The sequence below is a fragment of the Phodopus roborovskii genome, unplaced genomic scaffold (genome assembly GCF_943737965.1).
Source record: "Phodopus roborovskii unplaced genomic scaffold, PHOROB, whole genome shotgun sequence".
In the NCBI taxonomy this organism is placed as follows: domain Eukaryota; kingdom Metazoa; phylum Chordata; class Mammalia; order Rodentia; family Cricetidae; genus Phodopus; species Phodopus roborovskii.
This window is the reverse complement of record NW_026126089.1, coordinates 22,057-94,145: the sequence shown is the minus strand read 5'-3', so window position 1 is coordinate 94,145 and position 72,089 is coordinate 22,057. Positions and strand designations below refer to the sequence as shown.

General features: G+C 38.0%; 2 protein-coding genes across 11 annotated transcripts in view; both read right to left on the bottom strand.

Annotated features, from left to right (window-relative positions):
• The window catches only part of Fmr1nb (FMR1 neighbor), a 21,191-nt gene extending 16,786 nt beyond the window's left edge, over positions 1–4,405 (bottom strand). The window contains exon 1 of the mRNA XM_051179443.1: positions 4,108–4,405. Coding sequence (XP_051035400.1) covers positions 4,108–4,405 — 298 coding nt within the window. The remainder of the gene's footprint in view (positions 1–4,107) is intronic.
• A 14,854-nt stretch (positions 4,406–19,259) lies between these two features.
• Fmr1 (fragile X messenger ribonucleoprotein 1) lies at positions 19,260–56,115 on the bottom strand. 10 transcript variants are annotated; one of them, XM_051179434.1, is made up of 17 exons: positions 55,833–56,113; positions 46,699–46,751; positions 43,426–43,519; positions 40,994–41,065; positions 40,432–40,580; positions 38,881–38,974; positions 38,677–38,793; positions 36,447–36,617; positions 36,260–36,338; positions 33,568–33,677; positions 31,502–31,636; positions 30,957–31,019; positions 28,653–28,739; positions 26,048–26,243; positions 24,422–24,568; positions 23,714–23,796; positions 19,260–21,625 (listed from the first exon to the last, which is right to left on the bottom strand). In XM_051179434.1, the coding sequence occupies exons 1-17, from the start codon at positions 55,881–55,883 to the stop codon at positions 21,515–21,517; spliced, it is 1,812 nt and encodes a 603-aa protein (XP_051035391.1). In that variant the 5' UTR covers positions 55,884–56,113; the 3' UTR covers positions 19,260–21,514. The 10 variants fall into 10 exon arrangements, with proteins under 10 accessions (XP_051035391.1, XP_051035393.1, XP_051035390.1 ...); XM_051179436.1 differs by having other exon boundaries at positions 24,422–24,529; XM_051179433.1 differs by having other exon boundaries at positions 24,422–24,604; positions 55,833–56,112.
• Between the last annotated feature and the right edge of the window lie 15,974 nt (positions 56,116–72,089).

Sequence of the window (72,089 nt, the reverse complement as noted above, 5' to 3'; positions counted from 1 at the left end):
TAAGGTGTAAAGGCAGGAAGAAAAGAACTGACTTGAATCTCTGAAGCTGTCCTCTGAGCTTCATATGCAGATTGTGGTATGCGGAAACATCCATTCACTCACATACACACATATACTCCCGATAATAATAATAATAATAACAACAACAATAATAGCAGCAACAGCAGCAACAACAGGGGCTAGTGAGATGTTCAGTAGTAAGAGCATGTTTTGCTCTTTCAGAGAACCTGAGTTCGGTTCCCTCTTCCCATTTTGAGAAGGCCACGCCTGTCTGTTAACTCTAGGTCCAGGGGATCTGATACACTCTTTTGGCTTCTAAAGACACCCTGATACAGATGTGCATATACACAGACACACACAAATAGAAATTAAATACATTTTTAAAACTTTTTTGAGATATTGGAACAATCAATTAGTTGCATGATAAATGTAAAATAAGTTAACTCCTCATACATATCATATATAAAAATTAACACAAATGGGCTAACAATCCAATTTGAGAGGTGAAACTTTAAAATTCTTAGACAAAAACAGAAACAATATTCATGACCTTGGCAATGACTAGTTAGAGATGACACTAAAGGACCAAACAACCAAAGAAAAAATATAAATTGTAGTTTATAGGAATTTAAATATTTTGTATATCAAAGAAAATTATTGTCTCCCCTGCCTATGATCCCTGCATGTGAGAAGCAGAGGAAGGATATTGACAATTCAGGAATTCCACTCTTATGGATATAACTAAAGGATGCACATTCATACAACAAGGACATATGTCAAACTATGGTCATAGCAGTATTATTTGTAGTAGCCGGAATGTGGAAGCAACCTAGATGCTCCTCAACTGAAGAATGGTTAGAGAAAATGTGGTACATTTACACAGTGGAGTACTACTGAATGGGGGTGGGCAATGGAATCTTGAAATTCACATGCAAATGGATAGAACTAGAAGAAATCATCCTAAGTGAGGTAACCCAGTCACAAAAAGAGGAATGGTATGTACTCACTCATATATGGATTTTAGACATAGAGCAAAGGACCACCAGCCTGTATTCCAGGGAAGCTAGGAAGCAAGCAGGACTCTAAGAGAGACATACATGGTACCCCACAGAAGCGGAAAAGGACAAGATCTCCTGAGCAAATTGGGAGCACGGAGGAGGGGAGAAGGAGTTAGAAGAGAAAGAGGGGAGAAGAGGACATGAGGGGCCAGGAAGATTGAGTCAGGGGAAGCATAGAGGAGAGCAAGAAAAGAGATACCTTAATGTGAAAGACCTAAAAAGTAATGTTAATGATGGACTAACCTAGAAACCAATATCTGTTCCTTGGAATTTGCTAGCTTCCTCTCACAGGGCCCTGAGATAAGAAGAATTCACACTGCCCCTCCTTTCCTGTGAGTCAACAGGTGGTAAATAGGGTCAAGAGATAGCTGTAACTCTGATTTGCCCAGACAAGGTTAATTAGCACACCTGAGGCCCTAAGGCCTGCTGATCCTAATAGCAGACCATCCGGCCTCCAAGGGTCACATACTCAATGGACAGAGGGTCCCACCCCCTCCCTAAGCTTGTGGGTTTGCCTTTAAAAACACCTGGGCCCAGGGGAGGGGACTTCTCCCTAGCCTGCGTGCTGGAGGAGCCCGTTTGCGCAAACGTTTCCTGTTCATTAAAGCCTCTTGCGTTTTGCAGCAACTGAACTGGACATTGAGTTCTTGGGGTATCGTCCGAACCTGGAAGACTCCTCATTCTGAGGGTCTTACAAATAGAGGGAGCCATTATAGGTTTACAGAGAAATCTAGCACTAGGAAAATGTCAAGAGATCTGCTAGGATGACCCCAACTAAGAATGTAAGCAATAGTGGAGAGGCGACCTTAAATGCCCTTCCCCAATAATGAGACTGAGGACTACCTTATATGCCATCCTAGAGCCTTCATCTTCAATTAAATCTTCGATTAAATCTGATGAAAGAAGAAGCAGACACCCACAGGTAAACATTAGCCGAACTCCTGGAATCCAGTTGCTGAGAGGGAGGAGTGATGAGCAAAGGTTTATGTAGTGAAATATTCACTTTGTCAGCACCTGTGGTACTGGCCATGCCCATTGGGAGTGGAGTTAGGGGCAGACTTTACCTGGGGAAACTAGGTCTGAGGATGGGCCCCTAGAGCACTCTCTTGCTTGCAGCACAAGGACAGGAGACCATCCAGAAGCATTCTTGTGTCCAGGAACCTGCTGGTGTTCATCTGTCTATGTTTTAAGTTATTTTTCCCTGAATAAACATCTATTCAGCCTATTTGTTTCTCCTGATGCTTATTGAACCACAGTACAAAGAGATGAAGACAAGGCTGGAGAAACCCACAGAAACAGCCGACCTGAACAAGAGGAAGCTCATGGACCCCAGACTGACAGCTGGGAAAGCAGCATAGGACAGAAACATGCCCCCTGAATGTGGGTGTTAGTTAAAAGGACTGGGCAGTCTATGTGGCCTCTGGTAATGGATCAGTATTTATCCCTAGTATATGAATGGACTTTGGGAACCCTTTCCACATAGAGGGAAACTCTCTCAGCCTAGACACATGGGGGAGAACCTAAGCCCTGCCCCAAAGGATGTGACAGACTTTGATGATCCCCCATGGAAGGCCTCACCCTTTCTATGGAGCAGAAGAGGAATGGGATGGGGGTCAGTGGGGGAGGGATGGGAGGATGGGAGGGAGAGGTAACTGGGATTTATGTATAAAATAAGATTGTTTCTAATTTAAATTTTAAAAGGAAGAAAAATAAAGAAGTATCTTAACAAGTCTCAGCATAGCCTGGGCTAACTAGGCCTGGACAAGGCCATTTGAATTAAAACAAAGACATTATGGACATTATGAAGAGAGTGAAAAGACAGTCTATAGAACTGGAGGAAATATTGCAAATCATATCCTTGGGAAATGATCCAATATATAGAACACATAAAACAATCGTAAAATGCATTAAAAATTTAAAAACACAATTAAGTGGACAGTGTTTTAAAAAATATATTTTTTCAAAGTTAATCAGCTGTCAACACACACATGCAAGGATGTTCAGAATCATTAGTCTTTAGAGAAATACAATTTCAAATCAAAACAAAAAAGCACTTTATTGTGATCAGGATGCTACCACCACAAAGGTAGAACACTACTGCCAGAGACATATATGATTCAGTCATAATAAATCTGTTTTAATATACAGCTCCTACAGACCCTAAATTCCATTCTTAGTTGTTAAATATATATCCACACAAGTATTTATACACAAATACTCATAGAAGCATGATTCACAACCAAAAAGGTAAGAAACAACCACAAATTTGGCACACTTGATTATAATTAATATATATATATATATATATATATATATATATATATATATATATATATATAATGAAATACCATTTAACCCTAAAATAGGATAGGCATTTTATACAAGGAAGTATTGAGGAGAAAGGTTTGTGTCTGTAATATTTTAATCATTGATACAGTTTTCAGTCCCCTCAGTTCCCACAACACACCCTCCATCCTGCCTCAATCCTCAATACTGACTTCTCCTTTGCTCCTCCTTACCCCCATCACAACCCTGCCTCACTGTGTCAAAAACACATTTCAGTACTGGGCTCAAGCCCTCAATCACATCATCCATTTTAATCCCATCCAGCCGTGCCTCACCCACAAATCCCTACTCCGGTACCCAGTCCAGCCTTACATTGCCCTACGTTCCTTGTCCTCACCTCAGCCCCATTGCCACTCAATCCCTGCCTCACTGTCCCCCTTGGCTCCCACTCAATCCCTGCCTCACTGTCCCCCTTGGCTCCCACTCAATCCCTGCCTCACTGTCCCCCTTGGCTCCCACTCAATCCCTGCCTCACTGTCCCCCTTGGCTCCCACTCAATCCCTGCCTCACTGTCCCCCTTGGCTCCCACTCAATCCCTGCCTCACTGTCCCCTAGCACTCTGTCTCACTCTGTTGACTACTACTCCAATCACCCCTTTTTGCCTCAGTTCTCTCCTGGGCACCATCCACCCCACCCTTGCCCTTGCCTCTCTCATTTTCCCAAGCTCCCGTCACACCTTCTCTAGCCTAGACTCAACACTCACCACTGTTCACAAGGTAGCACAGGATCACCAGAGTCCAGAGTAAAAGCAGAAACAGGCCCAAGTGCCTCTGGGCCCACATATTTCGCAGACACTGACATACTGCAGCCCAGAAGCCAAACTGAGGGCCTGGAGCCATGTTGATCCCCTGGTCAGAACTCCAAGCTCCCTGATAAATCCTTAAGGCAGGATTCTCTCCTCTGTACCGGCTATCAGCAGCTGCCATCTTCAAATGTTCTCCACGGAAAGCCTGGTCCTTGGATCTATTTCTCCTCTGACTTGGACTGAGATCCGAGAGCATGGTCTGGAACTCTGATTTGCCAGAAACAAGGCCTCACTGCTTGTGGGCCTCCCAGAACCTCACCACTTAACCTTTCGTGGGACTTGAAATTCTCATGGAACTTGGAGCGCTGGTGACAATGGTTATAGCAGCAGGTCTCGCGAGATGTGAGGCTCATTCCTTCCCGGTGTTTTGTGTAGCTTTCCATAGACTTACTCACTTTAAACCCGTGGGTGGATGGTGTTTTACACACTCCCACCCCACCTGTGCACATTACACACGTGTATAAATGTTTCTGAATAAGTGAAGGATTTTTGTAGCATGTATGCCACTAGCAGTGCTGCTTATTGCATATCAAAAACTAATAACTGAAATTCCGATTTTCAGTTAGGATTCTAATTTATCTTTACTTTCCCAATTGTACTGCAGTTGTTACAGTTACTATAACTAGTCAATCGACAGAGAGCAAGATTGCTTACCATATAGAAGCCAGAAAATAGAAAAAGTGAAAAAACTGTCCAAGGACAGATTTTACCAATCTAAATAACAACATCCCCAATGCCCTACTTCTCCAGCTAGGCCCTATCCTCTAAAGTTTGTGACGCCTTCCAGTAAAGTAATCTCATCATGAGTCCATCAATCGATTAATCATTCCATGACATCAGTTCCATCATGATTCTCTTAGGCCAACTTCTCCTAGGTGAGATAGCAACAGAAGCTCAGCAGGACGAATGAGACTGTGTTGCTGCAATTCTATCACGGAATGTGAATGTCTTTGATAGAGACAATTTTGTGAAAGATATATTAGCAGTGTTTAATAAATAAGTCTATAAGTGGTAGAGATGGGAGAGTTTTAGAAAGTACGAAGATAAATCCAAACTACAGTAAAAACAGATTCAGGAAAAGTGGACTCTAGGACCGATTAATACGAGATGAATCATGCCCAGTACTGTAAAACTAGCCATCTACACGTGGATATTGAGGCCATGGATCTTGCAGGATAATGTGCCACTGTCATGTTAGTAAGCCAGTATAATTCCTAAGTGTGTCCTAAATGCATCAATGAAATTTTGCAGCAGCAGCAGCAGCAGCAGCATATCATTACGGAAAGCCAATAACTAGTCAAATTACAGAGAGCTGACCATGGGATTCCTAGTCCCAATTAATCTATAAATAGCCCCTAAACTAAGGCAACATCATAGAATCTAAAATCAAATACAAAAGAAGAAAAAGGGTTATAGAAACTCTTAAAGATATACTGAAGTATTATACCATGTTGGAAGTGAAACTTTGAGGACATCATTTCTGAAATTTGATAGTTTGGGATTTGTTTGAGCATCTAGTTGAAAAGAGACTTGTTTATAATGGTTTATCTTGATTGCCACTGTGATTAACTTGAAAAGTACCCAAGAGACATTTCTAATACCTCAGGACATGCCTAGAAAAAATTGTCTAAGAGGGAAAGACTAATCCTGAAAAAGACGGTTTCTGTGATGTGAGCTGTTAAACCCTCTTTATATGATGAAACAAACATAGCTGAACTAAACAATTTCTCTTTCAAATTGTTTCTCTAAGATGATTTTCACAGGAAACAAAATTCTTCGTAGTTTTAGGGAATTAAGAAGCTGGAGATCAGAAGTCAATTCTATACTCTTTCTAGGCTTTAGGTAACTACTCCAAGAATTTCTGGCTTCAGACTTATTAGCAAAATGGTTACATTATATCCATTTTGCTGTTTCCCTTTCCATGTGCACTCACACCTCCCTTTAAGCATAATGTAATTATATCTTACTGGCTGTACTTAAACAATACCCAAACCTGGTATGCAAAGGAATCTGAAAATTTCAGTTTTTAGTTTTAAGTTTTCTAGATTCTATAATGTATGAACACACATGTGAGGAGGTTGGTTAGTATCTATGAAAGACAGTGTCACCTTCAATGAGTCTACACCCACCAGACTTACTTTAGCTTCATACTGACTAACCCAACATCAAGGTCCCTTCCTAGGATGGATATCCCCTTTCTGCTCCCCCCAGACCACAGTTCTCATACTGTTTGATTCCTGGGCTCCACATGGTGGAAGGAGAGAACAGACTCCTGGAAGTTTTCTGCTGACTGCAAAACACATGCTGTTGTATGTGTATATACTCACAAAAACTAAGTTTAATAAAAATAATTTTAAAAATCTCAATACCAGGAAGGAGTTACTTCTTTCACAGTTGCTGGACAGTAGGGTCCCATAGACTCCTAAACATCTCAGAGTATTACAAATATTCTTGGTTGCCATCCAGAAGTGGAGAGTAAGCCCTATTGCTGAAGGAAACACATACTTGAATCATAGAACATGGGGAAATAATTCTGGTGCTTATCTGAAAGCTTCATTCCTACTGGATAGCTTTCAAGGTGCTAGAAAGTGTGCACAATGTTGCCGAGAAGAAGAATCGTCACCTTACCCAGCTATGAACTCAGCAAGTGATAATAATGACTAACCTGATAATTGGCACAAAGTGATACAGATAAAGGAATAACCAATCACTTTCGATGGGATTTAAGGTTCATTCCACAAGATGAAACCCATACCTGGCACCCTTGTCAAGCCAAGAACCTAGGGCTACACAGGTCAGAGACACTAAGACAGAACATACTATTATCATTCTGCCAAATTGATATGGTATTAAACTGACCCCTAATGACTTAACAGGTTTAGGGAGTACTGTGGAAAAGAGGTCAGAGAGCTGTAAGGAGACAGAGGAAGTGCATTACTACAAGGAAACAATGTCTTCTGAATATAGCAGGATACATCAGGGCAGCTGCACACATAAATTTAACTTTAGTCTTTTTTTTTTTTTAACTAAACCATGCTTTCATTTCCTTTGTGATACCTTCAACTCAACTTCCAGGTTATTTTTGATTCTTTATTACTTCAAAATTCTCCTAAGCCCATCTCTCCTATTCCTGAATTAACAGCCTTAGACCTTTGCTACTTCTTGTCTGGAAAAAAAAAAACTTTTGAAAATAATCTCCCAACCAATTTGTGATTTATTAAATAATAGCTTAAGAATCTCTACTTAAATTATTCAGAAGCACTTAAAATTGCTACCATCTATAAACTGATAATTAGTCACTAGACATGTCTTAGCTTCCCTATGAAATAGTAGTTGAGCACAAGGAGACAAGGCTGGTATCTGGTGCTTATGTGAGAGACTCTCGGTGAAAATGAATCATCTTTGGAGTCTAACACTTTGGTGGCAAAAGCTGTTAATGCAAAAAACTCGATTCTTGCCACATAGGGAACAGACATCCATTATTTTGGAGCCAAATATGAATAACCATGACCCAGGATTACAGATTCAGATTACCTAAAAATACCTTGTTTCACTGAAGTAATAATTCCAAATCAGTTTAAAATGATGTGCTGTACTTGTTAATCACTTAGATTTCATGCTTCCATAAAAGATATATATTTCAAATTATCATACACACACACACATATATATATATATAAAACCACTTGCCCCCCCCCCAAAGCCCAATGATCTAAGTTTCATCCTTGGGTCCCACATTGTGGATATAAAGAACTGACTGGCACATGTTGTCTGTTGATCTCCATTCACATACTGTGGTGCATGTGTGTGCATGTGTGCATACACACACAACTTAAAAAAATAAAAATTATTAATGTGATTTATCTTCCTGATCAGATATGATTGGATCCCCATGATATGATCCTTCCCAATCCCTACCTTATGAGACTTGATTCAGTAAACTTCTGCTGGTTGGAATATTGGATGAGGTGAAGGAAGTCACAGATACATGAACACCAAGGGATCAAAATGGTTGGGAATAGCAGGTAATGTTTTATGGTATTGATTGTGAGGCTTGGGCACAGGTGTCTCTACTCAAATTTGGCTACCAGTGTGGTGAATTGGTTCACATGTTTGAATAACATACCTAGGTGTGGATATACAGTTTCTGATACCTTAAGAGAACAAACGGGCCATAAGCCTTCTTTTGCAGCTAGTAGCTTTGAGGCCAGTATTTTTCCTTTATTGGGATATAAAATATCCTTTTGGGTTGCTATTTCCACAGTGCCCAAATATGAACTTCAGTAGCTTGAATCCAGGCTCCACCCTCATTTAGTGCCCAGCCACATGTGGATAGCCTTTACAGTGAGAGAACAAACATCATACTGAGAATATTATCCTAGGTGAGGGCCACTGTCAAAGTGCCATCAATGTAATGGAATGTGCTCATGAAAGCCATTACTGGTGCACCAGCATTAAGTATTGAGGGTCATACTTGAGAAGGTCTTTTCATCAGTGAGTATCAAAGTGTGGCTAGCTAATGGCCCAGATTTCTCTTCCAGCCTCTTTAAGAAAACAAGCTTAGGTTGACTTCATTTCTTGACTATTTTGAATGTTTCTGCAATAGACTTGGGAGTATAGTTATTATTTCAGTATTCAGTCTACATGTCTGCAATAGACTTGGGAGTATAGTTATTATTACAGTATTCAGTCTACATGTCTTTCTGCTTTATATCCAAAGCTGCCATTGATGTATCATATGACAATTTTGTTTTTTGATCTTGGGGAACCTCCAAATTGTTTTGTAGTTGCTCTACTCATCCATCAACAGTTTATAATGGCTCCCTTTACCCTGCCTTGGCCAACACTCATTAGCTTTTGTCGTGTGTGTGTGTGTGCGTGCATGTGTGTGTGTGTGTGTGTGTTACATGTGCATATTACAGATGTGAGCACCTGAGTGTGCATGCAGCGGCCAGAAGACAGCAATATCTTGTTTCTTTCACTCTTTACCTTGAGTCAGAGTCTGTCACTGAAACTACAACTAGGCTGGTGGCCAACAAGCCCCAGTGATTCTTCTAGCCACAGCACTTGGAGTCACAGTATGTGCACAGACATTCCCAGATTTTGCACAAGTGCTTGGGTTTTGAGCTAAACTCTTCATGCTTGTGAGCATGCTTCATGGTACCATATGGTTGCTGGGAACTGAACCTAGATCCTCTGTTAAGAGTAGCAAGTGCTTTTAACCACTGAACCATCTCTCCAGCCCCCAAATTACTGTTTAGAAGCTCAATATAAATACATTTGTTTTATGAATTAAAAAAGGAAGGTCAGGCATGATGGTGCCCACATTAATCCTGGCACTTGGGAGGCAGAGACAACGAGACCTCTGTGAGGTAGAGGAGCCACCCTGGTCTTCCAGGACAGTCAGGGTTACATAGAGAGACTGTCTCTCAAAAAATGAAGGAAGAAAGATAGAAGGGGAGGAAGGAAGGGAGGGAGGGAGAAGAGAGAGAGAGAGAGAGAGAGAGGGAAGAAAGAAGAAAGAGAAAAAAATAATATTTAGACTTAGGCCTGGTAATAAAACCCTGATCAGAAGAAGCCTGCATGCTTAGATCATATAGGTCTGAAGGAGGAACCTACTGCCTTCTATATATTTATTGTGTATACCCATAGGTTTGTGCTGTTCTCAACCTGCCAGGCTCTGGTGGCAGGTCTCCGAGGTGCCACGAGACGGCCCACCAATTTGGCTAAGGTAAAGAGAGCACTTTTTGACCCTACTTCAGAAGCCCAGAGAGTTTCGGTGGCTCTGGTCTTCATGGGGAAATTGGGCCACAGATATTAGGAAGAAACTCAAGAGACTGGAAGGGTTAAGAGACAGAGAAAGTGTATTGAAGGGACAGAGAAGAGAAGGAGAGAAAAGAAAGACAGTAGAGAGTTAGAGAGCAGAGAAAAAGCATGACAGAAGACAGGAAAAGAATTTGACTAAAATGTCTTGGATGCAGTGGTTAAAGGAAAAAAAATAGAGAGAGAAAAACGTTAGGAAATTTAAAACAGGCTAGGGGACCTGGGCAACAGGACCCCACATGACAAGGAGGACCAGTGTGCATATTGTAAAGAAAAAGGGCACTTGGCAAATGACTGTCCCAAGAAGACAAGGTATCGAAGGTCCTAGCCCTAAGGAAGGATAAAATTAAAGGGAGATGGGGTTTGGACCCCCCTCCCCGAGCCCAAGGTAATTCATGGACTACCCGAAGAACAGTGGACCTTGGCGTGGGCCGGGTACCCCACTCGTTCGAGGTTACATCCCACCAGCCAACTGCTTTTTGCCTTTGAATTGAAGGACTCTGACACGTGCAGAACTGGGCAGCTCATCTGGACCCGACTGTCCCAAGGGTTTAAAATTCCCCAACAATGGCCAGGCAAGTAAGAGAATTTCTGGGGACATCTGGGTTTTGCAGGCTGACTAAGGAAAAAATTCTCCTGGACCCCAGAGCATCAGGAGACATTTGATGCCATTAAGAAGGCTCGGTTGAAAGCACCTGCTCTAAGCCTTTTGATGTAACTAACCTTTTACCCTTTATGTGGACAAGTGTAAGGGGGTCGCCTGGGGAGTTTTGACCAAATCTCTAGGGTCATGGAACGGACCAGTTGCTTATCTGCCAAAGAAGCTTGATCCTGTAGCCAGGGGAGGGCCTGGCTGTCTAAAAGCTATTGCTGCTGATAAGTTGACTTTGAGGCATAAAGCAACTATAATAGCCCCCATGCATTGGAGAGCATTGTCCAGCAGTCGCTGACTGATGATGATCAACGCCCACATGACTCACCACCAAAGCCTGCTTCTCACTGAGAGACTGAGCGGATTGTGTTCGCTCTACCAGCCAGCCTCATACCGCCACTCTTCTGCCTGAGGAAACTGGTGAACCAAGGACTCCTGACTGCCATCAATTGTTGGTTAAAGAGACTGGAGTTTGCAAAGATCTTAAGGACATCCTGCTGGCTGGGGAGATGTTGACCGGTTCACTGCTGGGAGCGGTTACATTGTAAAAGGTAAAAAAAAGGGCTGGGGCCGTGGTACTGCTAGACAAAGAGAAGTCCATAAACATTAACAGGCAGCAGGTATGCTTTTTCAACTGTTCATGTGCATGGGACTGTCTCAACCGTGTGGGTAAAAAAAAAAATTACTGAAGAAAAATTTCCGAAGATTTAAAATACCTAAGGTAGTAAAATCAGACAATGGTCCAGATTTTTTGTTGCCCAGCTAAGTCAGTCACTGGCCAAGATATTGGGGATTGATTAAAATTGCATTGTGCATACAGACCCCAAAGCTCAGGTAGAAAACATAAATAAAACCATTGAGGAGACCTTCACTAAATTGACAGCGGAGACTGGTGTTAATGATCGATAGCTCTCCTACCCTTTATGCTCTTCAGGGTTAGAAACACCCCTGGACTGTTTGGGCTGAGCCCCTGCAAATGACTCTGTGGGGGGCCTCCTCTGGTGGAAATTACCTCTGTACATAGTGCTGATGTGCTGTTTTCTTAAGCCTCTGTTTGCTAGGCTTAAGGTGCTCCAGGGGGTGAGACAGCGAGTGTGGCCTGGATGCATCTCTGAGAGACCTACGCGGCGGGAGACTTGGAAGTCTCACATCACTTCCAAATTGGAGATCAAGATTACATTAGATGTCACCACACAGAAACCTTGAGACTCGATCCTCCTCCTCTGGACCCACCCCCACGCCACTCCTGGTTATAGGACCCAGGGACAGCCTCTTAAACTGCCCATTTTTATTTCTCTCTTGTTGCTTACTGTTGGAAAAATTGTTACTTTTGTTATGAGTGCTGTCCAGATTATGGTGCTTAGCAGTACAGGAGCCTCCGGAGCCAAGAGGACGCTGCTTCTTAATTTCCATAGTTATAAGATTAGAACTATTGACAAGAGAAAAAGGGGGGAATGAAAGACCAAAAAAGTAATGTTAATGATGGACTAACCTGGAAACCAATATCTGTTCCTTGGAATTTGCTAACTTCCTCTCACAAGGCCCTGAGATAAGAAGAATTCACACTGCCCCTCCTTTCCTGTGAGTCAACAGGTGGTAAATAGGGTCCTTAGGAAACAAAGAGATAACTGTAACTCTGGTTTGCCCAGACAAAATTAATTAGCACACCTTGAGGCCCTAAGGTCTGTTGACCCTAATAGCAGACCATCCGGCCTCCAAGGGTCATGTACTCAATGGACAGAGGGTCCCACCCCCTCCCTAAGCTTGTGGGTTTGCCTTTAAAAACACCTGGGTCCAGGGGAGGGGGCTTCTCCCTAGCCTGCGTGCTGGAGGAGCCCGTTTGTGCAAATGTTTCCTGTTCATTAAAGCCTCTTGCGTTTTGCAGCAACTGGACTGGACATTGAGTTCTTGGGGTATCGACTGAACCTGGAAGACTCCTCATTCTGAGGGTCTTACACTAAGGTGCAAGTTTTCTGATCTTTACATTATCCATAATATGGATGATATTCTGCTGTCAGTGCCTGCTGAGGAGAGATTTCTGGAAGTGTTTGCTAAATTTCAGGAGCTCCCGGAGGCTCGCAGACTTATTTTGGCCCCAGAAAAGGTTCAAAAGAAACCTCCTTACACCTATCTAGGCCATAAGGTCCAACAGACCGGCCTCCAGCCTCAAAGGCTCCAAATTGATTGTTCAAATTTAAAAACTCTTCATGATTGGCAAAAGTTTTTGGGAGATGTTCAATGGACGCTGTCTCTTTCCATTAAAACAGGGGAACTTAGACCAATATATGATATGCTTCTGGGGTATCCAGCCCTGACCGCTTCCAGACAAATTACACCGGAGGCCAAAGAGGCCATCCAATTGTTATTAAAAGGCATTAAAAAGCCCATCTTTGCCTCCTAGATTATCAACAGCCTCTTGTTGGGGTTGTACTTTCCTCTAGTTTTTCACCCACTGCTGTTTTTTGGCAAAATGGCCCTATATAATGGATTCATTTGTCAGCCTCCCCTAAGAAGGTGGTGTCTCCCTATTATGATTTGGTATTACAATTGTTATGGAAAGCGCATAAATTTAGCATTCAAACCTTTGGAAAGTCCCCTGATAAGATTATTCTCCCCTTTAACAAGGAAGAGTTTGAAAATTTACAGACATCTCATGATGGATGGATGCTCTTTATCACATCTCAGGAGCTATATTTGATAACCACTACCCAAATAGCCCCTTGCTGTCTTTTTTTTAGGTAACACCTTGTAATTTTTCCTAAGGTTATAAAGGAGGTCCCCCTTCAAGGAGCACGCTCAGTGTTTACAGATGGCTCCTAAGGGTTTTGTTGTAGTAGTTTCTAGTCAAATGCAAAAGAGGACACTTACAGGACAAATGTGCGCCCAGACTGCTGAATTGGTTGCTTGCATAATGGCTTTCCAGTTGTTTGATAAAGAATCTTATAATCTATATACTGATAGCATTTGCTAATATTGTAAAGCCATTAGAAACTTCTCCATATGTCCTTCCCACCTCTCAAGTTCATTCTCTTTTAGTTAAGCTTCAACATCTTATCTGGCACCCCTGCATTTGTGGGGTACATACGTGTCCATACAGGCCTCCCAGGACCCCTTGCCCAAGGCAATCAACTTGTTGATTCTTTAACCAGGCCCCCAATAGTCATGTTCACAGCTTCATGAGTGGTATCACCTAAATGCACTCTCTTGAGTTTCATACTAACTGCTCCTTACCTGTTGCCACTCAGATTACTTCTCAATGCCCTGATTGTGCCCCTTATCATAATTTCCCCGATGAGGGGGTGAATCCCGGGCACTAAGGGCTAACAATATTTGGCAAATGGATGTCACTCTTCTGCCTCAAGCAGGAAAATTAAAATATATACATGTTTCTGTGGATACATATTATAAGGTGGTTTTTGTGTTTCTATACTCTGGAGAAAAAATTAAAGATGCCATCTCTCATTGTCTACAGGCCTTTGCCTATATGGGTGTTCCCGATATCTTAAAAACAGATAATGGCCCCGCATATCCTAGTCATCGCTTCTTGGCCTTTTGCAAAGAACATCATATTAATCTCTCATTTGGCATACCACACAACACTATGGAACAAGCCATCATGGAACGCACTCATGCCACCCTTAAACAATATTTTAATAAAATAAAAAGGGGGAATATAGGACCTCCCCCAAGTTTCAATTATCCACTATACTTTATATTTTAAATTTTTTGACTGTAGATAAAAATAACCTGACTGCCATGGAGAAACATTGGAACAAACCCTCCCAAACATTGGGATGGGTTAGATGGAAAGACATATTACAGGACAATGGCAACCGCCCACCTCCCTATTAGCTAGGGTCTGAGGGGCAGTTTGTGTTTTTTCCCTAGGAACAGAGAAACGTATTTGGATACCAGAACGGCATGTTCACCCTGTGGATCCTGATCAGGAACCTAGTCCTGCTTTAATGGAATCCCTGGCCCACAGAGGAACGAATGGTTTGGGTCTTGGTGAGGAACCCCCACAAACTGATGCTGTAAGACCCGCGGAGGGCGTGGACCCTCACGCCCCGACTCAGGAAAGGCGCCCCCCCAAATCACTCACGAGAAGTGGTCTTGATGCAAAAGCATGAGGTCTTTTATATTCCAGTGCACTGGAGTCCACAGCCACACTCCAAGTTGGGTAGAGGATTGGGAACCCTTGGTACAGGGTTCAGACAGCTTTTATAGGGTTACAACAAAGCCCGCCCATCACAAACCAATCATCTCATAGCGTCCACTGCGGACCAATCAATTTGAACTATCCAAGCCTGAACTTAGCCCAGGAAGTCTGCTTCTGGGTAGTGTGGCAGGGCTCATTTCCTGTTCTCATTCACTCACAGGTGCCCTGTTGTAAACAGTCATGAATGACCTTTTGCCTACTCACTGCTAGGGGGCAGAGTCTAAGGAGAATTAGGCAAAAATTTTCCATCCTTACAATACCAGTTAGTCAGAAGAGAACATTCCCTGGGACTACTGGCTGACAATGTGCCCCTAGAAACTTCCTGACACAGGGGAGCCTATGCTTCCAGAGAGTGCTTAATGTTTCTCAATTGCCTAATGGGTCATTCTCAGTGTCGTCCATAGCTTTGAGTAATGTTTCCATTGCTGATTTTCACTCCAATGCCAGTATGAGCAATTGCTGGGGACTTAGAGATATCCTATATCATAAACTTCCAGCAGGAACAGGAAAATACTGCTATATGGCCCCCCAGATCCGGGCCCCTAGGCTGGAAGCTCCCCAGGAAGTTATGACTTGCATAGGCCTTGCCTTGGCGACCCTGTGCTCCACCTTTAATGGGTCCCTGGGGGAGGGAGAATCTCTCAATTGTTCTTCCAGAACCTGCTCCCTGAGCAACTGCTGACCCCCAATGGACACCGGTGCCCTGGTAGTTCTAGTTCCTTCCTCACCCCCATGATAATGGAAGACCGACAAGGGGGAGAAGAAATTATCATCTACCTCCAAGAAGGGACTGCTGTTGCTGTGTCGCCGACTGCTGCTGTTATTGCGGGGATTGCTGTCGCTCAGTTCGCTGCCAATGCCTGTTAACCAGCTGGCTGGCAGGATCAGCGAGGACCTAGCTGTGCAGAATGCCCTACATGAATGCTCATATTTGGTTTGGACTCTCATATTCAGTTTGGACTCCTTAACTTAATTCAGCAAACTGCCTTACTTCAGAAACAGATTGGGGTTTTGGGTTGGTGTCATTCCTCTTGTGTCACCTTGATTGGAATGCAAATGTCTCTGTAGGGGCCAACTGCCTCAAGGCTGGCAGGGCCTTGTCTTTTGTTAATTTTACCAGTGTTTTGGCTCACCAGAGGGTAGAGGTCAATAAGACCTGAATTACTCCTATTTCAGCTGAGGGCTGGTGGAATGCCATGGCCCAGATTGGAGGTTGGTCACAGTTTTGGGGTGGCACATTTTCTCTCAGTGACTTGAGGCTTGTAGCAGTCGGGGCAGGGAATCTTGTATTATGCAAGATGCGACAGCTCTTTTCACAAAAGAAAGTCAGTCTGGCTCATGGCTCTCCTGACAGTCATGAGGACTGGTTACAGATGCTGCAGAAATGAGGGTCTCCCATGACGGGCAACTTGCAGTGAAGCCCCACACCTAAGACATGGGTCGCCGGGTCCCCCGAAGATGGGTAAGGGGTGGCACACCCTGCACGACCTAAGCCAGGGGTCTCTCATAGAAAATAAAAAAGGGGACATTGTTAAGAATTAAGACCTTGGCTAAGAATTCACTCCCCCTCCTGCTGCCCTCAGGGCAGGCAACTATAACAGCTGGATAACAGGAGAGATACTTTCTAATGCAAAATGCTAATGCTCTTTTGGCTCCCACAGCCCTGAAAGCGCCCTTGGAACCTGAGATGACTAACTGCCCCTTTTGCTTCCCCCTCCTCCATCTGGTGCAGGGGTATATAATCTAGCCCCTGGAGTAAAGTAGAGAGATAATAGAAAAGCCTTCTTAATATCAAGAGTACAGTGTTATTAACCTCGAGACACCCTCTGCAGTTTCTTGGGCTTCTACACAATTTCATAGGTTTCCTGCTATGGCTCTTACAATATTCCCTTTCTTTTGTGATGTTCCCTGTGCCTTAGGCACAGTAAATGCAAAAGGAGAGGGGTAAGGGAAGAAAAAGTAATAAATACTAAGGATGCTTGAAAAATTCACATTATTTTTTATTTACCTAAATTACATATAACGTGTGTGTGTGTGTGTCCATGTCCACCTGTCTGTCTTAAATGAAGTTGTACTACTTTGACTGATGATGCAATCCCCACAAGCCATAGACTATCTAACAAAAACTCTGTATTAGGCACAAAAACAGCCCTCTCAAGTTGTTGATCAGGGAAGTGCAAGAGACTTCTCCAAACAATATAGGCTATTGTGTTACTCTTGGTTACCTCTCAGAGGATATAAAATAGGTCTACAGAAAATTAGACCACAAAAAGTACAGATCAGAAGAGATTGCTACCAGACTTGCCTGGACTAACATTCAGCCCCTAAAACAAAGATCCCAAAGTTCTATTGTCAATTTGAGTATATTGGCATGCTGAAATATGCCAATAGTACCTATTGCTGAAGACATCCTGCACTTTGGACATAGGATCAAATTGGATCTGACTTGGAAAGCCCATTGTTTTCAGGAAACTTCCAAGTTTGGTATAAATCTAGGGCTCCTAGAATTTGAGAGTAAAGAGATACTGTTGAGGATATAAGAAACAAAATTGAAGTTGAATGTGAGAGCCTGCAGAGGGTATCTCGAGGTTAAAAAGAATGTATTTAAAACAGCCCAAGGAATATACACCAAAGATACCCAAGATGTAAATCCTTGTGCCTGCTAACCTTCCTGAATAATCCAGACTTGTACCTGGTAAATTGCTATTTCAAAAGAACTGAGTAGACCGTAGGCTCTAGGGAGAGAATCTAGTACTATTATTCTGTAAAATGAACATAGTATTAAACTGCCTCTTAGATATCTTTATATTCAACTTCCCTCAGAGGTTTCCTTTTGTAATAAAAGTAGATGGTGGTCAATATAGACTCAAAATTGGTCAAACTATAGTACGACTGAGAAGTACTCAGCCTGACTGGGTCATGTTTATCATCCCTCCACCCCAAGGCAGAAAGACTGTTAAGAGCTAGAGGTAGGGAAAGAATTCTGTGGAGTTTTCTGGACATGACAGGGCTGTTGCACACATGAACTCACAGTGAATGACTATACATGCACAAGATTGGCACAGTATCAAACCAGCCAAAATTCTAGCATTGGTGGACATTCCACCTCTTCCTATCTTATGAACTTTGCATCTGACAGCTGCTGGGCACAGTGGGTAGAGAGTAACTTTTCAAGGATTCAGTCCTGCAGGCTACCCATGCTCCAGTAGATGGCCTTATAACCATGAACATATTGGTAACACTAAATGGATTTAGTCAGTGAGTTTAAAAAGAAATACTTGACCTTTGGAGATAAAAGTGGTAGTGAGGAATAGAAGGCATAGGAGGGAAGCGAATCTGGAGTAATTCATACAAAAAAAAAAAAAAAAAAAAAAAACCGAAAAGATAATTTAGTTTTGTTTTCGTGAGTTCAGAGGGTAAGGTGCTTCCCCGGGAACCCATAGCATGGAAAAAATGAACTTTAAAAAGTTGTAGTCTGACTTCCACATGCATATTGTGGTACAAGTGCACACACAAATACACACAATGAAATAAAAATGTATAGTATTTTTTTAAAAAAATACAAAGAGACCTACTTGCTCCTCCATCCCCAATGTGCTGATGTGTTCACAGACATAAGTTTAATACTGTTTATTGGAATCCTATGCCTTAACATATTGACATTTTATAATGGAGAACACAGAATAGAATTTAAGTATTTTCTTTTTTGTTTTATATTTTTATTGTTTTTTTTTTCTATATAATATATTCTGATCATGGCTTCCCCTCACCCTTCTCCCCACAGGCCCTTCTCCCCTCTTACCCATCCACCATCTTGCCCCCTTTGTCTCTCTTTAGAAAGCACATGACCCTTCACTTTTTTTCTTTTTCTTTTTGAGAACAGAAAAGCCAGGATCATACTCATATTAAACCTCAACATTCAGGAGGTAAGGAATAAGGGCTGCCATGAGTTTGATGTGAGCCATTCCAAGACAGCTTCGGTTAGAGTGAGACCATGCCACACTGATAAATAGGGCTAGAGAGATGGCTCAGCAGCTAAGGGCACTTACTACTCTGTATAAGACCTGGGTTCAGTTTCTAGCACCCATATGGTGGCTCACAGCAACCTATAAGTGAAGTTTTAGGGGATCTAATACCTTATTCTAATCTCTGTGGATAGCTACAATGACAACAGAGACCCCCCCACACATTCACACACACACTCACACACACACACACTCACTCCCTAAAATAGAAAAAGAACATGTAAAATGATTGTTTGCTTTGAATAATAAATACCGCCTCCAGCCCCAATACATTATTTTTTGCCATTTATGTCAAAATTTAAAACCGGAGCAAACATCTGTCAGACTAATATTTTGCTTTTTCATAAGTGCAACATTTTAATAAAAATTTACATCTAGATAAGATAAACAATCTTCAGATTTTTGAAACTTTAATAAGATTTTAAAAACATGACTTTAAACTGAAAAACATACACATTTTGCACACAAATATCGTAATATGAATCAACTCCAACTCCATTTGAAAACATGTGAATCAAATTACAGTTTTAGAAGTTAGTAATTCACATTTAAGCAAGTTAGCGCCTTGCTGAATTCAGCCTTTGTAAAAAAGAGACTTAGTGCATATTTTAACGGTACATTGTGACTGTGTACCATTTGTTGGTTTTTCACCTTATTAAAGAAGATTACGTTCTTGAAAGTTGGTATATAACGGCTAACCTCCTATGACCTGGAATTTCCAATGGTAACAGTTACATTTTGTAACAGAACACTTTCTATAGATTTCTTTCCTATCTTAAAATGTTAAAAGCAATCATTGTAAGGATTGCATCAACATCAATTTAGCAGAGGAAGATCAAACTTTATTGAAACTGCTTGCATACAAAATATATTGCACTATAACCAAACAAATGTCAACATAATATCCAATCTGTTGTCGCTAATATGTACAGAGAATATTGCCCAAGAGCAGTTACATTACAAGGTCATTCTACCTTGGTTAATTATCTACAGTATTTTAAACTGAACAGCTTACAGATGATGTGTGCAAGGTACCAATTTCTGTTTTCAAATACTATACATTCCCAGAATAAATAACTAGAAATCAACATTAATGTTTGGCAATACTTTTTAAAAGACCTTTTAATAGTTGTGAAATCATGTGCAGTTTGTTACCATTTTATATGCTTATTTGTATGCAAGAAAAAGTAAATGAAAAATGAAAACTCAAAGAAATAAATTCACAAAGTACATCAGAGGCAGAACTTCGGTTTGTACGGCTCTGTACAGATTCAGTGGTACCCCTACTCGGAGTTATTTTTTAAGAAAAATATAACATCTCAGAGTGAAGGTCCTTCACATACTTTTTCTTCAGTAAATTTCATTTATCAAAAAAAGAGAAACTCAATAATAAGACCCCATCAAAAAAGAAAAAAAGTATTTGTTAACCAATCCTAGGTCTGCTTTTCAATTCTGCTTATACATTAGATTTCATATTTCAAAGTTACAAAAAAACTTAACCTGCTTTCAATGTTTCTCAGACAAAGTACCTCTACTTCTGAGGGTTATTATGTATTCATGAAAATGACCTTCATATCTCCCCAAAAATAAGCTTTAACGTAAAATATGAATGAAAAATAAAATTTGGGGAGGACAAAAGCAAAAGTCTCTAAGTTGAAATTCATCATCAGGCCAAAGAGCAGGCATATCCTACTAACTTTCGACCAGGAAGATTTGAAAGTAGCTGAAAACATTTTTTTAAGCCTCTCCCAAATGAAAAGATAGTTATTTCTTCTCCTGTCTATACAGAAAAATTACACATCTCTTCCAATAACACTATTTGTCATACTTCAGTGCAACAAAACAAAAACAAACAAAAAAATGTTCTATTCTTTATACTGCCTATGCTGATGTTTATGTAAAGAAAAAAATATGGAAAGCATGCATTCTTCTATAAAGTACTAATGTTTGACAGGGTTTGCTACATCTTTAACATTTAGTGTTTCCAACTTATCTTCCCTGAACTCTGCATCCAGATATAATATTCCTACCTGCCAAGATATAAAAAAGGCACAGATCATACAACTTTTTTTGCTAATGAAAATGACACGTCACATCACACACATTTCAGGGTCCACTAAAATACTGGAAAAGTGGACCAAAACATAAACTGACACAGGACATGAAATGGCACAGCATTTCATGGAGACTTTATATGAGACTGAAGACAGAGATCTAGTAATGATTACCACAAATGTGATTTACCTAGAAAGACTGAAACGTACTGCTGAGTTATAGCCCAATGCAGGAAAATGGTCCTAGTTAATAAAGATCACTACTTAGTATTTTTAAAAAATAAAAGTAAAATCCTGCCCTGAAGTGTTAAGTGTACTTAAAAGTTATGCTTCAAATTTCATGATCTTTTTGTGCAAATCTGGAAGATTGTTGTTTGTGGCCAATATCAAAACAATTCTTTGCAGAATTTGTGTTCATTTCAATGCTCTGTGCCATCTTGCCTACTACTTGTCTTTGGCCTAACAAAGTTTTCTAAAATGGAGTAAGAATTACAGAAACGGTAGAGGAAATATAACTTCGGAATTATGCAGTTTAGGGTACTCCATTCACGAGTGGTTGCTGCCCATCCATGCTGTCTGGCTTTTCCTTCTTCTGGTTACGATCTTTACCCGTGCGCAGCCGGTTACCTTCACTGGAGGCATTCTGTAATGGTTTAGTGTGGACATTCTTTTCATTATTGTAGTTAACTCTGATCTAAAACAAGTTATAAATACACACACACACACACACACACACACACACACACACACACACACACACACACACAAGATCCTACTTGAATGGCCTGACAAGAAATGTATCCCTGCAATGTGAATTCCACATGTTACAGGGGGAGATCGAGGCAGGATGGATCTCTGAGTACTTAGGCAGCCAAAGTTAACATAAGTGAAACCCCACCCATCTTAACAGAAAGCAGTATTGAGAAGAAAACAGAAGTATAAGAAATTAAAGCAAAGTAGGCTCTTTATTGGTTTAGGTTTTTAAATATTGTTCCTTAGCTGGAAAACAGTGGTCATCCCACTGTGTCAAATCTATGAAAAAAGTCTAACTTTATATTCTATTTCACATTCTTCTAAGCAAAATAGTGAGGCCATTTCTAACACATTACTATCATTGACTAATAGAAGATATATAGGCTATATACAAAATACACAACATACTATACACACACACACACACACAGAGAGAGACACAAAGCACAACCCATAACACAAAATAATGTCGTATTACAGCTTCACCAGAATAAAAACTCCAACAACCCATTCAAGAGCTAACTTTAGTTCCCACCTTTACATCTATCATAAGTATAAGTAAGCTTTTCTCCACCAACATTCTCCACCTCATCCTTTAGAAACCTTTGCAGCTGCTTCAAAGTCTAAATACTGGGGGCTAGGAAGACGGCTCAGCAGTTAAGAGCCCCTGACGTTCTTGCAGAGGATCTGGGTTCAGTTCCTAGTGCCCAATGGTGGCTCACAACTACCTGTAACTCCAGTTCCAGGGGTTCCAATGCCTGATGCACCTATATACTCATACACATAAAATAAATAAATTTAATAATAAGAAAACATTTTAAAATTCTAAATAATGTTGCAGCATAAATTTTTGGTCTTAGTATCAGTCTAGTGTCAACTGTAGAAAAATAGTGTTACTTTCTAGGAACTTGTATTTCAGTAACAAGAGTCATATGGTTCTATAACTTGAATGCTGAAGAATAGGATGACAAGGGGAAATGTGGAAACAATGATTTGTAGAACTAGAATCCTAGGAAGGTATAAAGATTAATATAATTTAAAATACCGTTCTAAGGGGCATAAACTATTTTAAGTGTGAATACTAAACACTACTAACCTTTTTTGTCCTGGTCCTTCAGAAACTGCCATTAAGTTAACACTCCCTTAGATTTGTTACGAATTCTAAAGAAGATTGCACTATAATGATTTTGAGTTAAAATTAGCCAATAATGTATATTGGTTTCTAGTCAGAAAGAACTCTTACTGAAAACTTAGACTGAACAATTACAGAAAAATTCAAAGAGAACATGAATTCTGAGAATGTGATACCAAAGTTTAAATATCACTCCAACATATGTTAGCTAAGTGACTGTGGGCACAGAACTGCAGCTTCTGTTTACTTACCTATAAATTAGATAATAAAACTTCTTACCTCAGTGGATTACCTCAGTAAGATTAGGTGAGATAAAATACACATGAAGCGCTTAGTAAAGGTGCCTGGATTATGTTCAGGGAGTAAATTTGAAATTACTTAACAACTGGTTAAGCACTGACAAAGCTACTTGAGAAGGGATCCTGAGAGTAGACTCTGCATATAAATGAAAAGCTGACCCACAGGGCATGGAAACTAGCTAGACACCATAAACCCTATCTGCAGTTAAAGGGAGAGGGGACCTGATTTGGATCGCTTAGAACATTTCACTCAGAATATTCTAATACTTTTTTTTTCCTTATGGAGAGGGTTGGAGAACCACCAACATGGTCTGAAAATTATAATGAGGTCACCAGTATTCACAAATACTTAAGACCACATATCCTCTGAAGAAATCCTCATATTTATGTATTTATCATAAAGGACTAAGATTGTCCACAACTGTAATGCTGAAGAAAAAAATATTTAATATACTACAAACATATTTAAAAATAAAATAAAATAACCTCTCAACTCTCAAATGGCCACATTCAAACAAATAGATGGAAAGAATCACCTAAGTTTTACCTGCAAGGATCCATCAGCTGTTCTTCCTTTAGCCTCCCTTGGATTACGTGGACGATTATCTGTTCGGGAATGATCGTCGTTTCCTGTATAAATATTTTTAGAATGTCAACAGTTAGTGACTCTGAAACACTTGCTCAGATTCACCATTTAGATCAACAGTAGAAACTAAAATGCAATAAAGAGTCTACCAATTCCAAGTATACAATGATTAATAATTCATTCGAACAAGAAACAAAATATTCTGAAGGTATTATCTTATGAATCAACAGGTCAATATGAATTAACAATCGTCTGATGATTAGAAACCCCATAAATAGTATGAATTAGTTTTCATTATTTATTCATAGTTTCCACAAATCATAATGAAGGTGTTTATTCTGTCACTTCACAAACAAAAATATAATCATTTGTTATGATGATAATCACAAGACAGGTAGGTTATATTGCCAAGAATTTTTACTCAACATCAAACAGTGAGCAGTTTAGCTCGAGTCTTTATTTCTCTTTAAAACATATTACCTTTTTATTTATTTTTTGGATATGTATGTGTTGGGATACATATACCATAGCTTACATGTAGAAGCCAGAGGATAAAATAGCAAAAGTCACTCCATTCCTTTCACCATGTGGGCCTTGGGGATTGAACTTTGGTTTCAGGATTAGCAGCCAAGTACCTTTATCTCAGTGGCCCTTAATAAACCACTGTACCTTTGAAGCCTCCTCCTCTTCCTCTTCCTCCTTGTCCTCTTCCTCCCCCTCCACGCCGCCGTCCGTCTCCTCTGCGCAGAAAGCTCTCCCTCTCTTCCTCTGTTGGAGCTAATGACCAATCACTGAGTTCATCTCTGTGGTCAGATTCTGTTTCAGAAGCATTTGATGCTTCAGAATTAGTTCCTATCGAGAGTTAAAAGTTATATACCATTGTCTGACTTTTAAAAAAGGTTAATAGAAGCTTCCAGAGATGAAGTTTCAGGGGTGACTCGATATTCTTCCCAATTTAGAAGCCTACAGAAGAATATATTCATTTCCTATGTTTAAAAACAAGCAATTTTAAAGTCAAAATGAAGGGCTTCCCATATCTGAAGTAATTTTGGTTTTTATTTCTTTTAAAGAAAATGTGTTTTGTTAGCTATCTAAGTTCAGAAATGAATGTGCCATGTCTTTAAATAGTTGTGATCATGGAGGAAAAATTGTCTATAATAAATAATGCAATACTTTGATAATCAAAACTTCTATGAGAGCTTTTAATATTAGGCACAAGAAAGAAGGATGTGCACATTTTGGCCAACTCTAAAAGGGGCCAATAAAGGCCACCATGGTATTTATGTCTCAGGGAAGGGTGTTTTGTGGGATTATCCCCAACAAAAGGGATATGCATTCCAGATGCATGGCCCACAATCTTCCCTCCCACTCCCAGTGGTAGACTGAACAAAGATCACTATAAAGCATCACATTATGGCTGAGGGGTTAATGACACAGGGGATGGGAGTGGGGGAAAAGAGCTCCACAGTGAGGTGGAAATTTATTGGTCAAAAGAACAAACTGTTGGGAGGAGGGTTAGGGTTAGGTTCAAGGTTGGCCTTATGAGTAGGTGTCTCTCCCCACTCTGGAATATCAACTCTACTACCTCTCTCTCTTCCTCTGTTGGAGCTAATGACCAATTATAGCTTCACCATTATAGCGTCACTCCTTGTGGATCCTTGAAGGCTTTTCCATCTTAAAGAGTTCCCTTTTGAAATGCAAATATTTGTGAGATGGATTACACCTTATACCATAATTAGCAAGTTACATAGTAGATACACAGTAGAGCAAGAAAGGCAGTAGGAACTCGTAGGTGGGCACTGGGTTCACTGAAAGTTACTGGGAGAAAAGAAAGAAGCACGGATAGAAGAGCTGGGAAGGCAAAGAGATACTTTGCCTACTTCTTGACTGTGCCTAGGGCTGACTTTGACCATGTCACTCAAAATCACCTTATGAGCCACAGGATGCAGACCCCTGATTTACACAGTCCATCCAGCAAGTATGACCAGCACTGACAAAAAATGAGCCACAGTACACAAATGAAAAAAAGTTTTGGCTTAGGTCATCAACACACAAGGGCTTAAGCAGATTTGTCCCCATTCAGAATATGGACAGAACTCATAACTGCCCTGTGAACTATGTGTGTCATTAGCAGGATCTTACTCCACATGTCTCTTGAAATACAATTTAACCCATTGTGAGTTGGAAACCATGTAGGGAGAAACTGTTATTATAGAGTTCTAATGAATAGTAGAGATTAGCAGCTATTAAGTCTAGGAACAGACAAAGTTACTGAGGAAAATGCTTAGTTTGTACCTGAAGTATATCCAGGACCGCGTCTGCCGTGCCCCCTATTTCTGTAAGGTCTACTACCTCGACCCATTCCTTGACCATCATCAGTCACATAGCCTTTTTCCTTATCTGTACGATTTGGTGGTGGTCTAGAACTAGCTCCAATTTGTCGCAACTGCTCATCAATTTGTAATCTCTCCAAACGCAACTGGTCTACTTCCTATTTAAAATATACAAGATAACAGTAAAAATAATTTGACATTTTACTTAGTAATACCTTTCTCCTTTTCATCAGATAAAGAGTATACTGGAAATACTTCAATTTCAATTCTAAATTTATAGTAAACACTGTTAACACAGAATTATCAGGAAACTGAATGGTCTTAAAAAGAAAGACTACTACTGATACACTTACTGATGGCAAGACTTAGAGATATATACAAAAACACCCAGTTTTAAAATTATACTGAATAAAGTTAAGGTTGTGTGATTTGGCACTAGTACTCAATTAGGCTATGGATAAAGCAGAGATATGTTAGTTTTGGGATTTTTTGATGAAAAATTGACTAAAAACAATACTAAGAAGTATGAAAATACAGATAAATGATATAAATTTAAGGTTTAATCACAAACCTTTAAAAAAAATCACATTATAAATGAGCTTAATGAAATTACTTTTTCAGTTAATATTTTAATTTACAAAGGACTATGCTTGGGGTACTTTTTAAAGAACATGTATTATTTTTGGATATAATTATACAAGTAAGGACCATTTATTTCGATGAACTGAAAAAGCTAATATTCCTTTATATGAAAGTGAAAAAAAACAAAACAAAACAAAAAAAAACAAAACCTAGGTCTCCCATCATACCTTGAATACCTCTTAAAATACTAAAACTCTGCTTAAAAAAATATAGCAAACAAAATAAATTGAGTTGAACAAAATATGTCAATTCCAAAATGCACTGATAGACCCTTATACACAGTGCAATAACTTGGGTTCTGTCAAATCCAGATGAAAGCTTCATTTTAACCCTTGCCTTTCTAATATACCCAGGGGCATCTCACTTATTAGCTACAGGGAATAAGATCTCTAACTATAGCTAATATTCAGTGTTTCAGTCAAGAAGAAGTCATAAAAACTAAGTTGTTAACATCTTCTTTCTGAAATCTGGAAAAGAAAAGGAGAGACTAAGAGAGAATCTACAGTGAATTTTACTTTTTCTCTAAACCAGAATTTATAATAAACTGGATAGAAAAAAGATAATACTATAGCTGAGTGAGAGGCTTCCTCTAAAAGTATATATCTAGCTCATGGAATGTGTTATGTAGATATTGCATAACAGAATGAATTCCAGGGTTATTCTACTTTGGCAAAGCAGTCAGTTTTGGTGAGATGCCAGATACAAAAAAATGATTTGAAGATGGAAAGAATGGCAACAGGATAGCTGCCAAAAATCAGATAAGAGCGAGCATTAATTGAAAAAACAAGGGGCATGATAAAATGTAGCACTTTATATCTAGGTCACAATAATTGTTTTAGCTAAAATTATAAAGGAAAACACATACAACAGATTGCACATAAAACACACTGTCCAACAAAAAAATAAATAAGCAAATAAAAGTGGCATCCTACCCATGCAAACCTTGCTGGATGAAACCTTCCCACTTTTACTTATTAACTGACCACCATTAAGAATGAACAAAATGACCACGTACTGCACCTTTTTTATTTTCACTCTTACTTACTAGCAGACTCATTCACATTTTATTAAGTCAGCAAACACATCTTAAGATAGTATCATGAATAAAATAGAACTTAGATTATTTTGTAGACTTTTTCAAAAGGCCTATATAATAATTCTGGTAATAAGACATTATAAAAATGAAAACAGTTAATAATTCATTAAATTTCATGACAATCTGTGCCAAAGGGAATTTGAAAAAGCATTTAGTGTAGTGCAGTGACTTGCCTAAAGTCACATAGGTAGTTCACAGCTATATCGCCAATCCAGTGCTCTTTCCACTAATAGCCTCTGGGTTCCTACTTCCCAGCTTGCACGCTAAAGGAGGCATAACAGTAACAACAGTAAAATATATACAAGAAGACATAAGTAGTTTGTATTTTGATTAACATAATATAGAGAAAAGTATGAAGGCTAAACATATACACAGAGGACTTAATCAAACACTAGTATTTCCTTAAAAATGACATAAAAGGGACAACAAAGCCCAAGTGCTGTAGACACAAAAGTTAGATTGGAAAACAACCACAAAAGCCAGAAGATGTATGTATGTATGCACACACATATATTACATATGCACACATATATGTTTATATATACACACATATGTATATATATACCTAATTGAGTTTTAAGTGTCTAACAGAAGAATAACTATAAATATAGGAATGTATTGAGAACTGAGATATTAGCCCTATGATTTACAATGAAAAACTTAAAAAAAAAATCAAGAAATGAACTAAAACAATGTATTTATTATTTTTACAAGGTCACATATTATTAAGTACTGCTTAGAAAGATCACAGTTTTGGAAAGATTTACTATACAACTTTTAATAATTTAGCACAAGAAGATTGGAAATTAAAAGTCATTCTGGTTCTCACCTTTAAATAGTTCAGATGGTAATCCAAAAGAACAGTGGCATTAGCGATGCTGTCTTTTGTTCCCACAAAAACAAATGGTACCATACCCTGAAAAAGAAATTGTAGTAGTGAACCTAAAGAACTAGTGATGATTAATCTGAAAAAAAAAAAAAAAGCAAAACAACACACACACACGTAATTACTAAATCCTTAGCATAGGGTCTGGGGCAAGCAATAAGCACACAAACATCTGTTTAGAATATAAATCAATATGTAAAACCAAGTTTCACATCTGAATAAGGACAAATCAATGTAGACATTCCTTGAATACCAGATTGCTTTAAGACTGCCATTTAATGTTGGCAAAATAACACATATGTAACTAAAAATTATACAAGCATTACTGTGAGATGTGTAGTGTAAACAAGATGAATACTTATGCTTTAACTCATTTACAAGTTATATCTAAATCAAATTCAGTTTAAAATCAGAGATCAGGGATACAATTGTAAAAATAAAACTCAATCTTGCTAACCAAATCAATAGAATTCAAATCATGAACAAAAATTAGAATAAATTAAAATACACCCAGTAATCTGTATAAGAACAACAAAAATCATGGCAGAATCACAGCCATGGTGTTTTTAACAAGTCCATATAAATTTCAAAAATACATTATGAAAATCTTACAAAGATCAATCATGAGAAAAACTGTGATCTCTATGAATATCACTTTTATATAGGGATAATTTTAAAGGTACAATCTAAATATTTGTGCTTAACATCAGTATAAAAGAAGAGGGAAAAAGAAAACAAACCATTCCGTATCACAACTAGTAGGGAAGACTAACTACTGGTGTACAAAGAGGACCAATTAAGGCACATTCTAAGTTGAGAACAAACAGTTCAATTATTTTGCTAATAAACAAATAAATATACATGGTTATTTGTATTCACATATGACTAATAAAAATTATTATAGTTATAAGTCTTTGGCAAAACTAAAAGATATAGGAGGTCAGGAAGCTGTTCCTTGAGCATTACTCTTTTCTAAACAACATTCTCTTGGTACACATAGGTATTTTAGGGATGCTTTTGCCTGCTTGCATTCGGTATATAATAGGTCCAAGATAGGAAGATAAGGACACAAAATTTTCTTTATCTCTTTACATGAACGCTACTGTTGTTGAAGAATAAACCCCAACCATCAGAAAATAGTGCTTGTAGGCTAATTATCAACTAGTAGGCAAGGCATTGTCTCCTAGAAGCAATGACTATCTGAACTGTCAAGTGCTGTTGAAAACCTATAAGGATTTTCTTATCTGTACCACAATATATAAAAATCATCCCCCATCACCACCAAGAAATATATTATTCCCTTTCTCACTAGCATAGTCACAGCGGCATTAACTGTATTATTTACAAGTGTCAAATATCAAGTGATGGAATACTACATGCTTTCCAAGTAATCATCAAAACAGGCTTCAAATTTTGTGTTGCAGACTTAATTAGGCTGAATTTGAAAAACATCATTTATAACTATTTTCTCTTGCAACATAGCACAAACTGTTGGAAGTACCCCGGGCCTACTCTTAAGTGCTTCATCAGAAGATGTGAATGAATTCAAAGAAATACAATACCTATACTAGGACAAAGTGGTTCTCTGTTCTAAGATGAGAAGTGGGATGCACAGCAGAAAGGAGTACCCAATCCACGTGTAGTTATAGTTCTTTGTATAAAATGTTATTTTTGCTTTTAGCCTCTTCTAAGTCATATCATCCTTATTATAAGCAATTAAGGTCAGATAAGGGACCCTGATCTCAAAGAGCTTACAAAAGGTCATTGGGGAAACCAACAAGAAAACATCTAATAACATTATACTCTGGTTGAGCACACAGGAGCATGGGGCAGATAGGAGACCTGTGGTAGGTAGACAGGGAAAGCTTCACACACAACAGGGTCAAAGTGATATGGCAAATGCAGGAGAAAAAAACAATCCGGGTATAATAAACCCACACTCAAGTTCCTAGTGGACACATCTAGATGCAGCAAAGATTATGATAAATTTATTTTCAGAGAATTCCAAGACCTTCAGTATGTCTCAAATTTCCCTAGAAGACACAGGGGAAGACTGGTAGGAAATGACACTAGACATGGAAGGTAAAACCTTTGTTTGAGATTTAGACTAGGGCTGTGGATCCAAATACCCACGAACACTTCTCCACCAGCCCCCAACCATGAGGGTCATTTGTAGTCTTTCTTAACAAGGGGAATAAACATTAAAATATCAACTTAAAATGTATTTTTCAAGGAATGGTTTCCTACCTGCCAAGCCTTGGGTTCAGGTTTCTGGGATTCCCCTGCTACAACTGATGAAACCACTAACACCTAAAGTAGTATAAGGAATGCAAGTGATGTGATTAACTATAATGAACGATACACAGAAGCCTGAACGCAGGACTTTCACTGCAGGACTTCTAAATGCATTTCTAAATAGTTAGGTTAGTTCAAATAGTGAAGACCAGTTTCTAAAATATGGCTTTAAGAAGTAACTAGCATATCTAATAGAAGGTACACTTTGACTTTTAACACCTGCAAAATTTAAGGAGTTATAGCATGGAAAAAAGTCCACCCTCAACAGAAAAAAGTGATCCCATTAGGTTTAGAGCTTAAGATTTGTCACTGTGAGTAAATAAAAAAATATGCATTACTTTGGTTTGTTATCTCATAGGGTATCAATCATATGTGAAACCACAGAATATGAGTAGCCTACAAATCTAACCAGAGAAAAATAGCTCAAATACCAAATGTGGCATCTGAGCCAAAGATATTACTCTTAATGTGGTTAGAGGTGACAAATTAATTCTTACCCTCTGGACTTTTGTACTGTTAGGTTGAGAAAAATGGGTGCTGTTTTCCATTGTATCTAAATGTTTCTTTTCTTCAGAGGAATTAGGTCCAACCCTTGAATTATTGGAAGGTAGGGAATTTGGTGGCATAATTTCCTTGATAAAAAACATAAAACACAAAAGATAAAAAAGTACCAATTTTAAGATTATTTACTTCCATTACTGTGTCAATGACTTCTTTTGGTTAAGCACAGCCACTTAATTATTTATAAAGATATCTTAAAGGTCAACATATTAGGAATTAACAAATGTTTAACGTTCACCTTTTCCTGTTAAGGATAATGTTTAAGAATACTGATTACTAGAAAGTGTTTTGACATATAAAATTACAATGGATTAAAAATTATGCAATTAAAAAACAAATCAGCGGTTAGAGAAGTCTTAGAAGAGCATGTACTTTGGTTTCTAGCACCCATATCAGACAGCTCAACTCCATTTGAAGTGACCCATTCTCTTCTATGTTATCTCTCTATGTCACATACATATACTTTAAGTGATAGAAAAAAAAACTTTAAAAACACTAAATGGATTTAACTTCAATTAAAATAATTGTTTGCAAAAGAGGGCTTAGTTAATGTGAAAATTATGACTCTGTATGTTGATAGTATCTTCTTTGAGGATTTTTGAATTTTTATTGTTTGAGTATTTCATGCACTGATATGATGCATTTAAGTCATTGTTAACCATACTCCTATTTAGCACCAATAGAAATTGTTTTCTCAAGAAATCACCTCCTGACACTGCTTTCTTTTTGTGTGCCGGTCCACTGAGTTTAGTAAAGGCTACCTGTCTGAGCACAGTAAAGAGGTTATTTGATGGAAAGGACAACTCATCTGTGGCAACAGCAATGAAAAAAAAGACAGGCTCTTTCACAATGACCACTAGTTGTCAATAGTCCCTCTGGAGGGGTACATTTTATGTCAATTATCTTTATTTCTTTTTCCTTGAGATACAGACATTCATTTTTGTAAAGTGTGTTTAAGATGTTTAGCTGAAGCAAAACATAGCTAAAGCAGATAGTGAATTGGCAGGAAAGTAAGAGTAGTTTTAGACAGAAGATAAGAAACTGCACTTTTTAAATTTAAAAGTGAAGTGGATAGGATCTTCAGAATACAATTGCATAAAGGGTCATGTTCTCTCTTCCCACGCTCCACATAAACACTTCAAAGTTTACTACCAATAAGTATATAACCAACGTAGATAGAAGAATGAGGTTGTAAAAGTCAAATCTGAGGATACTGCAGAAAGCGATCATATGTGTAGAAAAAGCACACACAGGATGAACATACTTATTACACAATCCTTAAAAGCATGTACAAAGACTTTCTTTTTGTTTTGGTTTTTCAAGACAGGGTTTCTCTGTATGTTCTGGAGGCTATCCTGTAACTTACTCTGTAGACCTGAGGCAGAGGAAGTCGGATCTCTGTGAGTTCAAGACCAGCTTGCCTCTGCCTCCCGAGTGCTGGGATTAAAAGTATTAGCCAACACCACCCGGCTTACAAAGGTTTTTTATACATAGTATTTGTCATTAATTGCTGATGTAGTGATTTGTGTTTTTTAATAGCAAACTCATGACTACCCATTATAAGATTACAAAATAAGGTAAAGGTTAAAATGACTAATTTAAAGTCCAACATTAGAAAAAAATTGTCATTGGGTAGTAGTGGTGCACACCTTTATTCCTAGTACTCTTGAGGATGACACAAATGGATCTCTGTGAGTTTGGGGCCAGCTACAGAGAAATTGTCTTGAAAAAAACAAAAACCAAATCAAACTAAACCAAAACAGGTTAAGTCTATTGTCCATGGTATCAAGCATGTTTGATAATCAGAACATTTATATTCATGCTCAGTTTTAGAGCACATGCCCAGTAGGCCAAAAGCACTGGATTTGATTTTCAACATTACAAAAAGGAAAAAAAATATTATATGGGTATAGTACAGGGGCATCTATATTAGTAAGTCAAATAAAACAAGACAAAACCCATTCTCCTTAAACAAACCAGAAACATAAGCACTATTACATACCTCTTCTTGTGGGACATTTTTCTCATTTTCAGCCTCAATCCTCACCCTCACAACTCCTGACTTGTCCACGATCTCTTGAATCAGTTTTCCATTTTTTCCTATTACTTTGCCTAAGAAATAAATAATTCATGTTTGGCTTTAAGAAGACATCACTCAAATCCTACAAGACACTCTACTATAAACTATCTTAGAGATTCATATATACATACTGGATTGTAAGATTCAAAACAGAAGCTGTTTAAGAAGATAGTTTAATTATAAATGAGTCTCTTTGATTAGGTCATTATTTAAACTCCTTTGGTCAGGTACTACCGTTGATTAATACTTGTGACTTGATAGGGTAATTTAAAAATTTAAAGGTAATTCAAAGAGAACCTCTTATTTCACATAAGAGCATATACTTTAAACTTGCTGGTACTTTAGTATTTAACATCCTATAAAGCTCTACAAAGGGTATTAATAAAGACCCTTTGTAATAAATAAATAAGTAGATAATAAATGTATCTGCTCATTTGACAATGTCAATTCTTATCTAGCGCTGTTTCACATTTCCTCATTTATACACAGAATTGTGTGTGGTACATCTGCAAATGATGCTCTTAAGTTTCAAAGGAGCTTAGGAATGTATATAAATATCTAAAAGGAAAAGAATATTATTTCTGTGTATAGTCACAATTCAGAGCAGCATATTCATGAGTAAAGCACACTTTCAGATTGCTTTATATATTCATGAATGTTGATTTTTAATCAAGGTATAAATTAGCATAAAGAAAATTGAGATTTTAGCATGTATCTATTAAGAAAATATCTTGATCATGCTAAGTACTGGTGACTAAACAAACTCATTGTAAAAGTATGTAAAGAACAAGCAAATTTTTTAAGGAAGATAAATTGGTGTACATACTGAAGAGGGCTTAAGAAAAACAATAAATCAGTAGCTGAGACTCTAGGAAACTCATGTAATACTTATTATAGCATCTTCCTGAACTCCTGCCTAGCAAACCTTATGGAAACAAATGCTTTCTGAAAAAGCTCAGAATTCCCATCGGCATGACTCCCCCAAACAGAATTCTCTCATTTACTAAAAGTATAAACACAACAAGAGAACTAAATTAGATTGATTTACTGCAACAGGCTTTCTGGTGAAAAGGACTTCAAGCATCCTCTACATTCAATGCAAGGAAACAGATATAATCTCTCCTTTCTGTTAAGAGTCTAATTCTATATGGCAGTTACTTCCAAATTCCAAAGGAACAATTTACTATAATTCTGTTTTAATGAAATGGAGTAGTTATGATTAAACAAAAGAGGGCATATAGTTTTCTACTTTGCCCAGAACTGTGCTGAGAACTACCAATACCTATACCTCCATTAAACTGGTAGACCACATTCACATGCATGATAAGTGAAGAAAAAAGATTCTACTCTCATGAGCTAAATAAATCAGATATCCAAAGTCACAGTTACCAAATACAGCTAAGCACTTCACCTACCATAGCACTATCAAAATAAACTTCAATGGACACCCACGGTTCTAACATAATCACCTCATCCTGTGCTAGGCATATATCGTCTATACTACTGGTATGTATTCTACCATGATAACACTATATTCACATGCTTCTGTTTTAGTATACATATGAGCTACGAATTTTGCTAGTATCTGTACTTTACCTTTAAGCTGTTTTTATTAATAATGGGAAAAATATGTCTCTTGGACATTTTTTGGAATTAGGGTTTTACTATCTATACCCCATGCTATCCTTGAATTTGTGATTCTTCTGTCTCCTGAATGCTGGGCTATTACTAGTACTTTTAAAATGATACTGGAATGCTGGGTGGTGGTGATACAGGCCTTTAATCCCAGCACTCAGGAGACAGAGACAGACAGAATTCTGTGAGTTTGAGGTCAGACTGGTCTATAGAGCAAGTTCTAGTACAGTCAGCCAGAATTTTCTTACACAGAGAAACCCTGTCTTGAAAAAGATTGACTGACCTACCTACCTATGTGACACTGGAAGATGATTATAATTCTATTTTGTAAACTATGTACATAAAACACATAGGACGTTTGTTCTTTTTATACTCCTATAAGAGGTTAAGAAGTGATATGCCCCAATCTCATTTATAAATTCAAAACATATTTTGGTTTTTCTTGTTGTTTTTATATAAAGCTATACCTTTGGTATGTTCTACTAAACACAGATGAATTATTTGGGATGCCAATGAAAAGTTCCTATATTATCATTAATCACACTGATGATTAGGGAACAGTATTAATCATTTTAAAATGAGGAATTACCACTGACTCCATAAAATCCCAATCCCAAGGATACTAGCAATTAATTTATCTTTCAAACTTAATGAATGCTGTATAATTTTGACAAATATCACCAAACTACAAAAGCCTCAACTCTCATTCATCCTCAAAAATTTAATGATATAATTAAAAAAAATGCTATGAGGAGGCTAAGTAAAATTTATAAGTCTGAACTAACAAAGTATTTCTTGTACCTCTACTAAAAATAGAATCTGTGTGTATATATTTTCTATACACTGTAGGAACAGGTTGCATTTCAAAAATTGTTCCAATTTGATTACATTTCTCAGTGACAGAAAGAGATTTAACTGGTACAGAAGTTGTGTACAGAATATTTTTGACGTATATAATCAATAGTTATTTTTGACTTACCTACTAAGTTACGTGGAACTTGTATGACATCTTCAGCAAATTCCAGAAAGCTTCTAGCCTTTTTCACTGCATCTTGATCCTAATAAAGGTGAGTGGGTGAGGTGTGAAGACAAAAAAGATATGCCATTTGAAATACTGTTTGTTTGTTTTAGAGGGGAACAACTGGATTATATAGTGAAATATTTACCTCTCCATAAATATGAAATGTGCAGGTATCCTCATCTAAATCAATAGCAGTGACTCCAGGTACTTTTCTAGCTTGCTGAATATTAGCACCATGAGTACCAATAGCTAGACCCATCAGATCTTCTCGTACAATAAACTGTTCATGAAATCTTGAGGCAAGCTGCCTTGAACTCTAAAGAGAAATACACATCTGATGAACATACTTAATCAATTATGAAGACAATTTTATTTAGGTCAGCCATGTAAATTATCTTGACCCTATATATCTGGGTCCTATAAATTGCTTTATTTGAAAGCTAATTTTAGAATTACACATAAGTTCTTTTTAGGCTATTGAAGGTCTGTGCCATTTAAATGTTTTTTTGTTAGCAGGAAAGAGCTTGTTGAGAGTTTTTCAAGGTTACTTTTGAAAACCTATTTGCAAGGCTGCCTTTGTTAGTCAATGATATCCACAATGTAATAATTAAAAGCACACAAAATAATCCCAATTAAAAAACAGTTCACTTGGTCTGACAGACTCAATGCAATTTAAGCAACAAAATAAATATAGCATCTTTAAGGAAAAAAATTACTCACTGCAATTTTATTATATTACTTTAGCACTTTTTCTAGAAATGGTATAACTTTCATAATATATCACTAGATATGGTGCATCTAAGCATTTTGCTGAAATGTGGCATTAAAACAACACAAAACCTAAAGAAAGACATTCTAAAACTTCCTGGTTTATCAGTTAAGTGAACATTAACAGAATAAAGACTTCTCAATTTGTTTTACATATGTGATCAGAGTCTGTAAGACTTTGTGATCTGGATCTACAAGCTTGATGAACTCTTTAAATATTCAGCAACTAAGTTCCCATGATGCCCCACACATGTGGATAATCACTGTCTTTAAGCAGCATACCAAAACTGAATGTTTAGTTCTAGCATGCCATTAATGAAAACCAAACAGATTAGTGGCTCATGTTGAAAATGGGTATTTCTTACAAGGATATATGAACCCCTTTAATATTAGTAGTGAATAAAATAGGCATGCACACTAGTTTATCATTATTCAACACACCTGATAATTTGAATGGATGAATATATCTAATGTAAGCGATTTCAAAAGAATAATAGTTATTTTTAAAGGCAATAGTAGTAAAGTGTACAAAATCTTCTAGGATTTTCCAAGAAGTCAGTTTTTGGATCTCGATTCATTAGCCTGGTTCATTCTTCCCACTGATAATTTATGGATACACGTAAACCCAAGAGCATTCAAGAATAATTAGATGCTTAAGAAGAGGTGTATGAGTACATTTCCATAATACGAACAATGAAAATAAGAAGGCTGCTGTGGCCTAAAAGTTACCAAAAAAATCACTAAACAAACCACAACATTGTGAACATGGGGGACATCAAGAAAGAATGAGAGCAATAAAACTGATTAGACCTCAGTGGCCATTTGGAAAACAAAAGTACAATTTTTCTTTCCCGTTGAAAGTTTATCAATCACATATCAAGTTGGAAATGGCAATGTTCACATCCTTGACTACCTTTTCTTTTAAATTGGTTTTGAAACTCCCCCTTTCTTTTGCTTTATCAATTGACAATTCCCATAACAAAATGAATAATGATGAGGGCCTCTTCAACTTGACAGCAATATACTTGAGTTGGCACATTAAAATAAAATCCATTTAGTTTCTATGGTAATGGATGGAAATACTTGATAGTTATCAATGAAAATAAATGTATGGTGATGGCAATTATTGGAGGATTAATAAAAGTAGATAAAATGCACCTTAAGAGACGAAATAGTAAGTTAGGGAAATAGCCTCTGGCAGGAATCTGAAGACAGGAGTTTTAAAGAGTGACAACCAATTAGAATGAAGAAGTTCTATACCCTTTTAAACAGAGATAAACATACATAATGAAAGGGATAAGATTAGATATTAAAATACTCTCTAGTATTTTAATGATAACACGTTACATAGAAACAGCACTGTCTCATTTTATAGCAGCTTTGACAAACTTGGCAAAAATGAATTGTCCCAAAATTTTCCTTAAAACACATGACTGTTGTGTAATTTCAAAACATCAGGCATAAAAACTTAGTATGATTATACTTTGTATAATTATATATTGCAAACTACAGGGAAATAGGAAATAAACAAAGTACCCACACTTGAACTTGACAACTTTACAGTTTTTCTGGACAGCTTTACCAACAGTGCTAGGGAAAGAACATACCTCCAGTTGCTTACTGGCTTCTTCATTTCTCAGTATAAGAGACAGCTTAGTGCGCAGACTTCGAAAGTGCATGTCAATCAACATGTGTGCTCGCTTTGAGGTGACTTCATTGATGGACTGAGTGATTTAAAGTTAACAACATTGTTAACAAAGCAAATGCCCTAAATGGGATAAACCAAACTGTACCATTCAAAAAACACTCACCAAAATGACCAGCTGATAATTTTCTGGATCATAAGTTACAGAGAAGGCACCCACTGCCTTTTTAAAATCCTTATGTGCTGACTCTTTGGCACACCTAGAAATAAAAAATTCATTACCATTAATGATAACTACCACAAATACATACAAATAGAATTACATACAAGAAGAATCAAGGATTTATACTAAATTTCTTTCATTGCAAAATGCTTGATCTATTTACAAGTTCCTTTTTATACATCTTTGAAATAGTCAAAGCAAACATTTGATACAATAAAGAAAGTGTAAAAAAGGAACTAGAAATTAAAAAAATTAATTTTGAGAATTTCATACACGACACTGTATCTACATCATCTCCATTTTCTGCGTTCCTCTAGGTATTTTTAAAACATTTATTTACCTGTGTATTCCTACAAGTGCACATGAATGATGTATGTGAGCACACACATGGTTTGTGGGTACCCACATGTGGGTACATGTAGACCATGGCATGCATGTGGAGGTAAAGGAACTTATTGGAGCTGGGTCTCTACTCACACTATGTGAAACCCAGGGATCAAACTCAGGTTGTCAGATATGTCAGCTTGTACACCTACAGAGTCATATCATGAGCCAACTCCCTCTTTTGAGATATGGTGTCATCATATTTTCCTAGATTAGCCTTAAATTATGTAACTGAAGTAGTCCTTTACTTCACAAGTGCTGAGATTATAAACATGCACCACCCCACCTGCCTAAACAGTTATGTTCTTAAGGAATTGCTGTTAGGGTTAGATTGCTGAAGAAACCACATTTAAGGGAATCACTCTCTTCCATATAATTTCTGATTTTGTTTATATACAAGTCAATATTTTTCATGGGCCAAACAAGCTTACAGAGATAAGTCACAGGGTATCTGAATTTCTCGTTAGTTTTCTTTTAAAGAAAAGCAGCTAAGTATATTGAAAAAGAGCAAGAAATACTTAACAACGACTTGCATACATCATCTCGGGAATTAAAAGAGGATTTCTATGTATTCTGAACAACAATAATAGGACATTTATCTAGGGTAGAAGTACGCATCAGACTTACTGTACCTTAAAAAAAAAAAAAATCAAACTCTTATCTGAAGTGTTTAAAATCATTACAGGCAAAAGATTACAGAAAGGACTTTTCCAAGCCTCTTCTGCTTTAACTTTGTAGTCATGACTTTTGATAGGATTATCATTTTGTCATCCTCAAAATTGTAAAAGCTTATGAAAAAGTTGGTTTAGAGAACTTGATGTATATTACACACTTTAGCCATATATAAGGTAGGCTTAAAGAAATATAAGACTTGTTTGATTATACAACTAGGAAAAAAACAATTTTTTTCCTTTTCCACTGAAACCAAACTACTTTTGCCAAAGGTTAATGAATTTAAAACCATACTATTATAAAATTAACCATCTGAATCAGTACCCTATACACACATACATATAAGCATATGTACATGCACATGTACATTTGTATAAATACATAGCCTTGCACATTCCCAACAGTTTTTCATATAGTATGTTTTGTATATCAACTTACATTTGTCGTAAATCTTCTGGCACCTCCAGTTTGATCTTATGGAAAGTATCTTTTGTAGCAGGTTTGTTGGGATTAACAGATCGTAGACGCTCAATCGTGACAATTTCGTTATATGTAGCATCACATGCTGCATATTCTATGACATAAAACTGAGAGAAATAAACAGAAGTCATTCTTAGCTATATTTTTAAAACACAAAAATATAATAATACCTTTTCCTATTTTTTGAAACAATAATTCATAATAGCCCAGGCTAACCTAGTATTTACTATGCAGCCAAGGATGACCTTGAACCCATGATCCTCTGACTTAGCTACTTGAGTGCTGGTATTAAGGACATGAATCACCCTGCCCCACTCTTGGTGTCATTTCGAATATAAACTTTCATGGGAGGGGAAACTTTAATCAATGAAAACACATAGTATCTAATAAACTTATAGTAAAAACATTTTCATAAAACGACTTAAAATTAGGTAGTAATTAAAAAATAGATAGCAAAATAAAAATATAGTACCTGGGTTTAGAAAATGTAAATAGTATGAACAAATAACCATTTTCCTACCTCACCCTTTATCATCCTCACTTTAGCTAACCACCAACAGCAAGGTTCTTTTTCATTTGCTCTGGAATAAACCTACACAAAAATTACAAAACAGAATATTTATGATTAATATAATTCAGAACCAGCATATATCAGATATGTCATGTGTCTTTGAAATCATATGTCACATGCCTTCAACCAAACTGTACCTATATACTGACCTAGATGAAGATATGTAATTGAAAACAACTGGAGAACTTAATATTAAAAGCACTTGGTTACCTCTTTGCTCTGTCAGTTATACTTAGTACTTTCAACACAGATATTGAGAAAATCTGACATCCATAAGATGGTTAGATTTATCTTCTGGAGGTACTTAAATGAGCTACAAAATTGTATCTGAAATCATTTAAACATTATTTCATTTTATTCCAAAAACTAATCCAAACTTATATAGACACCAGCTGCAACTACCTGTTAACTAATTTCATTAATGACTTAGGCCACAAGGGTCCTGGGCTTCATGTTTCCTGAAGGCTACTTTGCTTTTCTGGTTCTTCTTTTACATAAATAAGGACAGATCTATGCTGGCAATCTTCTGAACACCACTTTCTTGCCTCTCATACACAATTCTAATAATTATCTTTTGGGAAACCACTCCAAAGTTCAGTTGCAATGTGTAGCATGGAATCTTTTGTGATGACACTAGAAATAAGTGTTACTAGAACATAACCGTTTTTGACCTGCTGTGCCATCTCTCTAGCTCCTCAGGTAAGTTTTATGCTTCATCTCATTGTACCTTATGTATCTTGCAACTAAGTAACAAAACAAAACAACAACAAAAAGCCCAAAATAGTTTTCTTTACCTCTCCAAAATCTTGACATAGAAACAAAGAAACAAAAACATAAACTGGTCCTTGCTTTTACACAGCCTGCAGCCCACAGGGAAGTTGACAGAAGAGGGTTTTTGAAAAATAAAACAAAATACAAACAAACAAACAAAACATGATCATTCACTTGGTGATGTAAGTGTATGGGTGCACATCTGGAAGTCAGAAGACACGCCTCAGCTGCCTATTCTCTTCTTCTACCATGTAAGTTCTGGGGATCTAATTCAAAGCATCAGCCTTAATGGCAGTACCCTTACCTGCTGAGCCATATCAACAGCCTAAAGATCTTTAGGTTTAGACATCTCTATTTACAACTAAGATCTCTTGCAAAGCCTATCAAGCTCAGGAGACACTAAGTATATTATTCTATTTCCTCATTTAATTGTAGATAACACAGGTTTGAACATTCAGAGACTTTCTCTGATTAGACTCTGAAACAATACTGCTGCCCCTGCATTGTCTTCCTTTTAGTTATTCCCCATTCATTTGACTTTCGTTTGTCATGACATTAGCTATTCCAGCTAGAACGTAACCTAATAAAAGGCAGGCGACTGCCCCGTTTTGATATGCCTGTGATATACAGAGCAGAAAAGTATCATTTATGGACCTAACTTCATTTTGCTTACCTCTAACAAGTATCTATTTATTTGCTTTCGTCATACTACAAATATTCATGAAATTGCAAGAAAAAAGGTATTATGCTAAGTATTGCAGAGAAAGAAAAACAGCTCAAAATGAGGCCTGTGAAGCAGGAGGTAAGAGACCACAAAAATTGTTCATAGTATGCCCTGCAAAAGGACTTTTGGGTTATAAATGTGATCTAAAAGATACAGGTTTCAAAAATATATACCATAAAGATTCACCCCCAATACAACAAATTTTAGGTTACTAGTCTATTAACTAGAACTATTTATTTTTGTTTGTTTTATTTCCTTTTTGAGACAGGGTCTTTTTCAGTAGACTTCTCAGTTGTAGAACTCACTATAAAGACCTGGTAGGCACTGAACTTTTAAGTCCACCTGCCTCTGTCTCCTGAGTGCTGGTATTATAGGCACACCTGACTCTAGATTTATTAAACTTGTTTATGGAGGTAAGGATCTCACTTACATAGAATTGGCCTCTAACTTGCTATTAATAGCTGATAATACACTATGAACTTCTGATCCGCCTCGTAAGTGCTATCATCATGCCTTGTTAGAACTCTTATTTTTCTTTGTAAAACCACTTTTACAAATTCATTTTGCTTTAAAAGTAGACAGTAACAAGAAAAAAAAGTATTACCTAAACAAAGATTTAGAGATGAGGTCAAGAGTATACTACTCAGTAAATGGACTTAGGGCAGTGACAAGATAATCCCTGAGTATTGCTGAAATAGTCAAATATAAGCACCTTATAACAATTCCAATCATTAAAAGTGATACTCAAAAAGAATATGCCCATTTCAATTCTAATACTCAAAGTGGTTTAAGTACTATTAAAAACAAGGTATATTTTAAAAGTCCAAGCAAATTAAATACACAGATGCCTTCAGTTCTTAGTTATTTCATGGCTGGTGCAACTCACCTCAACTTCGTCACTTTCGTTTATATCTTTATTATAACCTACAGGTGGTGGGAATCTCACATCATGGAATGGAATCTGTCTGTCTGGCTGCCAGCTGCAAACAAACAAAGTATCATTATGTGATTAACATGCTTCTGGAGTTTAATGGAAACAGTGTCCATGCTGCAATCAACTTTGGTTAAGTGTGACTCTTTCTTGTTTTAAAGAAGCAAATGCCTTCAAATGGCCAATTTTTTTGCTGAGTGGTGCAACAAAGTCTACATGCAGCATAGCAGCCTGTGCTTCCACACAGAATTTCTCTAAACACAACAGATCAAAACTATTATTTAAGTTTTTTTCATCAAATAATTTCAACTCTGGGACTTTTAAAACCTAAGTCTATAAAAGAAATTCATTTGATGCTCAAATTAGTATTGGTAATTGATTGTTAGTAATATCATCAATGGAGTTCTACTTGCAAAATAATTATGACCACATTCCATCAACACGAAAGAGTGTCCTCTACTTCTGAAGCAACATGCCAGTCAGCACATTAGCAACTCTCAACTCACTTTTCCCCCTTTAAATTTTAGATCCCACGAGGTGGTCAATTCTTGCCATGGGTAGCTGGATGCTGATCGGTATGATGAATCAGCATGGACTGGGTTGGTGGGGGGGTGGCTCCTAAACCACAGAAACCCAATGGAGACAGCCTAAAGGAGTTCAATTAAATTGTCTACATTTCTTAATTTAAAATAATACTGAATAGCTTTAAGATGCCAATTTCTTTTTTCTTTTACTTGCAAAGACACAATAAAATGCTAAGCAACAAATTTTGTAAAGTCACTGGATGATTCAATCACTGGAGCAGTCACTTTTTCTGTAAGAAAACACTGAGATTTGAACTGTGTAAAAAACATTGTTTTAGATTGATTTAAAAATTTGTGTTTATATATATGGCTGTGTGACTGTGTATGTGCATGCACAAAGGCCAGAAGAAAGTATCAGATCCCCTGGAACTAGAGTTTCAGTCCTCTCTAAGAGCAGCAAGCATCCTTAACTGCTGAATAACATTTTCACTCATAAAGCGCCTATATTTTGATAAAGGACATTTTAGTAAAACACTATTGAGGAACTAATTTGTCTTTTTTTATTTCTGTTGATAAAGAAGATTATATAAGAGGACAAATAAGTCAGAATTTGTGGAATTATGTTGAGTGATAAAATTAGGCTGCCTCTTCTGACTTATGGATATATCATCAGAAAAATGTAATTAAAATAAAACAGAACATCCTTTTTATACCTACTGATAACTAATGACTTTAAAATGTTAGAAGTTGATTGGTAAATTTCACCTGTAAGACATACATACAAAATATAAATTTCTTGGTTCCAAAGAAATGACAATGACTAATTCTTTACATATGGAGATAGAGTTTCAAGTCTACTTTCAAAGATGTTAAATATGAAATGTCAAAAGTAAGCACCCTAAACAAGCTAGTCTTACTAAATGAAAGGATCCTACTCTATGAAATACTGTGTGTTTCCTTCCTGCTTTCTTGATAAATCTTCCCCCCCACCCCCGTTTCATATGGAAAGCCAAAAACAAAACAAACAAAAAAACAAAAGAAAGAAAAAAGAGTAGTAAACCAAAATGTCCATTTTGGAAAACAATATCTCACTAATAAGCAGAAAAAAGTATAATCACAATGAGGCTTTTAAAGAATGGTTCCAAAGGACCTAAGTAGGGTCTCAGCACCCTTGTTGGGCAACTTACAACTGTCTCTAACTCCAGTTCCAGGGGGGATATAATACTTCTAGCTTTCATTAACATGTATGCTCGTGCTGAACGAGCACGCACGCGCGCACACACACACACACACACACAGGCATGCACGCGTACACACGCATACATGATTAAAAACAAAAAGTTTAATTACAAAAACCTTATCCCCCAAATTATCAATAATTCCTTCAGTAGAGGTATAATATTATAGATGTCTGTTATGTAATGATGGATCCTTCAAAAAGTAAAAAGGTAATTATGAAACTTTTGTCTTTATGCATTCAGAGAAAGGCATTCTACTACTTAAACTTGTATTGCAGACTAACAGTATTAGTCAGGAGCATGGAACAGGGTTTATTATTCTCAATCTTCTCATCTGTGTTCTTCTACATGTGTATCAGGCATCAAAGGTTACACCTCTCTGTCCTATTCCTAGGTAAATGTTATCTGTGCTTACAGTCTAATTTCAGATTTTTCTAGACAGTGAATTACAGGTCTGCTCTTAATATTTTAGAAGCTAGGCACTTGTGTTTACTTCACAGTATCTATGTCAGATTGCATTTTAGGAGATTTTCTGATTTATAATTAATGAACCACATAATTCACCAATATAAATGTAAATTCAATAGTGTGTATGTAGTATGTTCTCAGATGTATACAATTACTGTTAGTAAATTATAGAACATTTTTATCACGACAGAAATTCTTCTATACTTTAGTTATGGCCTCTCTCCCTCCCCCTAGTAAGTTCTAAGCAATCACTATGCCACTTTATTATCTACATATTTTTAGCCTGTTTTAAAAATGTACTATTTATTAATCATGGTACAGAAAAAGGTAAATGTCACTATTCAGTTGGCAAAATCCTAATATCAGAACCAAAATCATATTTACTTCAGTGTCTCAAATGGCTACTACTGAAAAAAACCCTTATTAGTACTCAAATTTAGTGAATACATTTTCTCCCCCAATAAAATGTTAATACCTATACCACCATCAACTTTTTCACATAGCCCATATACCTAGATCTTCAAGTATTGTTTTATGATCTAGAAACAGAAAGCAGTAAAGATATCTGTCATAACTACTGATTAAAATAAATGAAATATAAAAATAACCTAATGTAGAAACATTTTTTTCTGGTAAAAGTATATAATTAAAAAAATACTATAAAAACTACAACCATTTTTTTCCTACGTTTTCAACTTTTAATAAAATCACAAATATGTCTCCTATTTAAACTCTCAGCAAACAGAGAAAACGTGCCTTTTCTCAATGTAAGAAAGGATCAAGACTATAGACTAAGGGTCTCTGAAGGCATAAGCATGACAAGGCCTTCCACTGATTAATACTGAGCTCTTTGGGAACTTCTTGTTTGGTAATAGGAGACACATGCAAGCCAGACTTCATTCAAAAAAAAAAAAAAAAAAAAAAAAAGGAAACAAATGAAAGGGTATAAAACATTCAAAAAAATCTTCAACATTAAGATTATATAGTGAGAAACTTACTTGTTTTCAAAGGCAACTGTTATAGAATCTTCATGAACATCTTTTACAAATGCCTGGAAGAAAAAATACAACTTATTTTGGAAGGTTAAAGACCAATTAAATTAAATTCTAGAGATATTCCAAAATAAAATGAGTCCCAGGTGGTAGTGGCGCACACCTTTAATCCTAGTACTTGGGAGGCAGAGGTAAGTGGATTTCTATGAGTTCTAGACCAGCATGGTCTATAAGAGCTAGTTCAAGGAGAGCCTCCAAAGCTACACAGAGAAACACTGTCTCAAAAAACAAACAGACAAAACAAAAAACAACACAAAACAAGACAGAATAAAATGGACCTTTAATTGAAAAATGAGTTTCTGATGTTCACTTATTCACCATATCTATTTTGCCAGGTATTATATATTAAGAGTACAGATAATTGCAATACTAAGTAAGAAAAATTGCCTTGGAGTTTTGCAAATTGCCAAAGAGATAGCCACAATGGCCATTACACTTCAGTATTGAGTATGAAGTGATAGGTAAACTTTAGGCTACGTTTTTAAAAATTAATAAACTTGTTCTAGAACCACGTGCCAAGCAGTAAAGGTACGTAAAGGTAACTTCTCAAGTTCTCTATTGTCCCCCTTTCACTTATCTATCTTCTATTTGGTTTTTAAGTTTCACATCAGATTGAAAGTACAACTAAGTTAAATTTAGTTTTTGCCCTATTATCTTTATCTTAGAAATACTTAGAATTAACTCAATGAACATCTATTAAGTGGACTGGTGCCTAAGATGTTCCTCTACCAGCCTTGGTAAAAGATCGGTTTGTTGGCAGTGCTATTACTTTGATAAAGGAAGATATACTGGAACTGAGAGGTTTCCACCGATTCTTAAAGTTTAAGGAAGAATTAGCCAAAGACAGTGGAGGATGGAGAAGCAAGAATGAAAGTGCAGACAAGAAAACACAGCTTGAGACTGGAAATAAGTCATCAATAAGAAAACTGAGACAATGAAGGAAGATTGGGTTTTTAACCCATATTTATGTGTATGGGGATGGGATGAATATCAACATGTCAAGCAATAAATAAATGTTCCTTTGAGAAGACAGCAGCATCAGGGAATCCTGCTCTCACTGGGTGACAGAGAAAATTATTTCCCCAGGATTCATTTCACCAATATGGTACTGGTAGCACACCTTGATGATTCACCTGCTTTAAAATGTATAATAAAGATTATAATATCGGAGGCCAAGCAAGCAATATGTGCAGCAAGGACAAAATCCCTAAGAGGATCCCCAAAATGATGATATGAAGCCAAAGACACAATGGAGACTGCAGACAGTTAGAAATTAAGAGGAATGTGGAATATGCGGCCAACAGCTGCAGGAAGCAAGCACAACATCATATAAGGACACATACATAAACACACACACGTACATACATACTTTGTGTGTATATATACCTATATAGTTACAGGTTTAAATGACAAGGAACCCAAATTTTCTTCCTAAACATTTGATTTTGCTTATTTCCTAGATTTATTTAAATTATTAACATTTATATAGCACATTTTAACAACTCTAGTACAATATTACTCATCATACTTTAGAATATGCCCTATTTCACAAGCAAGCATGCTTCCAGTGTACTAAGGGATTGTTTGTATGCACTATTTAACAATAAAGATGCCTGATTTTGAATTAAAAGTTGTGAGAATTGTTCACCCAGGCTCTTGGTTTTATATACCGTAGAATAATGTTATGGAGAAGGGGAAGGAGACCCATTTCATGTCTGGGTGTCCTTTGTCCTCACACAATAGCTAATACCAAGTTAATATTATTTGTGGGGAAGATTATTAGACTCCCAACTAAAACCAAGACTTCCATTATCCTTCATTTATTTACTAAGGAAATGTAACTGCTTCCTCATCCTTGTTGAAAGTTGTATGATGTTTGCATGTCTTGGAAACAGCACAACTCTAGTTCATTATATACTGAAAATGTTAAACTCTTTATTTAGTCAGTAAAATGAACTTTGGTACAACTTATGTAAAGAATTGTCCTTTGCAAAGCAAAGTCTTTGCCTAAAACTGTGCTGTCTATGGTAAGCAAAAGTAATCTGTAGCTATTTATATTAAAATTCATTAATTCAATGACCCATTCACCAGCCACATTTTGAGTGTTCAAGAGCTCACGGGCTATAGTACCAAATCCTACTTATTTAAAGCATCAACTGTTAAAAGTTTTCAAACCAACCATAAAAGCACTCTTTAAGAGTTAGCTGGAGTCATATGACTATATTGCTGTTTTCTTTTTCTCCCTACTTGCCTAAGTTATTATCTGGTTTAATCATATGCATTCAGTACATTTGCCTATTTCCTAAAAATGAAGCATTCTCTCAAAGGAGAGCTGTAAATGGTATAACTAAAAAAGAGAGAAAGTAAAAAAGATAAAAGGCAAAAAAAAAAAAATGTTTTCACAGTCCTTGAATGTAATTCTGGATGAAGTGTCAGAAATAGTTTGAGTAATCATCACACCCCAAGAGGGTCACTGCCTCTGAGTTAATGAGCCTTTATCTATGTATAGATATTTACGTGATTGTTTCAAAATCAGTCATTTTTAGTTACTGTTTGCATACTAACTGAATATAGAAGGCATATAATACCTTCTGGCGCTGCATTACTAAGTAGAATAAAGGAATCTGAGCAGTGGACGCTGGCCTGCACACTTTTAGGAACCACAGGTTCCATATATTCCTGTCTTTTCATCATACTTCTTCAAACAATGCTTTTTGTTTGTCTCTCTCTTAAAACATTCACTAGGTTCCTCTAGAGATCTATCACCTCACTTACCAACTTGGAAAACTTCATTTTGCTGTGATTTTTTTCCTATCCTATTAAGTTGGTGTTTATAATAAACTACAGGCTGATACGGTTACTGTGATATATTCAATGGTAGATTGGATGAATGCCCAAAGAGTCCTTCAGTGTATCTGACAGGTAGGGCTATTACTGAGATCAGAGAACTTAGAAGGTTAAGTTTTGTTGTGAATTAAATACAGTTTCAAAATCTTGGTTGGCTCTATCATATAACAGCTGCAGGCTCTGGGGACTTCAGATTCTTCATCTTTAAAGTAAGGACCCAAACCGGCCCCTGAACATAATGAAATTATTCACATGTGTAATTTTCATAAAAGATACAGAAACACAAATGCCTATGATATTTTGTTTACGATCTAACAAATAAAGCTTGCCTGAAGATCAAAGTGGCCAGCTACTAGAGTTCTCACCTCTACTAATGCTCAGACCAAAAGGGAGATCCTGTCCTTTGATTTCATCTCCAGACTGCACTGCTCCTCACACTGTACTGCTATCCACCAAACCTCAGACTGGACTGCTTCTGTCTCCTCCCATTTAATATTCCTCCCTACTGCTGGGATTAAAGGCATGGGATCCCAAGTGCTGAGATCACATTTCTGTGAGTTCTGTTTTTCTTTTAGACTGGATCAATTTCATGTAGCTCAGGGTGGCTTTGAACTTATACTGAGAGCCATTTGGTTCCCCCCACCCCCAACAAGAGCTGGGATTAGTGGTGTGGCTACCACTACCTAGCCTCTAAGATTAACTTGTGTGACAAGCTTTGCACTGGGATCTTCAGACAAGCTGTATTTGTTAGATAATAAAGTATCACCACACCTTTGTATTTCGGGATGTTAAATTCTTCCCATATACTTAAAACAGAAAAGGTTTTAATGGTGCTATCAAACCAGAAGCTCTTAAGAGCACAACTGAAGACTGAAATTCTCCACAGGATGTCAGTCACTCAATAGTGCTAATGTTTTCCTAAAGAAAGATGAGAATCAGCCACTCATAATCATGACAGGGTCCACAGATTGCTATTTGGAAAAGTAAATGAAAGTCTTAAAGGTCAAATAAAGGCTTACAAATGAGAGAAAAACAAAGGGATATTTCCACAAAGTTGGTAAATACTAAATGGCTACTTTGAGTCTGGTTAGGAAAAAAAATGTGACAAAAGACTTTAGGGTTTGGAAAAAGTGATGAAAAATAATAAGCAGTGACCAAATACACTAAGGTTATTTACCAGGGGAAAAACAGAAAGTTTAAGTCATCATAGCCAGAACTATCTAATTCAAACACTCCTTCATTAATGCACAAAAGACAGAAAATTCAGCCCTATTTAGGTAAAAATTTATACCCCCTGACTCCTACATACATCTTAGATTTAAGATGTGTGAAGAAGTCATACTAGGAGTTAGAAAAATGGCTTCATGATGAGCACTGGCTGCTCTTCCAAAGGATACCAGTTAGATTCCCAACACAAACCAAAACACCTATACATATAAACTAAACTTAAAAAAGATAACAAACTATCTTAAAAACCGCAAGAGGTCATTTTATAAGAAGTTTCAATGTAACTCTCTAACTACCACTTAAATGTTACATTATCAGTAGACACTTGTAACAGAAAGTGTAATGTAGAGAAAGTTTAACGGCATTTAAAAATATACCTGGTAGAGATAAAGTACAGGGGCATATAAATTCTACAATCAAAACCCAAGGCTTAATATATATAAATTGAGTTTTATTCGCCCCCTACACACGTAGGCACCAGCAATGTAAACAAATGAATTTAGCAACAGTTACACAAATTCTAAGGAAACTATAATTCACCCTGACCAAAGACCGCATAAGCACAAAGTAAACAGTATCCACTGACTTGTTTTCTTGGTGGTTATAAGCTGTTCATGTATGTTACATAGCTTTTCGGGTTTATTCCTTGACTAAGTAAAAAAAGCAAATATCACAGCAGGCTCAAAGATTTGTAACTTCATCTTTCCTTAATAAGAACTTATAGGAAAAAATTACAGGAGATTTCAAACTAGAATGGTTAATAAAAAAGAAAACTGACACATAAGTTGGAGATTTATGACATCTTTGTGTCCACAGTTAAACAACTGTAATTATGAGCTGCTAAGGCAATGTCATAGTAACAAGTATGAACAAAGACAATGAAATTGAAAAGTGAGCAGGAAAGAGAATCCATTTATTCTTTAAGCTAAATTTCATCACGTCATTGTCAAAAGTCTGATTTCAGATCTCAGATCCAAAACTTTCGGCACCCTGACAGGTATTAGTAATTATTCATCTCATATCCCTATATAGCTATAGCTTCATCCTTGTGCAAATGAAAACAGTGCGAGAAGGTAATAGACGCAAAGCACTGCTTAGGACTCCACACCTGATAACTATTACCATAACCATGACCGCAATCATCTCTCAGAGTGGGCCAGAACCCGAACTCCCAAGTACTACACTGTGGGACTTTGCATATGATTAAAAATTTGAGGTTATCAGAATATGTGGGTATGAAATTGGAAAATGCACATTTCCAAGGTGGGGTGCTGCATCCAGAAAGACACTAAATCTTTAAAAGGGTATGTAGACTTTGGGGGATAAAATGTGGTAATTTACATCACTAATTTTTCAACATTCAAATTTACATTCATAATCAAAAGTTTGCTGGTTTTCAAAGAAAACCATGAATATGTGTTTATATGCATTTTATGTAGGTGTATAAATTTTTAAAGCTTGTGAAAGTTTATTTGTGATGAAATACTGATTTGTACCTGTCAATATAACTAAAACGAGAGCTGGGCACTAATGACATCAAGAATTTTTTTTTTTTTTTAATGATAGGTTCTCACTATGTATCTCTGGCTGGCATGACCTTAAAGACCCACCAGCCTCTGCCTCCTAGGTGCTGGGATTATAGGTATTAGCCACAATGCCTGGCATTAAAAATGTCTTGACTGTACTATACACTGTATATTAATTAACTACTACCCATGGTAACAATATTACATTAATGAGTGTTTTCTCAAATGCCAAGGTTAAAACCAAAGATATTGAAGTATGACATATATTTGCATAATTACACATAACAGTGAATTAGATACTAGCCATTATAATTGGAAATTAAAAAGTTTTGTATTAGGCTGGAGAGATGGCTCAGAGGTTAAGAGCACTCACTGGCTGCTCTTGCAGAGAACTTGAGTTCAATTCCCAGGACCCACATGGCAGCTCACAACTGTCTAATTCCAGTTTCAGGGCATCTGACACCTTCACACCAATGCATAAAAAATAAAGTTAAATGAATTATTTTTAAAAAGTTTTGTATCATACATCTCCAATATGATTTACTAATTTTCATTACTAGCATACAAAACCTAGAAATATTTGTATATAGAGTACTTTCACACCCATTCTATCTCTAAAGTAAAGTTAACTCATTATCATTCTCATCATACCAAAAGTGCAATACACACCCACACACACACAAAAAAAAAAAACCTACATAAGGTCAGATGTTCCTAGAATAAAGATATATTCCAATGTATTGCAACATTACTGATTTAAGCAATTGCTTTTTGAAGATCATATGAGATACAAATCAAAGTGTCTTCATATTTTAAATAACATGCCTGAAGGGCTCAAAAACTGCATGTGACCAACTTTTTCTAGGTTAACAAATACCAAAGCTTAAATGTAGAGGCTCTGGTATTACTGAATCTAACTTTCAACTTTAACACCAAAAACAGGGCCTGGTCTTGAGATTGCTCAGCAGGTAAAGGCTTACAGACCTGAGTTCCATCCCCAGTAGCCACATGGTGTAGATAGATATCCAACCTCTGAAATTGTTCTCTGATCTCCACAAGTGTGCCATGGGATAGACACAGGCCACCCCCCCCACACACACATACACAGTCACAAATAAATCTAATAAAAGTTTAGAAAAATAAACACCAAAGGGGAAAAAAAATAGAACTAGTTGGCCCTTAGCATGCCAGAAGCATGATTTGTGAATTTGGAATCTTGGATTTAGTGATTTTTTTTAAAGAAAGAAATCATTCCTAGCATATGTTTTACAAAGTTATTCTGCAAACTTAATGTGCTCAGAATATGTGCAAATATCCTTCACAATATAGTAGTTCTGGTAAGCAAACCAAAAACTGAATTCAATTATAGCGAATTTGACTTGTTTGGCTTTAACATTTTATTTCTATAAATTTAATGAACAAAATCTCCATTTTTTCTATAATGGTCTTAATACACCTTTGTCATCTACGTCAGTCAAAAGCAACTTAGCATTCTTCCACTTGACTTTTTCTGGTCACAGCCAATATTCTAAGTGATTTAAAATTTAAACCTATTCCAGTATAGACAATATCCTTCCCTTAATATAAACCAGTTGAATGGTTTTAAAAAAAAACAAACTTGTTAAACACAATAGCAATTCCTCAGCATACATTTTTTTCAAAGTATTACATTTCCTTTCAAGGAATAAAAGGATAATCCATAATCCATTCCTTTTTGTTCACCTTCAAATTAAGATGTCGCTGAGAAACTAAGCCAAGAAAACAAGGGGAAAACAAAGTCAAGAAAAAACAAGGGGAAATAATAGAAAAAAACAGAGTACTTAAAAAAAAAATTACTATCAGTTTGTAAGCAAAATTGCTGGAGTCAATAAATCCTTCTAGAGTAGGACAGTCTACTTGTCATCGAAGGCAAGCCAACTTCATTAAAAGCCAGTAACAGTGAACTCAAATCTAAGCTGGTATTAGTGATGAACAAAAATACTTCTTAACTATTATCCCTTGCTCATCTGTGTCTCAGTGCCCCAAGTCTAGTAACTAAACGTGTCACTCTAGAATCTAGAAATCTAATGCAAACGAACCAAAAGGAACAGGAACAATTTTTTATTACAGCAAACTGAAAAGAAATACACAGGTAACAATTAATAACGTAAATGCTGTGTTATTTACGTCTCCACTACAAAAGGATTTGTTTGTTATAAATTAGTATTTTACAAGTCTTCCTCACTCACGAAATGTATCCATAAACTTGGTAAAGGCATAATTTATTAAAGTTGGTTTTCTGATTCTGGCCAGTTTGTCCCATTTGAAATGTCCATGGTGGGTAGTGGCAATAGCTATTTTCCACTCTCCCTCCATGTGCACCTTCCATTACTAAAATAATCTAGTGAGGTGTGGTTTTACAGAGGTTCTAAACACCCAAGAAAGGAGAATTTATAATATTGCTACATGTACCACAGCTACACAGAAGTATTTTCAGGTTCCTTCTAGAACATAGGGTGTTACCTGATATTCAATGTGATTAAAAACTCTCAGTAATTCCATGAACGCCTATTTAAAACCTTAACAAAACAGTCCACTGCAACATCGCAGAAGTCAAAGCGAATATACTCAAGTTTATGCACTTCAGAGCAGAACAAATATTCCAAACAGTCTTGGTAAAATTCACTAGCAAGCATACTGTCCCAGTTAATTTCCTGAAGTTCTGTCGCATATATCCGGGTCCTTGAGAAGTTAAAACAAGAGAAAAATTTTAAATAAGCAGACTTGTTAATATTTTTAAAAGCGGAGACATGGGTACCCCTTAATTTCTCGCGGTTACAGAGCGGTTAGGGGGCCCGGGGACATCACCACCTCTCTAACGGCTCTCTCACACGTCACGGCCTTCCAGAAAGTTTTAGCTCTAAAACCCACCTCAGACATTCACAAAGGGAGGCCACTCAAGATCAGTTGCCATTGTGATTCCGGGCTCGCTCCGGCTTTCTCCGTCCTCCATACCCCTCACCCAGGAGAGGGGAGCTCTGCGGAGTCGGGGCCGGAGAGCCAGGAGCTGAAGACTGCCAACGAGTGTGCCGGCCAGGCAGGGGGCGGCCAGGCTGAGCGCCCCCCGGGCCGCGTGTCAGGCCCGGGGCCCCCGGGGCCCCCGGGGCGGGGATCACTGGGGGAAGCCGGGCTAAGCCGCCGCCGCCGCCCGCGGCACCGGCCCCCGGCGGGCCGGATCCCCGGTCCTCGCATTCCCGCCGGGCTCCTGGAGCCCGCCCAAGCCAGGGCCCTCAGTTCCCCGCGCTCCTTCGAGTTGAGCCTGGCGCCGGGGCCTGAGGCGGGAGTGAGATCGCGGGCGGACGACGGCTCCAGGCCCCGAGCCCACCGCTTTCCCTCCCCACCCACAGCCCGCCGCGCCCGCGGGGCCTGCCCGGCGCCGCCCGGGACGCAGGGCAGGAAGGAGGCCGAGGAGCGGCGGGCCTGTCCGGTAGCCGCTGGTACCTTGTAGAAAGCGCCATTGGAGCCCCGCACTTCCACCACCAGCTCCTCCATCTTCTCGTCCGTCCTCGCGCCAGGAGCCCGCCTCCGAGAGGTGGGCTGCAGGCGCTCCAGGCCCAGCCGCCGCCGCCGCCGCCGCGTTCCCGCACGCCCCCCGGCAGCGGCGCCGCCGTCACTGCCACCGCCCGCGCTCGCCGTCCGTTGGCTTCCCTGCCCGCCCTCTCAGGCGCGGCCCCTCACCGGAAGTGAAAGCGAAACGCTGCCGAGAGCGCCTGACTGACTGAGGCCGACCGCTCTGCCCGCGCCTCGTGTAAACAGTCAGACGGCGTCACGTGCCCCGGCACGCCACGCCCCCCGCGGGCTCGGCCCCCTCCGCCCCGCCCTCGTCTTCCCCCCCCCCCCCCCCCGGCGCGGCCGCCACGGCATGCGCATGCGTCCTCCTGGGAACCTGCCCAAAGGAACAGGGCGGACCCTGTGGCGAGCGCGCTGGCTGGAAGGCGGGAAATCGCAAAGGGCGGTGACAGGTAGGGCTGCCTCTGGTCAGCCGGCTGGGCCTAGAGGCCGTTTCTGGACGGGACGAAGCGAGGGGGAAGGGAAAGGGCTCCAGTGTTGAACGTGGGGCCCGAGTGGGCTGCTGGGGCTTCGGGTACATTTTTCTCCGCAGTAGCGTTGATCTGATTGATCTGGAGGTTGGAGTAGGAGGGGGCAGGCAAGAAAAGTGATAAATTCCCTTGCACCCCACTTTGATCTACAACAGTGCTAACTACATGGACCCTGGCTTCTGAGACCCATGCAGTCAGAAAGCAAAGGGAACTGCTATACCTCCAAGAGATTTGGGGAAGTGTCGGTACAGCCTGGAGTTTTTCAGGAGCAATGAGCTGTGTCAGGACTTCCAGAATTGTTATCCCGTTCTCAGGCAATGCTGGCCCACACACTTTACTTTCTTTCAGACTTTTACTTAGCGTTCGAAATAAAAGAGAGAGAGAATGTTTTAAACACTTGCAATCTGCGTCTACCTGTTCTATGTGTGCTCCGTACCAGAGGGTGAACATCACTAAAACAGTCACGTAACGTGTACGTCTTTGTGCCTTTTCCATGCAGCTCTCTTTCTTTACCTTCTACAGCAGAAGCAAGCCTAACTTTGCTCTTCTGGCCTCTGTACTGGGCTTGTGTCCAGCCTGACCCATGTTCCCTTAATCTAGAAGGCTTGAATCCAACTGAGGAGTTCATTGAATGACTATCATGTGCCAAGCACTGTATTAAGTGCTAGTGAGTCACTGTAAAGGGAAAAAAAAAGTCATCATTGAAATTATAATAGCCAGGACTAAACGAGCAAGATTTAACTTTTCAAAACTGTGGTTAAAGCATTTGCCATGCTAAGTTTTTGAAGCCCTAGGACCCATATATAGCTGGGCTGTATACATGTCCTGTATATAGTCTAAGTAATCACTCACACAGTTGAGTCCCCAGAAATTCACAGGTTAGGATATCTTACCCAGCTGTGACCAACAAAGAGAGAGATACTATCACTAGGTAGAAGGCAAGAACTGGCACCAGAGGTTATGCTCTGACCTCCGCTCATGTGCTGTGGTGTATGTGCATGCCCATACTCACACACAGACAGACACACACACACACACACACACAGAGAAATGTAAATGTGTTAATGTAATTTTGATTAAGTCTATAATGTGTGGATGTACCTTTTTATAGTTGGATATAATCTGTTTGTGATATGGAGAGATAACCACAAAAGCAAGATGATTCCAGCTGGAATGTGAAAGAGAAAACTTATTTGCAAGTGTGCACTTGGAGGAAGAAGGGTTAATCGCCCCAGGCATATGTTCTAGTGCTAGTATGAAAGGCATGTTGGGCTTCCAGTTCCCAGCCTACCCCAGCCATGTTAATGCTGTTGGAACTCGAGCTTTAAGGCAGTGGATCAAGGGCCATATTCCTTGAAGCTACACTACACAGAAACGATCCATTAAACTGGGATCTTTGGAGTAACCACAATATACTAAGACCCCAGTAGAGCTGAAAACAAATCTCATCATGGACATTAATTCTAGTGTGGTACAAGGGGACATATTGATTGCAAAGATTATGTCTTCCAGGTGTAACATACGCAGTTTGCCCAGGGCTTTCAAACTTGTCAGTACTTCACTAACGTCACTGGCCCATGACATAGTTTCATGACTTCTTGTCACTGTACATATTTTTCTTTCCCCTTAATGTTGCTAAGTACAGTCCAAGTGTTTAGTTGTTTCACTTCAAATGCAGATATTTGAGTGAACTTTTTTGTTTTATTTTTTTATTCATCGAGTGAACTTTCCATTCAATTCTCAGCATGCTCTCCTTAGCGCTTATATGATCCCTCTTTTGCTCATAATATTGTATATGTTATTTGTATTGATCTTTCTCATTCACCTCTCTCATTTCTCTAAGAACCATTTGTTTATTAATGAATTAGTAGTTTAAGATAGTGTTCTTAAGTACAGATTATCTCGTAGGGTAGGCTGGCCAGAACTCAGTATGTAGTAGGAGCTATTCTTGAGTTCCCTATCCTTCATTCTCCATTTCGAGAGTGCTGGGATGAAAGGCATGTGCCAGAATGCCTGCCACAAAACAAATAGTATTTGCGTATGGCTCTTATGTTTACAGAGATGCTACTGGACTATAAATCTGCTTCCCACTGTTGCCATTAAATTTTTATTTTAAAATTTTCTTTTGAGACAGGGTCTTACTATTTAGCCTTGGCTGGCCTTGAATTCACACTAATCTATTTGATCCTGCCACCTCCCCCCCAGCCCCCCCTCCCCCCGTGTCATGAAAGCTCTTGCAATTGTCTTTACACACCTTGGAAAGAACTTTGTGTCTGTTCTCTTACAGATTTGTGTACATACTTCCTGTTTCTTTTTAGCACTAAAGTCTTAATAGTCTACTGTCATATATAATACACTAGAATTATTTATACACGTTTATTTTCTTCACTGGACTGTTAGTACAATCTAGGCAGAAAAATATCTTCTTTGCCCTTGTACTCTAGCTAGATTAAAAGTGTTTGCTGTTTTTTCCTCACTGCTTAGATCCGGTGTGACTTTGGATTCCCTCTTATTTTTTTATTTCAGAGGTGAAGTTGTACTCTACAGCTCATGGTGGGGTCTTTCCTCCTTGATTTCAAGTCTCAGCCTCACTCTGATGCCTTGATTTTACAATCCTCCCATTGCAAGACACTTTAGCCCTAATTACAATACTTCTCTTCCAGTTAGTTTTCCTCTCTGGTTCTGATGACCTGAGTTGCCCAAACTGTGTCATTTTGACTCAGATTTCTCTCAGACCTGATCAATACCAAATCTTTTCAGAGTCTAGAATCTACTTCTTAGCATATGTATATTATCAACGTTTACATTCTTTTTATATATATTTATTAGTTTTTCTTATTTTCCATATCGATTCCAGTGCCCTCTCCCTCTCTCTCCCTCTCTCCCTCACTCCCTCCCATGCTCCCTGACCGCCCTCCCATCCTATGCCTCCCCACTCCACAGGGAGGATGATGCCCTCCAGGAGGGATCATCAAAATCTGTCAAGTGATTTGGAGCAGGGTCTAGGTCCTACTCAATGTTTCCATTCTTTCTCCTGGTTTCCAGTACCCATTCTTGTCTTCTTTTGTCATTTCCCGAAGCAATACCCCTGCTTATGCGTCATGCCTATCACACTGCCATTCAAAACACTTCAATTGCAGCCCTGGTAAAATTGCTTTGGTAAAATCAAAAGTCATTATTCAAGTCTCAATGTTTGATATTTTCTGGTATCTTTTATCTCTTCTGCCTTACATTCTAAATTTCACAATCACTCCATATAGCTATGATACTTTTTTGGTGTCTTAAAAATGTCAGATAAGTAGTTAATCTATTTTCACTAGAATGTAAACTTAATAAGAAAAATAATTTTCCTATATTTATTGCTTGTGTCACCAATATCTGAAACATAGTAGATGGCTTCTAAATATTTAGTGAATGAATGAGTGAGTGAATGAATACATACTGAAGACTCAGCATGAATGAAATCTGCTCCCATACCTATACTTCAGAACTTCTGACCCCACTATGGCCCCTACCTTCCATTAAATAGCTGTCTTCGATGTCCATCTTCCATCTTCCTTTCTGACACAGGTGGTGTTGCCAGGAGAAGTTGTGCTTCACTGTTAAGAAAAACCCTAAACCATTTAAAATGCCATATTCTGTAGGTCTTTGAAAGGTTTGAAGAATGCCTATCTCAAATACATCTCTGTGTATCTTGAAAAACCTAACTACCTTAACTCTAAGCTTTGACTATTATAGGTAACTATCTATAATCTGTACTACATTATACATTATTTTTAAATGAGCTATATAAACACAATGCCTAAACAAGAGGAGAAATATACATATCACAAAATTGACCTTAAATTGTATCAATAAATGAAAATCCATTCCAAAAAAAGTATTGATATCTATACCATAATCTCCTTTTTACCTTTAAAAAGAGATTGTTTGTGGTCATTAACCATTTATAACCAACCCCATTTAAATGAGAACAAACATTTATAAACAAGATTTGGGAATCTGGGCATCGTTCTTTCCAAACTACTTCCTGCTGGTAGGAGGTGTTGTCGTGGGGATCCTAAGAAGATGAAGAAATCCTGGCTTTAGTCTGTAAGGCTGACTTGTCCAAGCTGTTTTGAATGCAGGATCACCTGGTACTCTGTTTCAGGGGGTCTGGCTTGATCAAACCACATTAGTCTGGAAGGAATCCATAGCTTTCCATTTTCTGTGGAAACAAAAATAGAAATCCTTTTCCCCAGTAGCCTGTCCTTGAACTTAAATGTTGGAGTCAAAGCATTTTTAAAATATATAAATTGAATTCATCCAGTAGCATTTCTTTTATCAGTTGTTATTTCCTCAGCAGTTAAACAATTTAAAGACAACAGAATAGCATATAGTATCCACAGTTTTTCTGTGTGTTCCATCTTTATGTGGCTTTTTTATTACGTTGTTTCTTTTACTTTTTCATTTTTTTTATTTTTTGAGACAGAGTTTCTCTGTGTAACTTTTATCTGTCCTGGAATTCACTCTGCTTACCAGGTTTACTTGGAAATCACAGGGATCTGCTTGCCTCTGTCTCCTGAGTGCTGGGATTAAAGGCGTGTGCCACCACACCCAGCTCCTCTCTTTTTTAAAACCATTTTATTCCTTTTCTCTCCCAAGCCTACATATATTTTAGAATACACTGTAAACCTTTAGAGGTTTTCTTAATGTGAATCTGTCTTTACTGTACATCTTTATCTTTTTGTAGCCACGAGTCTTTTATCTGGTAAACAACAACATTGCTAAAATGAAAGCCATAGCTGTGTCAGCCATGGTCTATCCAAGATGGCAGCGGGTATTTTGCCACCAGAACTGAGAGCTGTGCTCACTGTCTTGGCCTAGCTGCCATCCAGCAGCATGTTGCTGGCTTGTAGATGTGGTCACTGTCATTGCCAGCTCTCGAACACACCAATAAATTGTTAGCAGAGCTTCTTCAAAGCTGTGCGATTTTTTGCCGCTTATGGTGAGTCAGGAAACCTCCCTTAAAGGAGCCACACAAATATCTGCTTGAATCTAGAAAAACAGAGTTTAACTGAGAAACATGTTGCTATCAAAAAGCCTTGCTTGTCTCTGTTCTTTTGTTTCTAACCATTTCTTTAGCTTTTTTTAGTTTTAAGTGGAAGTTCTTATTAGTCACATTGTGGCGCCATATGTAAGGAGTCAGGTATTTCCTGCTGGCCAGGACCCACTGCAGCGCCAGCCCCAAATAGCACACAGAGACACTGTATTAGGTATAATGCTGTTAGCCAGTTACTAGTTTCTTATCAGCTAGCTCTGTCTTAATTATTAACCCATTTCTATTAATCAAAATATTTCCACGTGGTCTCATCTTACCGGAGAGTGGGCTTGGACCTCTGTTCTCCAGTCTCTACATGCTGACTCCTCCTTACTACTTTTTTCGAATCCTCCTTGTCTCTTAGTCCTGCCTATCTTGTTTTCCTTTTGGCCAACAGTGCTTTATTCTTTAACCAGTATGAGAAGCATTTTTATAGGCTGACATCTCCCATCAGTTATTGACATCTTTCATATGTTTTACCACCTGTGAATCTATTTTAATAACATATACACAAAATGTTTTAACATTTTTTGGTTATCTTTTATATGGCATTTTAAACACACACACACACACACACACACACACACACACACACACACACACTGTATGCCTGTGTATAGGTATGTATATCTGAGTGCAAGTGTCCACTAAGGTCACTGACATCAGATCCCCTGAAGCTGGAGTTACAGGCTGTCATGAGTCACAGGACATGGATGGTAGGGACTGAACTGAGGTCTTCTGCCAGAGCAGTATGCACTTTTGACCTTTGAGCCATTGGGCCAGCTCCTTGGGTTTCTTAGTTGCTACAATTGTAACATGTTAATGTAAAAAGTTACCATTAGTGGAAATCAGGTTAGGGGTAAGTAGAAACTGTTTTGTTTCTTTGTTGTTTTTTTAATTGAGTTTTTCAAAATAAGCTATTTATTAACAATTAATATAAAGCTGGTGATGTACCTCAGTTAATTGAGGCCAAGCTTAGTATGGACAAAACCCAGGTTTTGATCATGACGCATGCTTCTAAAGCCAGCCCAGCATGGAGGTACTAGCAGGAGGATCAGAAGTTAAAGGCCATTTTTGGCTGCATAATGAGTTCCAGTCCAATAGAAGCAGTACTTTTTTTTTTTTTTTTAAATCAAGGCAATGCATGCTGTAGGAAAATGTTAAATGATAGTGTATTTGCATTTAAATGATAACAACTATAATTAGAATGGATGTTATCTAAACCTTTTGATATATTCCTAAGATATTTTCACAGCTGAGTCCAGAAGACTCAAGGAAGAAAAAGATTTCCCTAAGTTTATTAGTTATGAATGATTAAAAGCCTATAATGGAAGAACATCTTTGGAATAAATAGGTCAGACAAGTGTAATGTAGAATTAGAGGAAAGCTCATGACAATGACCCTGATACAAAACTTGCTGTAGCATTTGTCTTTCACATTGTGCCCTGGATCCAAAGCCTAGTTCTAAAAGGATTAGATAGGGATGCTATGTAAATTATCACTTGTATTTGGTTACAGTGGAGCTGAAACCAGCTGTTTTTACCAAGTAATGAGCATTTAAATCTTCACTTCCTTCCTGGAAATGGCTTGTGCATCCCTACAGGAATTCCTGGACACAGGTAGCAGCAGTGGTATAATCTGAAGACAGAGATACTAGTAACTGTGTTTCATCTGGAAGTAGTGACAGAGTTTTAGAGATAGGAGATGCCAGAATAGTAACAAGGAAATAAAAATGTCACCAGAGGAGAACACATTAAGAATTACTAGGAGATTCTTCATAATTAGTTTTAAGAAGCAGAAAAGACTACCATTTCCTCTGAATAATATGCGATGGAGCATGGTCAGAGAAATACAATAGTACTGCTATTGTGACTATTTTTACATCTAAGTTGATATGACTGAGAATAAGTATATACAAGACTGTATTTCACTAAGCCTTTCAGTAGAACAGATTGCTATTTCATGAGTTCCTTTAGTACTGAAACATGGCTTATGAATGCTCACTAAACTATAATATAATAAAGAGCAGAAGGAAATGAAAGTCAGTTTGGCTTGAGAGATTTTTGTTGGATAATGCTTTTGCCTGGTAAATGGTAATTTTGTCTTAAAAATAAGAAAATAATAATGTGCACTTTGTTCAGACTAGTATTATTCATAAAAACTGACCAATTAATTATTCAAAAGAAATTAATTCTTCAAAATTAAGACTGGGAACTTGTGTTAATCTGATCACTAACAGTTTGGTCTTCTGAGAAAGCTATAGAAACACTAAAAATGGAACAAATCTTGTAGTTTTCTTTTTGTTTTGTTTTAAATCAGGATCTTCTTTATGACAATAAATTTGTGAAAATGATTCCTATAAACCTGGAGGGAAAATTGGGTGGAGTTTAAAGTCAATTTATGGTTTAAAATAAAAGAATATTTAACATTTGCTCATTGCAAAGTTTTGCAAGTAAGAAGAGATACTCTGTACACATAGTACTCAATTCCAATTCCTCTACTTCTCCTAAGAAAAACATGTTGGCACCTCCGATTGTTGGGAGCACATCAAGCCTTGGATTCCTCAGGAGTAAGCTGATAAAGAATTTTCTCCTTCATGAGCTGCAGGAATATGTGGAAAATACCGTTCTGGGTCATTGGGCTTAGTAGGAGAATACTGTTCAGGCTTTCCTGGATAAAACCTTGTTTGTCAAAATGAGAAGGAGGCATGATGCTTAGTTTTTGACAACTTGACATAAACTAGAGTCACTAGGGTGGAAGTGCCCTTAACTGAGGTATTGCCTTTGTCAGGTTGCATGTAAGCAAGTGTTGTATGGTGTTAATGATTGATGTGGGTCGGCCCAGCCCACTGTGGGTGGTAACAGCACTAGGTAGGTAGTGCTGGGTTATATAAGAAAACTGAACAAGCCATGGGGGAGCAAGCCACTAAGCAATATTTCTCTGCAGTCTCCACTTCAGTTCCTACCTCCAGGTTCCTGTCTTGAATTCCTGTCCTAATTTCCCATACAGGTGGGGTGACCTGAAAGTGTAAGCTAAATAAGCCATTTCCTCCTCCAAGTAGTTTTTGGTTGGAATATTTTTGTCACTGCAATAGAAAGCCAACTGGGACAGGAGATATGACTAGTTTCTACTTACCTATCTATTACTATACTGTTGTCTTACAGGGAGTCTTCTTAATCAGCCTCTATCTGACTCAACCTGAAGTTACTTTAAATTCTAGTTTTCTAAAATCTAGGAATGAAGTCCCAAAAGAGAAGTTAATGCAGTATAAACAACCAGCTCACAGATTTTACAGCCAGGAAGAAGATTAATTAATAAGGGATGTTGTTCTGCATATATGTTTATCTTATTGGTTGATGAATAAAACACTAATTGTCCAGTAGCCAGTCAGGAAGAATAGGCAGGGCTACAAGGAGAATTCTGTTATTGTGTGTTTTTAAATATTTTCATTATTGAGAAAGGAGCAACAGCTGCTAAAAGACATTTGATTGTAAGTGTTGCTGGATTAATATAACTTATATATTTTGAAAATGCTTTGAATTCAAAATTTAGTCTAAGGATAGAAACATATATATAGGAGAACATCCCCCATCAATTCATCAGACACATTCAGGTAAACAGAGTTGCTGATAGGCATGGGATATTTGGGACACAAAGCACATAATATTTGAGAAGATGTGAGGGCAACAAAAGAATACTTTAATAGCCAAAAATAAAGAACACATCTGTCAGCATAGATATACAAACATTGTAATACAAAGCCTAATTCAAAATACAAAACACAGAGAGATGAAAATCATGGTTAGTCATGATATTTGAATGAAAGGTATAGGAAATTCTATGTGAAAATTGATATTAATTCTGGGAAAAGAAAAAAATGAATAGAGAGTAAACTGTAAAGAAATGATAGAAGAAAATATTTGTCTAAAGAGTAAGATCTGAGTCTATGGATTGAAGGTACATTCCAAGTTCTTGACTGGATTAGTAAGAAAAGTATAGAGACAAGCTAGGCCTCTAAGACACCTTCAAGTTGGTATGGAAGGAGCTCCTTTCCTGCAGTGAATTATGCTACTTGAAAAACTAGAAGAGTGCTATTTTTATAGACACCATCCCCAAAGAAAACATCCAGATTACTAAAATTTCCCAGGTGATGATGATCAAAGCCTGAGATTAGAAGGGCTGTTCAAGATAAAGCAGTAAATCAGCTCTTTTCTCTGACCTGCATAGAAAGCACTGCTAACAGCAATACTCTCAGATGGAACTTGGTGTCAATGGCAAAGAAAGGCCAAGAAAAATGATGCATTCATTCTCATAATGTACTAAAGATTGCTGCTTTGCTACGCATTGGTATTTCTTTCTAGTCACAGAAATAGAGTAATAAACTACTTCCAAGTCCATTATTCTCTCCTCTCCCTCCCTGCTCTCTATCTGTGTCTGTGTGTGTATATCCATACAGATGTGTTTGCATGTGTGCACAAGTGTACGTCATAAATGTATTAGTGAGTGTGGAGGACAAAGGTTGATGCCAATTGTTTTCCTCAATTGTTCTCAACCTTATCGTTTTGAGAAAGTATCCCTCCATTACTCTGGAGCTCATGGGTTGGCCGGACAGGGATCTCTAGCAATTCACCTGACTCTGATCCTTAACTCCCAATTCTGGAGTAAAAAGTGCTCCTAGGTGCACTTTGCCAATTCAGAAATCTCCCCTGTCACTTCTATGTTTTGTGTTTTGGTTTTTGAGATCAGATCTCCTTGAGTTGCTTTGGCTGTCTTGAAACTCACTTTGTAGAGCAAGCTGGCTTGGAACTCACAGATATTTGCCTACCTCTGCCTCAAGAGTGCTGGGATTAAAGGTGTTTCCCACTAGGCCTGGCTTATTATTTCCATTTTTTATTTGTATTTTTGTGTGTACGGGTGCTTTGCCTGAATGTATGTCTGTGTACCATGTGCATGCATGATGCCTATGAAGACTGTAAGAGGGCATTAGATTCCCTAGAACTGGAGTTACAGAAGGTTGTGTGCCAGATGTTGGGACCTGAACTGGAGTAATCTTGAAGAGTAGCCAGTGCTCTTACCAATGGATCCATCTCTCCAGCCACTATTTTTTCTATTTCTAACACCAGAATGGAATTTGACCCCTGAATGGAGGAAGAATTTGCTGTTTAGTGGCCTGTGTAGGTGTTATTAGTAGATACCTTATCACCTAACACCTTAGCAACAACTTAGTACCCCAGTGATGAGCAATTGGTACAGTTTCAGGATGGGATTTCTAACAGCTAGGAACTTGAAGAACTGGGTGGGGTGAAAGCAGAGATGGAAAGTCTTTGAATTCCATGGGGTTGATTCAGCTCATAGAAATGGCATGGAACAAAAGCAGAGGGATATTATTTTTATTATTTAAAATAATTTTAAGTTTAAATATATTTTTGTTATATTCTTCTCCTTCCTCAAGTTCTTCCAGATTATTTCCTCTTCCCTATCTGCCCAACTTTAAGTTCTTTCTCAAAACACAAATAAAAATGGAGTGCAACTAATTACCCCCAAAACCAAGAAATAAAATATAATATCCAAACAGAAAAAAAAAATTACCCACCAAACTGTAACCAAATAAACGCACACATAAACACACACACACACACACACACACACACACACACACACACACACACCCCAAAACCAAAATGGCAGAATTTATTATATGTTGGCTAACTTTTTCTGAACACGAGGCCTGCCCTGGAGAGGTTGATGTACACAGTATCACACTATTGGAGAATACTGATTTTTCCTTGCCTTGATATACATGGCAGTTCAGTTGTTAAACATTGCCATAAGTGAGTGTTTCCATCCATCCATTCATTTATTCATTTGTTCAGTTATTTAAAATACAACAAAATAAACAATAATAAGATAAAACAAGAGCGATTAGATTAAAGTTGGACAAGACAAACCAACAGAAGGAAAGGGGGCTAAGAGAAGGCACAAGAATCAGAGAGCCACTCATTCACTCATCCAGGAAACTTAGAGATCAATTGCTCAGACTCATAAATGATCTAAATACCATCTGATCTACCTTTCCAGAACACTTGTATTGATCCATTGACTTTATTTGATTATTTTTTCTTATTTTATATACTTATCCCAGTTCCCTCTCCCACCCATCCTCCCATGCCCCTCAAACCCCCCTCCAGTCCCAGTCCACACCCACTCTCCAGGGAGGGTGAGGCCTTCCAGGAGGGATCATCAAAATCTGTCAAGTCATTTGGAGTAGGGACTAGGCCCTCCCTCCTGTCTCTAGGTTAAGGGAGTATCCCTCCATGGGAAATGTGCTCCCAAAGTCCTTTTTGTGCACCAAGGATATATCCTGGTTCCACTGTCAGAGGTCCCTTAGACTGCTCAGGCCTTCTAACTGAGACCCATGTTCAGGGAGTCTGAGTCAGTCCAATCCTGGATTCCCAGCTGTCAGTCTGGGGTTCCATGAGCTCCCCCTTGTTCAGGTCAGCTGTCTGTGGATTTCCGTAGCCTGGCCTTGCCCCCATTTTCTTATCACCCCTCCCTCTTTGCAACTGGATTCCAGGAGTTCAGCTCAGTGTTTAGCTGTGGATGTCTGCTTCTGTTTCCATCAGCTACTGGATGAAGGCTCTAGCATGGCATATAAGGTAGTCATTAATCTCATTTTCGAGGACAGGCATTTAAGGTAACCTCTCCATTATTGCTTAGTTAGTTGAGGTCATCCTTGTAGGTCCCTGGGCATTTCCCTAGAGCAAGATTCCTCTTTCACCTATAATGGCCCTCTATTAAGATATTTCTTTTCTTGCTCTCCTCTATTCTTTCTCCATCTCAATCTTCCTGTTCCATCATACCTACCTCTCCCCTCTTCTTCTCCCCTTCTCTTTCTCCCAACTCTCTCTCCGCTCCCCTGTGGTCCCAATTTTCTCAGGAGATCTTGTTCCTTTCCTCTTCTCTGAGGGACCATCTATGTCTCTCTTAGGGTCCTCCTTGTTTCCTAGCTTCTCTGAAGGTGTGAATTGTAATCTGATAAAGCTTTGCTCTATGTCTAATATCCATATATGAGTGAGTCCATGCCAAGTTTGTCTTTCTGTGACTGGTTACCTCATGTAGAATGATTTCTTCTAGTTCCATCCATTTGCCTGGGAATTTCAAAGTTCCATTGCTTTTTCCCCCCGCTGAGTAGTACTTCATTGTGTAAATATACCACATTTTCTTTATACGTGTTTCAGTTGAGGGGCATCCAGGTTGCTTCCAGATTCTGGCTATTACAAATAATGCTTCTAGGATGAGTATTGGCACAAAAATAGACAGGTAGACCAATGGAATCAAATTGAAATCCCTGATATTAACCCACACACCAACAAACACCTGAATTTTGACAAAGCAGCTAAAATTATACAATGGAAAAAAGAAAGCATCTTCGACAAATCGTGCTCACATAACTTGATGCTGGTGTGTAGAAGATTGCAGATAGATCCATATCTAGCACCATGCACGAAACTTAAAGCCAAATGGATCAAAGACCTCAACATAAATCCAGCCACACTGAACCTTTTAGAAGAGAAAGTGAGAGGTAGACTTGAGACCACCTCCTATACATAACACCGGTATCACAGACACTGAGATCAGCAACTAATCAATGGGACCTCCTGAAACTGAGAAGATTTCATTTTTCAAATGAATTTTTAAATGTCCTAGAAAAGCTTTCTAATTTTGAAATTTGTCTTTGAAAACTTATAAAGTTAGCATGTTCTGCTAGATTACTGTCTCAAATGATTGTTCTCTGACATATTCATGCATCGTCTTTTTAATTAGTCAGGATTCCTGGCTTTGAGCGGCAGAAATACATTTCAAATATGCACACTGGATTATATCTGTTTGCTCATGTAACCTTGAGTGGCCAAGAGTGTCCTATGTCTGAAATTTTAAATTTCATCTTGTTTCAGTTCTGATTTTGCTTTTCACCTTCACTTCTTTAGTGCTAGCTGTGGTCCAGCAAGCCTCTAGCACATGGTTTTCTCGAGCTGCCTTGGTGATTACAGGTTCACAAGAGATCTTTCCTAACCTGTCCTCCCATGAATTCCTGAGAAAGAGTTCCTGGCTTCATTTGTGCAATCTAAATCATTGAGCAACTGTAGGGAAGTGTATACTCCTAACAGAGGGGACACAGAACTGTGGCATGTTGGTTTGTCTCACCATTAGGGACAGTAGAAGTTTCCAAAAGGAAATATGCAGACAACAAAACCAACAGGAACTTGGAAGACATTAACTTTGATTTAAATGTTCTAAATTTTTCAGGGACGTGAGTTATTTGGCTCTGTTTTTATCTAGTAGATTGAATACTTACTGGACCCTTGCAAGTTGGAAACATATCCTTCATTTCTGGCCTTTTTTCCTATATCTCCTTACCAAAGGTGAGAGTTCTACATTTTAAATTGCATTGTCAGTGTTTTCTATTATGGGTTTGAAATTCAGCTCTCTTTCTAAGTTTCCACGGAAATGTTTTCTAGCTTCCAAGATTGCATGGCTGTTTTTCCCCTCACAGTTATTTTTTCTAAAGGTTTGCATATTTAAAATTATTATTGTTTTACTGGAGTTTTAGGAGGAAGTAAAAGCAAATGTGGGTGTTTGATCCATCATCATTACTCAAAAGTCCCACACACTTATATTTTTAAGTAAGCTCATGCTATACTGACTGTTCTATAATCTGCTTTTATCATCAAACTCTTGTGAATATTTATATTTTTTCATGTCAATAAATAGAAGTCTACACAAGCAGTTCTTAAACTTGGCTGCATAGTGGAATCAGTAGGTGGTGGGGGTGGGGATAGCTTTAAAAAGTACTGATGTCTGTGCCCCACCTCCAGAAGTCCTAATTTAAAAGATTTGAGGTATAATTGGCACTATAAATTGAAACATCTTAGGTGATTAAAATATACAGCTATGATCTACCTTGTTGTTCATCATGATGATCCAATATCCCTTGGATGGTTTGCACTACAGCTCATTTAAAGCATCCCCTTTCTGGACACATGTTACCTCCTATTACTTGGTATGAGAAAAAAAATGCTCTTATGAACATCTTTGGACATAAAACATTGTCTGCATTTTTAATTACTTTATTGGCTATATTCCTAGAAGTAGAATCAGTGTGTTTAAATACATGAATATTTATAAGACTTTGGGGTACAATTGACTATCTTTCTCTCTAAAATGGTTTGACCAATTTAGATCACCCACCCCTCAGCTAGTGCATGTAAAAATCTGTCTTTGCCATTTTAACTGTACAGTTCAGGGGCATCAGTGACATTCACATTGTTATACAACCATCCCCATTTTAAACTTCCAAAACTCTTTCTTCTTTTCTATCTGAAATCCTATGCCTATTAAATAATGCCTCCCTATTCATCTCTACCTGTTGTGGAGTGTTACTTTAACTAGGCAAAGATGTTTTACAATTATTTCTGCTGTGAAATACTACTTTAGCTGTATAAAGGTATTACATTTGTTTATGCTGCATTTCTTTAATGATGTAAGGATATGTGTTTAAGTATGTAAAGATGTGTTTCATTTGTTTGTTCTACATTTGTTTAATTATGTAAAGATGTGTTGCATTTGTTTCACTTTGCCTGCCTAAGGCACCTGATTGTCTAATAAAATGCTGAATGGCCAATATCTAGGCAGAGAGAGGGATAGTGGGCCTCACAGGCAGAGATAATAAATAGGAGGAGAAAACTAGGCTCAAGATAGGAGAAAGGAAGAAGAGGCCAAGGGAGAAAGAGAGTGATACACCTGCTGAAAGAAGCCAGGCAGCCACCAATCAGCTAGACATGAGAAGCAGTGAAAGTAAGATATATAGAAGGAAAAAGTGAAAATCACTGATGCAAAGGTAGATAAAGAGAAAGAGGAGGATAAGTTAAAAGAGCTAACCATAAATTAGCCTAGGCTAGGCCAAGCATTCAAAACTAATAATAAATCTTCATGTTATGATTTGGCAGCTGGTTGGCAGCCTAAAAGAAAAAGCCTGGTAAATCTACCCACCAGTCCCTAGCTACCATTATGCTTCTTTCACTATAATCTGCAACATGGTAGGGAGTCTATGAAAGTGAAATCAAGTATGATTGGACCTTTTTGCCTGGATTCTTTCACTTTGAATGCTTTTAAGCTTGACATTTTGTTGTCAATACATAGGTTATACATGAGGTTGAAATCAATGAGTAGAAATCTGCATTATTGCACAGGAGGGGATCTATTATAACTATTGGATTATAGGATTATAGAGGTTGTTGATTGTAATGATCTGCCATCTATAAGCTGGAAGGAAGCTCGGGAAAAAGGCAATGTAGTAATTGAGCCAAAGTGCTAAGGCTGGAGAAACAGATACTTTTTCCTTCTGTTTTGTTTAGAGCCTTCAAAGTTGGATGTGCCCACTTGCACTGGTGAGAGCCATCCTTTTATTAGGTCTACTGACTTCAATGCTAATCTTTCCCTGAACAAAACTTTTCAGATACAGCCAGAAGTAACTTTTATCAGGTATTTGAATATCCCTTGGTACAGTCTTATTGCTAC

What these genes read in the sequence shown, in the direction of transcription:
- Fmr1 (XM_051179433.1), bottom strand. Translation starts at nt 55,883, where the DNA reads ATGGAGGAGCTGGTGGTGGAAGTGCGGGGCTCCAATGGCGCTTTCTAC. An exon ending in ACGAAAGTGACGAAGTTGAG is followed by an intron (nt 41,066 to 43,425) that starts GTGAGTTGCACC and finishes ATTTTTGTGTAG; the next exon opens with GTTTATTCCAGAGCAAATGA. An exon ending in AAGAGGAGGAGGCTTCAAAG is followed by an intron (nt 23,797 to 24,421) that starts GTACAGTGGTTT and finishes ATATTTATACAG; the next exon opens with GAAACGACGATCATTCCCGA.